Raw genomic sequence first — 60,948 nt, forward strand, 5'->3', positions numbered from 1 at the left:
GCTTCCATATGGTAACCAAGTATCAGATAACGATTCACACTGTCTTGAAGTTTCCCTGTTTGGCATTGCATTCAATTGTGCTCTTTGTTATTTTGGTAATGAAATGGCTAATCTGATGACCAACAATCTGATTTTTACCTGGTAAAAGAATACTAATAAACCCACCACTTATATTTATACGTTTGCTATTTCCTAATAACCAGTTTATTTGGCAGTTTGTGGACTTCCTTGTAAAGATTCATAGACCTTCAGTATGAAGAAATTTTTTCCTCTATAGTCCTTGATATGAGTGAGAGAAATGGTCTGTATATAAGATGATAAGTTGTTGTATTTTGCATAATAAATCACTGTGTATTCATAGTGACATTTACACTGCAAGGGTCTGTAACAACCCAGGACCTCACCCAAAATGGCTAGCCGGAAGGTATTGTTTGGGTTCCTTGATCCTGTATAAGTACCCAAGATCTACCCAGCGAATAACTGATGTGGGACTAAACACACGCCCGCACAGATCCTCACATACTCCCCCCGTTCAAGCCCTGACGTCCTCGTCAGGCTAAGGGTTCAAATCCATTCAAATCTAATCACAAACACCACGATCGGTTCGTGGTCAACCCCAATGGATCCGTGCTGCGGTGTCCCCTAGTCCACATAAGTTATGGGCCGGGTCCGCTCTGATACCATTTGTAACAACCCAGGACCTCACCCAAAATGGCTAGCCGGAAGGTATTGTTTGGGTTCCTTGATCCTGTATAAGTACCCAAGATCTACCCAGCGAATAACTGATGTGGGACTAAACACACGCCCGCACAGATCCTCGCATATTTTAGGGGTGCAACACGAGGACTTCCCAGGGGGTCACCCATCCTAGTACTACTCTCGCCCAAGCACGCTTAACTGCGGAGTTCTGATGGGATCCGGTGCATTAGTGCTGGTATGAATGCTGAATTGCAAGTGAAGTATTGAAATGCTGAATGGAATGCTGAATGCTTCTCAAGTTGCAACAGATACTCAAATGAGAAGGAACAAGGTCCTAAAAAATGTGAATTTGCTGAAAATTCAGAGGCATCTTGGTCATGGCCATTTACCATTTATTAAATTTAGCTACCTTATGGTAGTAATGAATCTCCCGATGAAGTGATTAATGGCAAGCCTGGAACACAAACTGATTATTTCTTTTAAAGATGCATGAGAAAGGGACATAGGCTTAAGCAAAAGCTACAACAGTATGTTCATGGTCTCAGCTTTGCATCCAAATTGAACACATGTAATGAAGGAGAGTAAGTGAACAAGACAAGTAGACTTATGAGCAACGTTGGCAGAACCGGTACCGGACACTGTACCGGTTGCCTGGCGGGACGAATCGGTACGGGCCCGCGCCGTACCTTGCCAGACTGTACTGAAACATCATCTACAGTGGGGGAGAGGGAGAACGAGAGAGGAAAAGAGAGGGTTGACCTCTCTTCCTTGCTCTCCCTCTTCCTCCCTTCCCCTCTCTCTCTCTCTTTTCCTCTTCTCTTTCTTTTTCTCCGGCGAGGCATCTCGGTCTCAATGGAAGAACCATCCCGGTCCGCTGCCGGTATGGCCTGAAACGCTCCGAACCGGGCAGTTCGAGACGGTTCCGCAGACCTTGCTTATGACTGTGATGATGCCAATATGCAATAGAAGAATGAAGAGCTAATAGGGAAAATAGCCAACATTAATAATGTAGGTGCGTTTATAAGAATAAACTAGGTAAGGTTGGATTTAGCCCACAACTATCAAGGCATAAAAGTAAGCATGAAAAGCAAATGGCAGAATTAACAATGAGATGCTATTTTCTCTTAGCAAAACTAATCTACCCAGGACTGGAAGATGACAACTACAATGGGAAGTCATGGTGTCAAGATACTGTAGAGGGAGGTATGGCCACATTCAACAAAGAATGTTAAGCTGTAATATATGAGATAAACATCAAACCAACAAAATGAAGTCAGCTGCTTTGAAGTCATTAATGAGACACATCTGTAAAGATAACCACCTACCTACAGCAAGGAGTTTGGTCCATGAAAACTGAATAAGCAATAATAAACAGGAAACAAGACCATCCCAAAAAAATGGAAAGGAGGTCCAAGTATTTTGCTAACGTATAGACGTATAGCTCGTATGGTTTGATAAAATAAAAAAGAGACGCATCATTTAATTCAATGCTGAGCAATATGCATAATACCATGATGACAACGCGCAGCAGGTTGAAGTGGACAAACTAATGGAATGGAAAATAGAGAAAAAAAGTTATAAGAGAAGTTCAAGATACAGCCACATCGCTCCCATGACAATCCCATTTCTTCTCTTGTATGACAGTCATACATGGAACAAGTAGAGAATGAGAATGATTAAAATGATCAAAAATCACCTGAACAACCATGAAAGTGATATTTGCATGGATAAATGGATTTGTGAACTGTGAATTGCATTTGCACTTTCAGTCACATAAGATTGCAATATATCAATGAAGGAAAGCCAGATGTCTGTTCAAAGGGCTGCATAGACTTCACCTCATGTTCAATCATCTCTAGACAAGAATCTCATCTTTTGGTCGGTGCACTTTGGTCGTTGTACAGGATTGTGTTCTACAACCTCATGTTTTGACAACAAACGGAGAAGATGGTACCTCAAATGGCATTAGACAATGTCATAGGAGGAATTCAAAAGTTTTTGTTCAAACTATTTAATGCTACACCATATTTTAAGAACAACAATTTCTAGTCTGTTGCCATATAGATATTGCTCAATAGAACTGTAGGCAACCAAGAAATGTACTCACAGAGTCATAGGCAACCACGAAATGCATCCAGTAAAACTCTATCAAACAATATAAGAACACAGTACATTCAAAAATAAAGAAAAAAAGAAAAGAAAACTGTGCACTCTCAATGACCATAGAAACCATGCCCAATTTGGCAAGTTTGTTAATAGTTTCAAACTTTCTTGTTGCATAGATCAGAGCAACAGATACCAAGCATGCTAACCTGAAGCTTCAAAGGGTCCGAATTCAGCCCATCAAAAATGTCAATCCTTCCATTGATTCAGAACTGTTCCTAAGAGTCTGAGAAGTACCAACATACCTATAAGCATCCAAACATTGTCATGGCCTAAGGAAGGACCTCAATTCTTAAATGCACGACCACTTGAAATTCAATTGATTAAACAGGCATAAACCTATACATAACACATTCTAATTTCCAACCTAATAATAAAATAAAGAAATATAGCAATCTACGATTTTAAAAGAACTGGAACTATGACTCTTTCCATTCACCAACTTAAGCTTCTTTGAGAACGCTACCCCGCATTATCAGAAGGGACTGAGCATATAAACTGTACATATCGTTTTATTACGACACACTCTTCTCCTTTATCACGTTGACCAGATGGCACAGTAATATCAAATTATTGCAGAATTAGTTTGACAAGTTTGTGCCTTTTTTCATCCTCTTGACCTATCTCAGTTTTTGCATTAAGGTTGGCAATGGAAACACACTGACTTTAAACACGCCACCTGTTTAGGACCTGATGCACTTTATCACTAGTACAAAGATACGAAAAGCGATGATCTTTGAGGCGAAAAAACTTTTTTTTTAAAAGAAAAAAACCCACTTCGTGTGTTTGGTAGAATCTAGGACAAATTATTCCAACAGAAAGCAACAAAAAAGAAGAACATATACCTCAGAAAAGCAATTACCTTACCTCTCCGAAAGGGCAACGGCTGACGTCCTCAATCTGTCAAAGTTCGCATGAACAAGATTAAATACCCCAAAATCGAGCTCCTCTCGCTCAATCAAATCTCGGTCCCGAAAAGGAAACATTATTTCTACCTTGCTGGAATCCTCTTACCGAACAAAGATTGGAAAGTGTAAATACCCAAATCATCAAAATAAAGAAGAACAGAGACACCTGAACACCACGGTCCGATTCGAAGCTTTGCCATTGGAGCCGATCGTTTTCTGGAAGAGAACGAAGAAATCCGCACCGTAATCGAGAGAGAAGGAGGAGGAGGAAGGGGGGGGGGACGAGTTGGAAGAAGGCGGAGCGTTTCAGGAGGAAGGGCTACCAAGACGACGACGCCGTCCCGCAGGCCATTTCTTGATCGATTCTTTCTTGTAAATAGCCGTTAGCGGGATCGAAGGAACGAAAGTCGGCATCCAGTCGCCATGTTTTGATGCCTATCGCTTCGCCGCCACCTTATCGGACGTCTCGGCCCTTCCACTTCCGAACAGCACCGAAATAAGTTCCAGGCGCGGAGCCTAAACTCGAGCGGGATCAGGTCTCTCACGTGAATACGTGATCGAGCTCGCGCGACTCGATTAAAGAGCAAAGTACCGGTAAACCAAAACGCCCCACCTCCAAACTTTTTTTTTTTTTTTTTTTTTTTTTTTGGTGCATTGGCAGCTCATAGAGCACAACCTGCTACATTAGAAGTAAAAAGTTTACACTAAGCAAAGTCTACACGAAGTAAAAGAAAATAAGGACTACTGAGTCTAAAGAAACTCTTCCGAGTGGCGAGCAGCAAATGAAACAACCCAGTCAACAAAGAGGGAGTTTGCTCAGTCATATTTAAAATCTACAAACAACATAGGATCTGAATAGGCATTATTTACACGAAGCATATGTTGAGAATTGATCTTATAGTTATTGAGGATGATTCAGCTACTATGATCGGATGAATTCAAAATCGGATAGGGATGGTTAATGCACATCCTCCCCTGCACAATATTCAAAGGATTTCGAAGAAGTATGTATTTCCGGATACTAGGCATGTCTATCAAAAGATGAACAAAACTGCGGATTATGTTGCTTTTTATATAGTAGAGCATTTTGGAGAAGTACTATGGATCAAATAGTCGATTGTCATGATATCGCTCTCTGCGATGTTTTATTTTTTGATTTGGTTTGATATATTCATACAAGTCATGTATAACATGCCTGTCTTATCAAAAAAAAAAAAGGAGCAAATAATTATTTTTAAGAGATTTAGCCCAGGTCCTTGAGGATCTGCAGGTGCTGTTTTACAATTTAAATCTTATGTAGGAGGTTTTAAAGTTACTTCAACTTGGATACAAGATAGCTAGCTTATAATATCCATGGGATGGTATTAAATCATATCAAGTTATGGTACTTGGTGCCCTTGTTTGCTATGCGCGGATCAGCACCTCCCAAGTACATTAGCTATATGAAGGGAAGGTCATCTCTTTAGAAAATCAACGTACTGGTTTATTTTCCAAGTTATACCAGGTATCTTCCCCACTACTGAAAGTAGACATATACATTCCGGTTCAAATAAGACTTCCCCCTTATAATAGGTGTATGGGCATTCGTGTCATGACGTGCCAAGTTGCAGCTGCTTGCCTACAACACGGTAGGACTGGTTTAGGTATTACGTGGCCACAAGCACATTGTTATTGTGCGTCATGTACTGCTTCCTTGGAGATCATGTCTTGTAGGTTATCTGGATTGTTTTTTTTAGCACGCATCTAAACCTTTCGGTCTCTCTGCGGCAATTAAGGTTTCAGCTTTTTGCGTCGTCATCGACGCAAGCATGTAAACGGTAGAGAAAAGTATAAATAAATTAATGCTGGGTCACTGAGTCAATCCTCACCAACCTGATCTAGTCTTGCTTCTATTGTATTGACTATCCTTTTCTTCTGCTAGCTCCTTCCCACTTTTGCTGCGGTAAACGACACGTATGGGATAAAAAATGGCATATATTTAAGACCCAACTACACTCTGGTCTCTTCGCTCTTCTAAAGTAATCACTTATTTAGTTATTTGTATTCTCATAGGCAGTCTTCTTGTGCTTTGATCATTAAATGCTTTTAGGTAGTTCAGCTGATAATTTGGTTGTCTTTCTTCCGTGCACGCTAATGCATGGCTCTTTCTTTCCTCCGCACAAGATGTGTGACCCTTCTCCTGCTCATTTGGTTGTGTAAAAGATCCACACCCTGGAAAAATGGAAAAAGACAATAGAACTTGAGGATTGAGAATGGAGAGATATGGAAGAATAACTTTTATTTCGCCGTTTCTTACAAATATTTTTTGTTTTGATTTGGTGGGAAAAGTGATCAGTGTTCTTTAGAAATTCAAAAGTACCCCTCCATCGCCGTCCTTCAACCGGGAATTAATGAAGTTGGGATTTTTGGCAAGACAGAATGAAATGAGGTAGGATAATGTAATAATTATTTTCTGGACAACTCCACTTTATCCCGAAACCGGACGAGACTGTGACTGCATCTTATTAGTGTCTTCTAATTACTATCTCCCTATCCCCCTACAACTGGATAAGCAATCTTGTTAGGGTTCGGTGTGATTGTATCCTGAGGATAAAGGTCAGATGATCTATGAGAGACTAGCTTAGAGAAAATCTAAAATTAAACAAATTTAAATAGTTCTAAATCTTTAGTGGCTTTGAGGCCTTCTGTCCTTCCTAGGCCATGGAAACTATAGTATGTAAATGCTAAGAACAATCCTGACTTTTACTATAATGAACATATATGGATACATACTACTTAAATGTTGAGGAAATTAATTCCCCATCCTCCTGATGACTGTGGTATAACAGATAATCCCTATTAACTGGAACTGCCATTTCCAGTCCACAAATACCGCTCATCCTAATTCCAGGTCCTTATTAGCGATTTCCATATTTTAAAATTTCGAATATGCCCCCATGACCCCACCAAAATGGTTGCAATGCTGATTGCTAAGGGTCAATATTGCCCGCATCGAACATTCTCCTGGCGGGGTGGGGGCTGCTACGCGGGGGTGGGCTTGTCCCTTCCTCCCCCCTTCCCCTTTTTTTTAAGCAAAAAAAAAATATTTGTTTTTTATGGAAACTTATTTCGAAAATTGATATTGCTTCTTATGTATTATTCTCCAAATATGTTCGCATTCTGTTTCATTTAAGGTAATTATTCTCGATACTCATATCTGTTTCATGAAATTATTTTGTTTTTTGAAATCACTTCCCTATTCTTCACTAACACACTATTAAGTAAGCCTGGTATATAGTTCAATAAGGTTTGAACATGGTTAAAATAGCCTAGCACATAATTAAGTCATCTTGGCACACAGTTAATAAGGTATGAACACGGCTAATATAGCCTGGTGCACAGTTAAGTCACCTTAGCACACAGTAAAGTAAGCTTGGTACACAGTAGTTAATAGAGCCTGACACAATTTAACACAGTAACGTACCTTATTTTTACTGTTTCAAATCTTATTGAATTGTGTACCATGCTTACTTAACTGTGTACCAATGAAGAATAGGAAAGTGATTTCAAAAAACGAAATAACTTCCATGAAAAACAGATATGGGGTATCCGGAATAATTACCTTAAATGAAATGGAATACGAACAAATTTGAAGAATAATACATAAGAAGCGATATCAATTTTCGAAATAAGTTTCCATAAAAAATAGCTATTGATCAGAATAAACGGTGGGGTCATGGAGCATATTCGAAATTTTAAAATATAGAAATCACTAATAGGGACCGAGAATTAGGATTAGTGGCATTTGTGGACCGACGATGGCAATTCCGGTCAATAGGGATTATCTATTATACCAAAGTCATCAGGAGGATGGAGAATTAATTTCCCCTTAAATGTTTTTCCCATCGACAGGCAATTGTTTAAGTTCTCTTTTTCTAAAGAATACTTCCCAACATTTTATCCAATATAAAAAGACTACACACAGTTGTTGAAGCATATCGACCATTTGATGTTACAGTTTTTATTGAATTTATAATAGCCATTTGAATTAATTTATATACATGCATGGGATAATTCGTTGCAGGCTTTGTGGATGCACTACTAACATGAAAATAACCTAAAAGTGGTCATAATAAGGAGAGATCTGAGGCTATGGTTCCGATAAGATACTTTTTGTGACTCAAATTTGTCTTCAAGCTGAAACCCCAAAATTCATAGGAACATATATATCTTCTTTCTGTAGAAAGAAAATATCCTTAAATTTCACCCGTCAGCTTCTAATATACAAAATTAGTGTGGAATTGTTTGCATGAGCAGTCCGTCTGCAACAATTGTTAATAGCCACGTAAAATTTGAGATTTCAGAAGCATGTACTTTAAGTACTCTACGTTGGGCTTTCCAATGGATACCATGAGATTAATCTGGCGTACAAGTTATAACTACCCATCAAAAGCTAACTTGCAGCCTTTTTTTTACTGGAAAAGAATTTAAAAGCAGAAATCAATAGAAATCTCAATTGATGAAATCAGACTCAAAGACCAAGGCTAGATCCAAGTCCTAGCTCAGAAAGGAAAGTATCTTTTTCTTCTTTCCGTTTTTTGTCTGCACTTAAAGGAACTTTTTGACAATATCCATCAGGTCGCGTGAGCAGGTGGTGTATAAATCAAAGAAGTACGGCTTCTCTCACCCACCAAATGATCCTTTTGAGGTTTCAGGGCAGGCGTCTATCTTACGGAAAATGAAATTAAGCACCAACTCTTTATAGGTCAAGTCAGGTTGCTGGATGATCATCGAACATTTCAAACTCGTGATGCATCACAACTTGAGTAATAAAACATCAGCAATTTAGCTCCACAAATATAGAAGGCTGACAGGAAAAAATGTTGGTGTCCCTGTCACGGTTACATGGACCGCTATAAATGGTCATAAGCCAATAAGATGAAATTTTGATAGATTTCAGGCTATTAGCTACTTTCTTGCACGAAGGAACGATCGTTAGTGGAAAACATTTCTTACTGCCTCTTTAATTGAGAATCTTGACACAATTGCAAACGTGTAAGTGCATCAAAAAGTCAAGGTAGTTTAAGCATCTTGTCAATTTACAGCATCCGTGTAGACTAAATTTTATTGACGAACTAAACTCAGTTGTTCTATCGAATTACTGCGAAGTAGGCTTTGAGTCCACAGAATTACATATCGTGATGGACCAATTTATTGGCTGGCAATTTTAGTTTACAAAGGGAAGGAATGGAAGATGAGTATTTGACGACTTCAGGTAGTGATTGTCGCTCTCTTTCGCAGTAATCCTTCTCTGCTCTCTATCATCAGTCATCATAGCGGGAAGGTCTGAGGAAAAGCATTCATCTGAACCTGATCTCCCTCTGGGTTCAAGAGCTCAGAGTACTCTTGGTACAGCCTTTCAAGTAGTCTATCCTTTGAGGGGAAATCACAAGCTGGAACATGGTTCGAAACATCTTCTCCAAAGAAAAAGCCACCTTGGTCGATATCAGACCAATTAATAATTCCCAAATCCTCCATGCTGGTATCTCCATTCTGTTCCTCCGATGTAGCAGTATTTTCGATCTGAGGAATATCTGACCCACTGCTATTCTCCATCAGATTATAGTTCCTCGAGGTTGGTCCCAACCTTGTGGGTTTTGGAACGTAGATCTTAGTCCTAGTAATCTCTCCAGTGCCTTCCACTTCATTCTTTTTCCTTCTCTTGCCTTGTCGATTCTTGCCGTTATGGCTGCTGCTCTTGTTATTAGTGTTCTCGGTCTTTTTTTGTGCTGCCCGGGCTCGCTTTGATGTACCTTTGGAGGTCCCTTCTCTAACCTCAATTCCTTGCTCTCGGAGCCTCTTACTGAGATGGCTGTTCCAGTAGTTCTTGATCTCGTTATCCGTTCGACCAGGGAGCCTTCCAGCTATCAAAGACCATCTGTTGCCGAGCAACGAATGAAGTCGGATAATGAGATCTTCTTCATCTGGCCCGATGTTGCCACGCTTGATGTCTGGCTTCAGGTAGTTCATCCATCGTAGTCTGCAGCTCTTTCCGCATCTAAGAAGACCTGCAAGCGAGTAGGTTTTAGCAAGCGAGAGAGAGAGAGAGAGAGAGAGAGAGAGAGAAATATTATCTTTTGTTCAAGAAAGAAAACATGAAATACTTTAAAGTATTTCCTTCGTATTTGCACCGAAGTCTCTTTCTTTAAGAAGAATAGCAACACACCTTCTAGCGTTTTAAATTTTTAAGTAACACGTCTTCCGTTGTCATATAAGAGGAAGTCCACATTTGACATGCTACCGTTTATTAGAAAGATTGAACGTGGAGGTCAAAATGCCTTCAGATTTAAGGATATTGATTTCTCAAAATCCTTCTTAAAACTAGCCAACAATTGGAGATTGTGGAAGGCTTATGATTACTGCTATTCCTATTGGAAATAATATGGAGAAGAGGTCTGCTAAGATAGAAAATAACCATCGATCGTACTCCCTACAGCTTGAAACTGGAAATAAAGGAACTTAAAACACATATCAAAAGTTACCAGGAAAACGAAAAAATGAAGTAACTGAAACAATAAGGGAACGGCACTAAATACATAGAAGAAATCAACAAAAACAAGGATAAATATCTCTCATCAAAAAAAAAAAAAACAAGGATGAATATCATAACTCCTGCTACTTATCTTTGTGGAAAGAAGAAAACATTAAGTTCTTACAAAACAAGAGAAAAGGAAAGGAAAAGGGAGAAGATAATATTGGTCCATGAAGAAGTGGGTGTTGGTTTACCTAACAATGAAGTGGGAGTTGGTGAATAGGAGTATGCATACATTCAAAAGATACGTGCCTGCTTTTTTAGGGAGATGCCTCCAGTTTCCTTCTCCATGACAATGGATATAGCTGGCGAGCAATGCATCTTCTCTTGCAGTCCATGGCCCTTTGTGCAGCCCCACCTTGGAGCAGCAAGGGGCTCTCCCCATCTTCCCCTGCGTTCCTCCTAGGTTTTCAGTGTGATGCCAAGAGATCCTTCGTTTTTTTTGGATGGAAGTGTCGTACCAAGAGATCGCGTGACAGAGAACGCTCCCTAGTACTCTTTTATAGACGCCATGTGCGCAAAAGAAGGACTTCAAAGATTTATTTAAAAAAGCTTCAACGAATGGCGGTTCGTGTGTGCCGAGGATTGCGGTCAAAGATGGCAGTCATATCATTGATATATATTATTGTTTGAGGTAACGAGGAGGAAGCATGGCGCTTCCCCAAGTTTATTATATCAGAATGTTATCGATATGTTGAGGCAATCTGCTGCCAGATTCTGAACAGCAAACAGAATTCTGACCCTATGAAGCTATGGCATGGAAATTTTTTTTCCTCTGACGCCGAGGGAGAACCGTGACCTATTTTAATTCTCAAGAAAAAGTTTCAAACAAGCTGACTCTCAAATTAATGTAACATCATCTAAATCAGGATCATATGGAAACGCCAAAAATATGTTAAAAAATAAAGAATTAGCTCTCTAACTATGTAAATTTATTTTTGAGAATATAAATATTGCTATAATAGAAATCACTTACAAAAATAAATTCCGAACTAGATTTTTGAGTTTCTAAGCCGGATGATGTAATAAATATTTGACAATTGGGTCTTATGGGGGGACAATTTAAGATTCAACTATCATTTCGGCTTTTGACTTTTCTCATGCTGACGTGCAATGATGAGGTTTACAATAGCTAGTGTAATTTCTAAGGTATTGACTGAATGATAAACTTGCTTTGGTTAGCGCCTAAATGGTTAATTAAAAGGCAGGAAGAAAAAGAAAAAAAAGAGCACCATAGGTTGGATGGTCCTAAATTGCATGCTGAGGAAAGCACGGTCCAGTACCAAGAGCACCACACCAGATCCACCGCAGTGAAAACTCTAAGGACCGAGTGCACTTTACGTACTTTTCCTGGTGAGAAGGGAAGTTGTCCCATCCCACCGCCCTTCTCTCGACGCTGCCGTCCCTTTCCTTTGTACCTTTAGATGGACGCGGGTGAAAAGGCAACAGTGGAAAGAAGACAAGAAGGTCATGGCGATAAAAAGAAAAACAGGACAGGTTTCGTATAGATTGTGGCTCGCTCGTTTTAGGAGAGTGTGTTCTCCAAGGCACTTGGGGCGATGACGGCATTTGGGGTGGTAGGGAGTTTCATATATATTGACCATTGACTTAAAGGTTTAATTTTTAGGTGATAAAAGCTGGGGAATACATAGTGGGATGGATTAATTTAGATAACAAGGAGCAATACTGTGATTACAAGCAGCTTAGAGAACTCTCTACATCTGCGTGAAGATAAAGGGAGGGAGGAAAAAAGAGAACTTTCAGTATTTACTAAATCTACTTAGTAGGAATCGTGTTAATTATACGAGTTGGGTGCTCGATTGTGTCCTAGCTGCTAGAAAGAGTGTCTCATTCTACGGATTGGATTCCTGACTTCAATGAGATTGTCATTAATTGAGATTGGAAATGTTACTAGAATTAGGTATCCTCTATATATATGGAATGATCAGGATCGTTCAGGGTTTGGGCCTGGTCAGTTGAAATGGATGGGTGGCTAAAATTTAAGATGGAATTGGGATGGCTCAGATCAAATGACAATGAAATATGTGCAGGTCAAACTTAAGCTAAAGTTACAAGAATAAGTGGTCATAATTAAATATAATCCCTAGATTAGCTTTATTGATAAAATAAAATATTCTCTAAACTAATGAATTACTTAGTTGTCTGTTATTGACTAGATGATTATTTAGATTCTTTGCGAGAAACAACACATAACTTTGTGATGATGTAAATCGTGACCGCTCAATATTTCTTATAATCAGTTGTCAATAAATTGCAATATTTGTGGATAACTGCCCTACCTGCATTAATTTTTAACTAAATATAACAAAGAAGATGCTCGATAGTTTATTTCTTAAATTTATGTATGCAATTTCTTTCTAAATTTTTTTAAAAAGTTTCTTCCTATTTTCACAAGTTTCAAATTTTTATCCCTAAATGTTCTTGAACACTAAATTATTGACAACCGTCGCAATCGATTAGTGCTACAGATTTTCTTGTAAGTGTTTGATTTATCAAACCTGATCTAATGGATTGCGATTATTTGATGCCAAGTCACTCTTTTATTTAACACGCATGCTTCACGCGCCTATTAATTTCAATTTGCTCCTCATTTATATATTGATTTTTTATTCTAAACCTTTATGCAATTGAACTATTTGCACCTAAAAGAGATGAAATATAGTCCGTATTTCACTTTTCAGAAGAAAAAAAAGGAGACAGGATCTTTATTTTCATATTTGGCGATCTCCTTTCATTTAGCTTTTCATTTTTTCAATGGTTGGACCATGCTCCGAACTATTCTTTGGACATGTAGCGACAAGGCATTATTCAATTATAATTGGCTGGGCCCAAAATCATCAAGAGAAGCTAAGTACTCTTGGTGGCAGCGATGTTTCTCTGCTATCTTATCGGTGTTCTCTCCTATATTTATTTCTACATATGGATACGCGCGCGCGCGCCAAAAAACAAAAAAAAAAACATCAAAAACTAGCTGTCATTGTTTTTTTATTCTATTCTAATTTTTTTTTTTTGCTGAAAAAAAGGAGAAGGGGGAGGAAGGGATAAGCCCACCCCCGCGTAGCAGCCCCGACCACTGGGCCCCCACCCCGCCAGGAGAATGTTCGATGCGGGTAGACCGAGTCGTGTGTTGGGCACCCCGATCTATTTTACTCATACCCTCCCCATCCGTGGGCGGGCTCAGTTATCCGACCCGACCCTCCGTGTGAGTACGTCACACCTGGCACCACTCAGGCTACCAGCCGACCAGTAGCGCTTCCAGACCCCGTGTCCAGGCGTGGAGCATCCGGTCCCCGAATTTAATCGACGCCCGTGCGTTTAGTATTTTGAACTTTTCATACTTTTAGTTAATTTCCCACACTTTTGTGAATTCTGAATCTTTACCTCCTTTTGACAATAGTTTATACAGGGACAAATTGTTGAGAACTAGCCCAAGTGGTAACCAAGTCCAATTTTCGGGTCTAGGCTTAATTTCAGATTAAGGTTGCTTCTGATGGATTAGAATGAGTTCAAACTTTGTAGGACGATAAAAGCATGAACTTTTTATCTCGAACACGATTCATAGATCAATAATAGTTCTGCACTACTCATTTTCATGTTGCTTTTCTTTTGTAGGCGTCTACAACCCATTTCGCATTGCTTTTGTTTCTTGTTTTTCTTTATAAAAACCCTTTAACAAGAACAAACTAGACTGAACAACGTCCAATGAAACCCATTTGTTTTTTAAATTGCTTATTTTCCCTTTGGCCACTGCTTGTGGGAGACAAACTTACCTCATCTAAGTTGAATTCACATCTAAAATTAGAAAGAATAGGCAGTGAAAGAGCTTGTAAGTTAAGAGTATTTTTTTGATGGAATATGGAGGAAGTGAGAAACTTCCCTCATATTATATTAATTTTAAAACTTTTTGAATACAAAATATTTACAAAGAAAGAGAGTTTAGAAAAGAAGGAAAGAGGCCAAGGATGGAGGGTTATGAATACAATGAGAACAACTTGGATAAGACGCCCTAATGATTTAGCCGAGCAAAGGTTATTCCACAAGGCAAGGAATGCAGGAGTAGTTCATGCAGAACATAGATAGGTGGAAACTTTTTTCTTGAAGAAAATTCTTGCATTCCTTTCGTTCCAAACGTGCCACATGAGAGCCATGCAAAGTTAACCCCATCCCTTCCCTTCCTTAAGCAAGCTTGCACTCTTCTTTTCCGCCACAAAGTCTAGAGGGCATTTATATTTGGAGGCCGACCATGGAGATTAACAGATTGGAATCGATGAGGCTTGAGCAGCAATCAGAATAGGATGCACATAAAGAGCATTCAACACTTACTCTCCAACCTTTCCTTGCCGGTATCTCCCATATATTAAGTTTATTTTTAAGAGTCGGCCATAAGAACATCTTAGGGCTCGTTTGGTTTGAAAAAAAAAAAGGAAGAAAGTATGGTCAACGGAAAAGTAATAAGATGCCTCTTGTTTGGTTGGAGTTTTCAAAGAAGAGAGACGAAAATGCTGTATTCTCATGGGAATATGATTCCTATATTTCATGAAAAAGTTTTTCCCATAAGAAACATGCAAAAATTACTTTTTCATGAGCCAGGAATCACTTCATTTTTATTTTTTTTCCAAAAAAGTCCTTCAGCATTAAAGAGGCATCAAAAACCTAATTTTTATTAAAGGTATAATAAGAATTACATATAACTTTTTTAGAAAAGTGAATGGTCAATCAAACACAAGTATTTGAAAAATCTGTCGCTTTTTCATTGTCAACCAAATATGCCAAAAGTAGATTTTTAGGTATTCTCTTTCTAAAAATCTACTTTTTAGAAATCATATTTTTAAGAGAAAAAATGCTTCCTGGAACCAAATGAGCCCTTAATCTTTTCTAGCACACCAACTTTTCATATTGTCTTGTAATACCGGCAAAGAATCTCTCCATTATTGATGAACCTGTAATAAGAATCTCTCCACTATGATTTTTCCGCACGGGCACATTTAAGAGTCAAAACGGAAGCATTCAAATGGTCAAGAAGCCCACGTAAGCTACTGAACATCTTGTTCTAATGTTACCATTCAGAAGCAGACCATAAGGAGGGCTTCGCAGAAGGAACTCAGCCTCAAAGTAAGGTACGGGTCTTTAAACCAGTAAGGCTCTAGTTAATTTGTCTTGTCTTGAACTATTCTAACTCATAGAATACGGAAAATGTTGCTCTTCACTAGAATTTCTAAAACCATGGGCGTCCCAATTAAGTGCTTGGCCATCGCACCTGCCACGAGGCGTTTCTCGCCAGGCATGCTAAAGTTGGTCAAGCTTTTCGATTTGGAAGTGCCGACTGAGTTCACACAGTTCATCCGAACCAAAGCAAAAGAAACTACGCATTCGTCATCACTAGAAGAAACAAATTAGTTGACAGGAGCTAAGAAGTTATATTCCCTGGTTTCGACGGGGAAAATAGAAATATGGGAAATCGATAACGATACCCGACACACTTCTTAACTACCCTGCTAAATCTAATGAAAAGCTTCTATATGATGAGGTCTTTCATGGAGTAATCTCATCTTAGAAGCGTTCTTTCCGAGAAAAACTGTCGATGGAGGTGTCGATATTTGAATTTCTTTCTCCTTTCTTTCTTTTGGGAAAAGGAACAGAAGCTCCACCTACTTCATTGAGATTAGAATATGATGACGATGTTTGAAGCTATCGAATGTTTACTGTTCTGGGATCAGAGGATATTGGTAGGGCATTCCGCCGAACTTTCATCAAGGCGGTCCACAATTTGGTCCTTGAACAATTCTACATTCTAAATGAGTTGAACCTTAACATTTGGAACTGCGCTTGTATCTGACCATGAAAAAACTGCGCAGATCTCTGACACGGCTGATATATTTGAATGCTCATTCTTTAAGATACGGAATTCGTTCTTAAGGCATTCGACTTTTCGAAATCCATGGAGAAAGGAAAGGATGGATGTGCACAAAGGTGATCCTTATAACGTTCTATATACCAACTGCATCAAACATGGGACCGTATGCGTGTCGTAGACCAAGAAAGCTGTGTCAGTTTGGCTGGTCTGACTTTTTTTATTTTTGAATTTTTTACGTATATATCCTTTTATATATTAAAATTTATATGAATATTCTTCCAAAATTGATATTTACATGTATATCTTTATAAAATACTTATTTTCTATGTATATCTTTCATTTTTTTTTTTTAACATATATGCCCATCCCATCTGACACCATTAAGAAATTAGTGGTTTAAAATTAAAAATGACTGAAATACCCTTAATAGGTAAACATGAGGGTATATATGCAAATAATACTTTGTGAGGGTATTCATGCAATTTCACATATTTATGAGGGTTTACATACAAAAAAATCTAATTCTATTTTTCTACTTCAACCTGTTTTAGTTTTCAGTGAGATATGTTAACTTGTTACCCAATTTAAAAATAAAAAGATATTTTGATAATTTTAATTAATTTTTAATTTAAATAAATATATTTAAATAAATCAAATTTTATGAGGGTAGACAAGTAAATATTAATTTAGAGAACATTCGTGCAAATTTTAATATTTAGAAGGGTATTTATACAAAAATATTTTTTTTACGTATATACCCTCTTAAATATATGAAATTACATAAATACCCTCTAAAATTGCTACTTTCATGTATACCCTTATAAACCTTTTTTTTTATATGTTTACTCATTAATGATATTTTCATCATTTTAATTTTAAGCCGCTAACTTCTTGACAGCGTTAGATAGCATAGGTATACATACAAAACAAGTATATGATGAGGGTATACATACAAATATTAATTTTAAAAGAATATTCACCTAAATTCTAATATTTAGGAAGGTATGTACTCTTTTTTTTTTTTTTTTTTTCTGTTCACAGGAGTCAATGCCTGTGTTCTCTGCTTCCGTAAACAAAATGATCCATGAACGTGGGCTGTTCATCGAATAGAGTTTACTCATTTAATGGTATTCCATACTTATATCATTCTTAACGTACACAGGAGATACAGTACATATTATATCTTCGGGTAACTCGATCTTAGGAAACTCCTATGACTTCGGAAGCACCACAGATCCAAAATATTAATGCAATATGAGCGACTTCGCATTTCTTGCCGCCATCTTTGGCATGCTTTACTTTTTTTTGTTGAACTGCTGCAACTTCCACCTTTAGATTAACTTATTCCTCTGATAACTTTTTACGAGCCCTGTTTTCCCTTGTCACCTCTATTCTGGCCCCTTATCCTGGAAATACTTTCCCCCTTTATCTTGTCAGTCTTTTCCCACGATGTGCTACCAACTTTTCCTCTCTTTCTTTCTTCTTTGTTTTCTTTTTTTAAAGCAAAATTGCTACCAGTGCATGCTGTGCTGGTCTCTAAATTGGAATTCCCTTGTTCCTACTATATTAAATGAGAGAGAAATTTCCTTGCCCTGTTTCTGATGGGCTTCTTGCGCTTTATTAGTTTCACACTCTATACCAACAACAGGCCATTTCAGCCCGTACAAATGATTGCCATATCATTTCAATTCAAATAAAAATGGTTGCCACATTATACGCCATGCAAATCACTGTAGTTCCCTAGTCTTCTCATGATTCTTCTTGCTTTTTCACACGAAACTGGCGGCGAGCCACCATGTCACTGGACAAAAGAAAAGTGAAATACTCTTTAAATCATCGTGCATTCCTTCCAAATGGTTCTTACAAAAGTTTTAAAATAACATGTACTAACATAAATTAAATAATCTAACAAATCTAACTAATATGCCAATAACTAAAAGAAAATCTTCGAAATCTAGCGCACTCTTCAATCCCGTGCGATCATATGTCTCTAGATCTAAAAAATAGAAAAAATATGATAATGAGCTATACTAGTACAATAAGCAACATAATATCCCAGAGTGGGGTCAAAGCATATTAGATATTTAATTAAAACATAAAGTAATGACTAAAAAATAAACCATCAATAAAAATATTTTCTTTTAAAATTTATTATTATTTTTACAAAAACTCTGATATCAGAATTTCAACATTCATATGCCATGGCTACTTAACCCAATGGCATGGGTTGTACAAAGTGTCAAATCCAATATTATTAACTATCGTTGGCAATGGTGTCCAAATACCACTATTTTAATCACCGGCGGTGTGGTGTCAAAACCAGTTTCTCACATATTATAAGTCGACATGGCCAACAAATAATCTCCATTGGCGGTGCCAGAATAGATCATAGCCATGCTGAGAATACATACATACAAAATAAATTTTTCATAATTTATCCAGCCACATTTTTTAGATTTCGTAATATATAACATAAATTCAAAATGATTATTAACATGTCTGACCCGATTAACTAAGTACAAAATATCAAAAGTTAATCAACTAATAATTATTTTATCAAATAATTTTGAAAACACGCTTTGAAGTATTATGTTACTTATCTCTTCTTGCTTAAATCTCACTTCAGGCAAACATATCAGATACACCTATTTAATATCATTAAAATATTATTAATTTTAATACAATTTTAGAAGTTAAAATTAAATACTACGATCTCATGCTTCCGGATTAGTTTGGTCCGAGCAAGAAAGATTCAACAGGTTAGAGGTGAAGATCGAAAGTAGCAGAATTTAGTTGGGGCTAAAGTAATGGCCGGTCTACTGCTCGGGTAATGAGGCGGTTCAAGGTCTCTAAACTGGATCAACTTAGATCCGAGCAACAAGAAGAGCAGGGCTTACACTAGGATCCCCGAGCATGTCTAGAGAGAAAAAAAAGAAGAGGAGAGAGAATCTTAGCTCGGATCTGGATTTGGTCTGATCCTAGTCTTGGGCTCGGTCCGAGTGGTTCGGATCGACCATTAGAGAAAAGGTCAGATCTAGCCAGAATGTGGGCTTGCCTAGAGAGAGAAAGAGATACATAATCTAAGGTTAGTTGAGCTTTTAGGCTTGATCCACTTAGTTAAGTCCAATCAGAGGCTTAGACAGGGCCCAACAAGACTGAACTGGGCCCAAATGTGGCCCACAATGGGTACGGCCCAACGCCCATAATGGACACGACTCAACAGGGCTAAGAAGAAATACGGCCCAACAAAACTTAAGATGGCTAAGATGGGCCCAAGTTTGGCCCACAATGGGCATAGCCCAACAAAGCCCAGAGTGACTAAACTGGGCCAGCACAGCCCAACATGAATGAGCTGGGCTCAACACAGCCCAATAAGAGCTCTTCATGCCGACGACTGAGAAACAAGGAGGAAGGGGAAAGAGATGGAAGAGGAAGGTGCTCCGATGGTAGCCGGACCTGGGTGGACGGAGGTCGACGGCCACCCGACCACAGTGGCGGCCGCTGCGGTGGCCGACGGGGAGGAAGACCGAGAGAGCTCTCGGTTTGGGTCCTAAACAGGGGAAGAAGAACAGCATGATTCGGCTAGGAGTCGAAAAGAAGAGGGAAGGAGACTTACCAGTGAGCGACGGCGGGGAAGGATCTCGTCCGAGGGTGGCTCGGTCCAGCAGCTAGTAGCGGCAGAGCTTCCGCCGACGAAGTGGACCTCGGAACAGGGGGAAATCAAAGAATACAGGACAGTCGGGTGGTGGTGCTTGGTCGGGGTGGCATGCCGGCCACCGGATAAGGATGAGAAAGATGGAGGAGAGGGAGAAGAAGACTCGGCGGTGGATCAATAGCAGAGGGATGAGGGGTTTTTATAATGGGTTTTCCGAAGGACTGAAGGAGGTCGGCTCATTCATCGCCGTGAATCTCGCGGCCGTTCCTAGCGGCCGCGGGGCTGCCACAGAACCGCCGCGGCGCCTCCGCCCCACCTTGCCCGAGGAAGGCAGAGCAGGGGATCGCGATTGCGATCCCGATCCCCTGTTCCGCTTCTCTTCTGGGCCAAGGGCTGGAGTCGGCCGCGCTGCCGACTTTAGCCTTCCATTCAGGCCTCTCACAAGTTTATATAAGTACGAACGAGCACCACGAGTAAGAGATTGCTCAGCTAGAGAAACTCTTTCAAACTGCCAATGACGCTATTCACATTTTCTCAAGTCATTACCTTAAGAACAAGTTGTGCTAATTCATGTTGATGATAAAGCTAGTCTCGAAAAGACCAGACTAATTGCTTGCTTCAGGTTGGAGAATCAACATAATTCTATTACCAACAAAGGGTTGGAAACTGCCCAAGTTTGGTCCTAGCCAATTCAATGTAGGAGCAAGCCCATGGTCTGTCCAAACCATCAATAATATTACTAAGCTTGTTGCTGATGAGGTGGAAAGGGCTTCTTTATTATGTTATTTGTGCTGTTTAGCAGGCGTATTGCCTCTTTCAAAAAAAAAAAAAAAAAAAGAAGAAAAAAGAAGAAAAAAAAAAAACATGCTTATCGCCGATCATTTTTTGATGAGAGCACATCGCTCACCCCTATAAAAAAAAAATATTAGAAGCCCGCATTCTTGATAATGAGATGATCAGCCATCCCTTTGACCATTATTTACACTGAGCTAGTGTATGGCTTCATTTTAGGAAGTTTGCCTTTGTGTAATTGCTAGTGTATGGCTCACCACCTTTTTCTTTATCAAAGAGAAAAGGATTAATTGTTACATATCCCCTACGTTGACATCATGAAATGATTGTATACTGAATCGGAAAGAAAAATCTGAGGTGTATGATTATTCTCAAAAGAACTCAGAAATATAGATAAAATAGATGACTGCAACCCTGCGAAGGGAAAAAAAGAGAGTAGACGAAGATTAAAGATGAAGGCCCCGTGAGAAAAATCAATCCGCTTGATGTTAAGTAGCCTCTTTCCATGAGGAGGCAACCCTGACTCCTATGCATATTAAGCTAGTGTAGTTGTGTGTTTTTTACTTTAAAAAAAGGGGAACTAGTGTTATTGGTGCAGATCACACGCATCCCATATTGATATAAATAGTTAAGTCAGCAATATCTTCTCAAAACAATAGATGGCTATCTATTAAATAATACGAAGCCAACTATTACATTTTAGCTTCCAAATCCATCATAAACAAAATATAATAAAAAAATTCAATTTCATCATCCATTAAATAATAAAGCAAACACCAGTTCAAAACATCTAACTCCAAATAAAAATATCAAAACCTATAATCCTCAAAATTCAAAAAATTACTAACTACAAATTTATAGTCAATTAAAATACTAAAATTCTTTTATACAATCGTCAAGCTTGTTAGCGCGAACTCCAAACCTGAATCATTCTTCGTTCCTAGTGATCCTATTCATCTGAAAAGAGAATAAAAAGAGATATGAGCTACACGACCCGTAAGTAAACCTTAAACTAGCTTACCAGATCAAGTATAAGTTTTCATATGACTAGCACACCGTTTTAAAAAAATAATAATTAATATGAAAATAAGGCATTTCATAGTGTAGTATAATAAAGCAAGTCAAAAAGCAAATAATGTATGAATATATCATCCACATTTCATAAAAATGGCTCTATGTTTATATTACAAATAAATTCATAAATTATTCTTCTGCCAATTAATACATCATAGTTTAAAATATTGCTCATAGATATTCGTACTAATATCACTTTATACCCATAACAAAGCTTGTTTTTGTAATCGACAAAGTATCATATTTTGTATGCCAACTTTATACATGTTGATTGGACCTGTGTTTGTATGAATTATAGCTATCTGAGAACTTTTAAAATATTTATATTTTTTCTTAAAACTTACACATAAGTAAATGAAAAAAATACTAAATAGTATGATAAAATCCGTGCTTCATAAACATGTTGTTTTCATCAAAAATATTCATAGAAACCACTATTTATAACGAAGCATAATTTTCATAACATATATGTTGATCCATAATTTTTAAAAAAATATGATATCTTCACTAGCAAACTATGCATGAAAAACATGATAATTTAAGAAATAATGAGTATAAGATCTACTTACCTCTTCCACCGCAAACTTCAATAAACGAATCTGCTAAGCCTATTTAAAATATTAAGAGCAAAATAATTTCTATTAGATGATTTTTAATATAATTAAAGTAGTAAGAAAAATAAGACAGTTGATCAGGTGGTAGCGTTCGAAGACTCCGGCGAACAGGTCCAAGCAACCCGATCAATGAATAATGGGGCACAGACTTAACAACAGCTAAGGTCATTTTTTTTTTTTTGGTGAAAACGGCAATTCATATAGCTCTAAGTTGAGTACATCCAGCCATATCAAAATAAAGTAAAGAGTGCAAGGTGGGAGGAATATCTCCTAACGATGTCCAAATGACCTCTCCGGAGTGCCGAGCGGCAAATGAGGCGACCCAGTCTGCTGCACTGTTCGCCTCCCGAAAAACATGTGAAGCCTGGAAAACGCTCGACTCCTGAGCCAATCTCCAAATCTCATGAATGAGAGGATGATCATCTCCATATCTGTCCACTCCCCGAATCCACTCTATCACCATAGAGGAGTCTCCCTCAAGGCATATGTGCTCAGCACGAAGTATCCGCCTCGCATAGGATATCCCCTCCCAGGCTGCCCGCAGCTCCGCACCGATTACAGTAAATTCCGGCGCGTGGCAGCCGCCGGCTGCTATCAAACTGCCGAGATGGTCCCTGATAACAAAGCCAACTCCTCCTGACACCTCGTCCGCCGACCTACTACCATCAAAATTCACTTTGAGATGACCAAGGGGTAGGGGTACCCAAGAGACTAGGGCAAACCTGGGCGCTGTGACAGCAGAAAGAGTACCCCAGGTGTCCCTGGCCATCTCAGAAGAGAAAGTAATAGCAGTGGTAGAAACCTCCCTGGCAAGACGCATGGCTCTGTCCACCACCATCCGCGGGGGTAACCGCCTGCCCTCAAAAATACCTGCGTTCCTGTCCAGCCAGATAGAATGAGCCAAATATGCCCATCGGATCCCGGCCTCAACCGTGCTGGGCCGCCGCATGGCCACTCTCAACCAATGAATCAAATCCTGTGTCGACTCGACTGAATGGGGCAGCAATGTGGGCGATCGGCTCCAAATGCCCCTAGCTCTGGGGCACTGCAAAAGAACATGATCCATCGTCTCCTCAGTCTCCGTACACTCATCACAACACTGAGTGATCCTCACCCCTCGCCGTGCTAGTAAGCTCCTGGTCGGTAGGCAACCCCACGCTACCTTCCAGATGAAGAGCGCCACACGCGGGTAAATCCGCATCCTCCATATCCATCCTCCCTCTATCTGTCGAGCTGGCTCTCGGCTCAATAATGTGTGGATATCCCTGGCTCGTACCTGCGATCGCCCTGTCGGCATCCAGCTAAGGTCATTCAATAGGGTTTATTATTAGTAGATTCTAAGGACACTCAACACGGTTGAAAATGATTGGATTGACAAGTGCCCAAGCACGAGGGTGGTTCAAGGTATTTTTGCAAGGTCATCTCGGATCCATAGAATTGGTTGGTAGGACCCTTCACCGGGATCTATAAGCTTGCTAGAGAGAAAAAGAGGGAGAAGAGAGAGGAAGAGAGAGAAGAAAGAGATAGAAGGAGAGGATGTGTTTCTCTTTCTTGGTAGAACAGGGAATAAGGGAGAGTGGATAGTGGTGTTTCGGCGAGGTAACCGCAAGCAGCGGTGGCGGGTAGCAGAGAGCGGCTAGCAACGACGGCCTACCAGCTGAAGTTAGCCTAAAAATAGGGCCGAGTAAGGGGGTTTCTTAGCTCGATCACCCTCGGATACCAGCTTACTAGCCGGCTGGGGCTCCGTCTTCGGCCAAAGGCTGAGGCCCTCGACAACGAACGTCGGCGGTGAAGATAATCGAAAAAGAGATAAACAAATCGAATAAACAGGAAAAGTAGAGTTCGGCTGATTTCTGGCTAATTTCTTCGTTAGTGGCGATGGTTTAAGGCTGTGGGGAGAAGAGAAACAAAGGGGAGAATGTTCGGGGTTTTACCTCAGCTTTAGTGGTATTCTTTGGCCTTGATTCTTGGTGGCCACAGTGAGAGTAAGCGGGCGATCAAAAGTAAAAAAAAGGGAGGAAAAGAATGAAGGTGGTCAATGATCATCAGCGGTGGAGGGTCTTAGTAGGAGAGGGAGCCTATTTATAGAGGAGGCAAGCCTCCGGCGGCTCGCGGAAGTTTGACTCGCGTCGGGAGTCGGCATAGAATTAGGGAGCCTTCCTCCTTTTTCTTTTTCCAACGGCAGCTTGGATTGGGGCAAGTTCAGATCGGCTCAAAAGGACCAAGCCCTGGCTCAGACCATCACAAATCATCTTGGATATTTCTAACAAATCCCTGATAAAAACCAACACAAATGCAAAAGACGCATGCCATACTCAGCCAAAATACAAAAAAGAAAAAAAGACACATCCCATTAATTTTGGTTGAAGTACGGAATATTTAATGAACATTCCCAGCAGCAAGCACTCACAATTAACTTTGACAATTTTCAATTGTTAGTTTGAGGTCATCCTATTGTATCACAACCCCTTTAGCTTATAAAAATCCTTTTAAGAAATAGATTGCCTTGTTTCATGTCCTAGTTTCTCATAATAACTCATTTAGAATGCCACACTGTTGGACGTTCCCTGTCTCGGCTGGATAGAGCCGTGGAGGTTGAGATTGGCGCCAATCCCTTCACTTTCGCAGTCCTTCCAGCGTACCAACCATCATCCTATCTCACCTCCCGAGTCACCAAGACCCCACCCAGAATCCACCAGACGTTGTAGATCTCAGGTATATACCTCCATCACAACATCCAACGGTGACAAAAGCTACATTACAGGGACCCAAAAGCATCAGAAAAGCACCTAGAGTCCAAAACTCAGGCCGCCTAAAGAAAACCACCACCTACAGCTTCAGCTCATCCCCACATCAAGCACTTGAATAAGCTATCCCACCACACAAACACAAACTTCACACAGAAGAGTCCTTTTTTTCTTTTTTTCCTTAGCAGGCCACCATGGACATCCACGCATGAATAAACGAAAGAATCTGTACAATTAAATGGAATTTGTCTACCCGGCAATACAATTTATCCGGTCCCACAAGCCCCCCTCTCTTTGCCACTTGCTGCTTAAGGCGATAGGCAAGCTTTACAAGCCACTTCTGTCTTTAAATTTGTTTGCGGTATATATCTCCGAAACCCCGGATGGGTCCCAAAGCTGAAAGAAAAGGAAACGCCAAATGCACAAATCTCCAAAGAACTCAAGCCTCCGGGGCCTGCCATCATCTGTCGATGCTGACGAGCTATTGAAGGACCACTCAAATGCATAAACTCTGGCCCACGCACTATTCGGCAGGAACACCGAGCATGTGAGGCTTCGTACGGTGCAACTCCAAACTGGACCAGCGGCATCCACTTAGCCAAAACCCAGCCTCCGTGCACTGGGGTTGCCACAAAAAGCTTCTGTTACGAGCATGCGGCCAAGCCAAATGATAGGATTGAGACCGATGGTGCGAAGGCTACATCGTATTACAACCGTACTGGCAGACCGTAATTCTGGAACGACCTGATCCTCCCATCCAATCCAGCAGTTACTATAACTTGACCCCATGCATGGGAGGTGCCCTGGCAAGAGGATTTTAGGAACTTGTACTGGGATTTACACAAGGCAGATGCTGTTGTGGAGCTCGAGGGAAGCTTTTCCTCAGGCCATGTAGCCGAGCCCTTGGGAAGAAACTCTGAGATGAACTCATGGCTTAGAGTGAAGCTACCAGAAGGCGACAGAGAGAGTGTGTTGTTGCCAAAAGAATCTTCACCATGATGGGAACTGTCATCTGTAGTTCCAGCTTGGTCCAGGAAGACGTCTTCTTGCGAGGGGAGAACCTCGGAAGTGACAGAGACTGGATTTCTACATCCCAGGCCATGCCAAGGTATTGCAATAGATACATTGTCGGAGAAGAAGCGCTCGCAAGACCATGTACTCTTCAAGTGGTTGGAGAACGGCACTTCCTGGTTAGCGTGGTCCCATACATAGACATTAGAGTCCTCGCAGGCAGAAATGATATGCCGCCCATCTGCAGTGAATGATGCGGATATCTGACTTCCAGCATTCCGCGGACCTGAATATTAGGGTAGCAAGTATATGTAAGGAATGGAGCCCGGCAAAATGCTGAAATGAAAAAAAGGAGATGGCTTTATGGAGATAGAAAGATTTTGTACCTTTGTATTTGGAGAGGACATCAATCCCATCAAGAATTCGAATTTGTGAGTCAGCAGAAGCAACCAGTAGTTTTTGATGATCACTTGGGCAAAACTGGAGAATGCAAATTAAAGATGAACAGTCAATGCACATGTAAAGTTAACAAGAAGACATACATAAGCCATGAAGTCGGAGTTTCAAAGGAAGCTACCTGAAAGCCTGTTATCCTCTTGAAAGGAGGCTTCCTTTTACCGAGTAGGGGGATCTGAACCTCTAGTTGTAGATTATTATCTGATCCATAGTAAAAGAAAGCGATAAGCAACCATAAACTAACTTGTATGGCCAACACTACAAAGTGCATTGCTGCTTTCAAACACAAATACTAACCAGTACAGACATTAACGTAGCGCAATGTAAAATACAAATAATATTTAATATGCAGTTCTAATTCTGGAGAATTTTATTCACAAGCATAACCATCATATATTCCTGATGCTACGACAAACTGCAACATGACAGAAAAACTTGTTTCAACTTTCAAGTTAGGAAGAGCAGGCAACCACAATGCTTCAAAAATCACAAGCCAAATATTTACCGATAACATTTATCATAAGACAATAATCTCAACAAACATGAGTCAGAGGGATGGGGAAAGCACACTGTGTAGCAAAACTAGCAGTGTGGGCGCCAGTAAAAATGGCAGCCACATGATATTATCAAAGGTGTGGCTCACGTTTAATTAAAAAGACAAAAATGAGCGAATAGTCAGCCTGAACAATTTTTACGGATTTGGTGGTACTCTTTATGATCAAGAGTGAAAAATGGATGATGAAACATTGCAGAAAATAAGACAATTAAAAGGCCTGTACTTCATACAACAAGGTGATCTCAACTATGAAAGCACCAACTTCCTCAAACAAATTCGCAAGTTGCCTATAAGTTGCGCATTGATGTATTCACATAAAAGACAGCATTTCCACCTAGTCTATTATTTTCTAGACACTAGAACAAGTATGCTTGTGAATCACTTTGCTATATATGTAAAATGTGTACTCGTAAATCACATATTCTTTAGGCATCAGTATTTGACATTTTAGACTGAACCATGTGGATATGTGCATCTAATAAATAGATTGAATTCTGTTATGGAAACAACTTCCAGCAACCACAACACTCAATTTGTTCAACTACTCTCAGCAAAACCTAAAAAACTACATAGCATGTCCATGGACCACCTACTGAGATCAGCAGATTGCAAAGCTGATAAAAGATGACTGCTGCTTCAACTTTTAGGAGGAAACCTTTATTAGTGCTTTGGCATGTGAATGTTTTGCAATCAAGCAATTATACTAAAAGCAATAAAGATCCACCTAATTTATCCTGCAACATCTAACAAGATGGGGTTCATAGCTCGGCATTACTCGAGCCATGTCAAAAACATATTCAGACAAAGGACATTTATAAAGGAAATAACATTTAGACCATTAAGTATACCTGATGCATCATAGAAGCGACAATCTCCTGTCAAGGTGCCAACTACTACTCCCTACAAGAAAAAAGTACAAGCATTTATTTACATAATGTTCCATAACTATCAATTCGTCTAAACACTGTTACAGAGAACAGTAATTAACATACCTTCCCACCTGGTCGGTAACAGACAGCAGTGACTATTTCTCTAGTATCAGTCCAATCCACTACATGACATCCTGGAATTTCCCAGATACGAACTTTTCCATCTATAGAGCCACTGATGAAATAATCCTCGTTGACAGGATTAAATTGAACACATGTCACTGGATATAATGTATTAGAAAACAAAAGAGCTTATGAGAACAACAAACTAAAAAGAGATAGCAAATTGCATACGAAAAGATAGATCAACAATAATACACCCATAAATATAACAAGTCTATTACCATAATTGCTGTGGCAAAAAACTTTGAGGCAGCTATTGCATCCAACTTGCCACAGGTGGACAGTTTTGTCTATGGATGATGACAGCAGATACTGTGAAAAAAGCATGCATTGGCATTCAAAGAAGAGTTTTTGCATGGCCTTGATAGACATTAAATGAAGAGATTTTAGCTTACAAGCACAGGGATAAGTACACTTTTCTGAGAAGATATCTTACCTTATTATTTTTGGACCAAGAAAGATCCAACACATCACCATCATGTCCATGAAACTCATGCAGTGGCTTATCAGATATCCGAAAAACCTCTGGAGGAATGAGAACACAAGCTGAGTCTGAAGTCCTCCTCATGCTCCTCAACTTAGCCTTTCTCTCCTTATCAGCATACAGGGGAGCTAATTCGGAATTATGGTTCACTGTAAAATATAAGCATGAGGGATCATCCTCAGGAAAGTCACTTTCCTCATTTCGTTCGCATTCCATCACACGCCACACACGCACGACTCCGTCTTCACCTCCACTGGCTAAGAACTGGCCATCAGGGCTAAATTTCATGGTCAAGATTGCACCATCATGTGCTTTGATGTCTTCACCCTTGTAGACTGCCGATAGTTCCTTTGATCGCTTCCTATATGGACGGACTTTAACTCTCTGAATCCTAGCACAACCAGTCTGCTCCGAACCAGAGCTACATAAATTGTTCTCCTCCATTTGCCTATCTACAATGCAAGCCACAGAGCCCAATCTCTGCAACCACCCAATCCTTCTCCTCCTCATCGTCTTGTTGGAACTGCTCAATGCATTGTCCTCTCGCCGCATAAGCTGCTGGATGAAAGACGGTGGACCAAAGCTTCTCTCGAACTCGTGGAGCGTTACGATCCTATTTGAACCAACTTCACGAAGGCTTCTCAAGCTACCATCTTTACCCAACTCATCCACGACAAACATCATGCCATCATCCAAATTCTTAATTCTGTACTTGGACTTCTCCTCCGAGGTCCCATCATGGGATGCACTTGGGCCCTCACTGGACCAGCTAGGCACCGAAGAAGACTCATATTCCGAACCAGAGCACCTCAGCACCGCTCCCCCACCCAACGTAATTCTATCGACTTCCGGCATAACTTCACTGCCCACCTTGAGTTCCTGGCCATGATCGGCGGAGTCTCGACGGGGACTGTGAACCAGATCCAGACCCATCCATCTCATGAACCTATCTCGCCGCTCCTGTATGCTATCAGGATTCTTGATCCAGACCTGGTACCAAGGGTCGGTCGGGGGCCCATCGAGATTTCCTTCCGGACACGGATCATAGACTGCCGGGCTGCTGGGGCACGAATCGCTCGCAGACGATATGTCTTCTCTCGGGTCGAAGAACACCTCCTCCTCCTCTCCGTCTTGGAAGGCGCAAGGACGAGTCATGGCTGTCTCACTTGAAAAACAATGGAAACAGAGAACCTCATCTCAGAAATCAATCCAGTGTCCTTAAAAAACAGCAAGCAAGGTCCTGAAATCCCTACGTGACTAGAGGGAAATAAGTGGATAAACTAAGCGGCCAAATCTTTTACTATAAAAAGAAGAAAAAGGGCCAAATCGATATGTCAACGAGCAAATCTCCCAAATTTTATAACCCTAGATTGCAACACATGTGCCAACCAGAGGGCCATGAATCTAGTCTCTAGTCATCCCATTGCAACTAAAAAAATCCATTAAAGAAAAGAAAAAAGCTGCCGACTTACTTCAAATCCATGACCAAAACCTCAATCTCCGACATTAATTAAGGAGAACGCAGCTCAAACCTCAAAGCGGAAAAACAAATCATCGAGAAAACGAAATCGAGGTGCGATTTTGACCCAAAATTGCGAGCAAAAGAAGCTTAGAAAGAATTCCAGAGAACAGAGCAGGTACAGAGTTAGGACACGGGGGATGCTCACCAGGAAAAGCATCGAAAACGCCGTCAAATCCAAGCAACAAAATTCTCTACAGCGATCGCCAGCTCCCCAGTTCCCAGCCCTTTAACCTTCCCCCCTCCCGCCCGATGGCCCAAAGAATTCGAGAAATCGCTAATAAAAAGGGACTTCTGCGCCGAAATTGACCTAAAAAATTAGAAGGGCATCGATCTCCGCGATCAAATGGCCCGAGGTAGGGATTTGGAAGCTAATGAAAGGAAGGTTCACTCTCTTGCCTTGGCATTAATCCTGGCCTTCTTTTATCGCCCAAAAAGATCCTGGCCTTCTTTTATTTCTCGTTTCTCTCCCTCGCGCTGCTGCTCCTGCCGCCCTTAGCCTGGCCATCTGCCGTGTTGCCAAAATCTCTCTCATCCGACCAAATGACGGAAATCGCCCCCCTATTTGGCCCTTCTTTCGGTCCTGCCCCTGTACCCAGGCCTTGCTGCTCCGCTTCACCTGGTTGGTTTTTGGGTCAAATTAGCCACTGCCCACCACTACCACCTATGGGTTGCAGGATTAGCACCACACTATGAGTTTCTTTGTGATGCATACTTGCATTTACTAATTTGCCCATGATGGGGATTACTTGATTAAATTAATTGATGAGCATTGTAATTACTTTCTTCTTCTTCTTTTTTGAGTAATGGATCATCGTAATTTTTTAAAATTAATTGCAAGGGTTAATTTTGATGGTGCTCCCGTGTAATGTATGTTGTGAGCAAGGCTTTTCTTCGGCTTTTATTTTATGGGTAACACTAGGTCGATGCACTCGTAAGGTCTAATGAGTCACAAAATAGTATCATTAAAATGTAGTGTATCATGAAGTTATGAATTTTTTGCTAGGAAAAAAGCAATCATATACATAAAAATATCCGATTAACAACATCTTGTGGAAAAAATGGTATAAGATATGGTATTTACATGAAGCTCAAATTGGTTTTAGATTGACTCTTTTTTTTTCAATTTGTCTCCATACTAGTAGGAGGCATATTTTGAGATGGGATCTTCTACTAGAAGAGAGCTACTTACCCATAGTAATATCCTTTAGTGTCTTTATAAAGTTTAAGGAATTGATGAAAATAGATGAATAATATAGAATGTACAATTATATAAATGTACCTTTGGGTAGCTTGTAAGAATAGATGCATGCTATATTAAGTGCATGAGTGAAACATGAAAAAAGATGCAAAACAAGAAACAAGTGGACTTTATAATTCTAGTTCTAGAAATCTTGATAATCAATGATGGAGCCATTCTATGCCAAACATATAGTTAAGATGTTTGGTGAGCATCTATTATAATACAAGAAGGGCAACAAAGATAACTATGAGTCAGAATCTCATTGGCATAAAGCAACAGTATCCAAGCACGCCTGACAATTAACAAATGCATCAACTTTTAGATTCAATCTAGCAATCTCTCTTTGGCTAAAACCCAGCCAAACAATTATAAATTAGAAAGGAATTTGGTGTTTGTTGGCGTGGAGCTTCATGCTTCATGCACTTGAGTATAATGGCATTGGCCTTGCAAAAGGTGCGAGGTTTTGTTAGCTTTTCATTCATGAAAAACTTGGGCATCATCTTTTAAAGAGGCATCTTATGTTTACTCGAGGTATATAAAACACAAGTATTCAACAAGAAACTAGTATTGTGCATATATTGCAATCAAAATTGTGCACAAGTGTCACTAGGCAAAAGCTTGCTCGCTAGAAACGGTTGTCCCATTGGTATCATTTTCTACAATTTATCCCTCGAGAAAACCAATTATGGTTACTTTAATGAGATTTAGGCTCTTATAGGTTGAATATTTCATCTTTATACCAACACAAAATCTCTAGAGCATGTACAATCTAAATTATGCACAAGTTCTACTAGGCAAAAGCTTGCTTGCTAGAAATGGTTGTCCTATTACTATCATTTTCTACAATTTATCCCTCGAGGAAACCATTTATGATTACTTTAATGAGATTTAGGCTCTTATAGGTTGAATATTTCATCTATATACCTACACAAAATCTCTAGAGTACTTATACAGGATCTAGAAAGCTAAATAATATCTTCCAATTAGTTTTTTTTGGATGAGATCCGAAGTTGTTACAAAATAAGTTCCAACTTTCTTTGAGCATGAGAAGCATTTGCTAAGATTGCGGAACTTTGTAAGGCCTGCAAGTTACTCCATGGCATAAGTTACCACATGAGCGAGATAAACAAATTTTGAGGTTTCAGAAATTAATTGAACATTTAAGCAACACTCACATTTTTGATGATTAACATGACACTTGATTCAGGGTTATGCGAAAACTTAGAACATAAAAGACAATCTCATGGATGGATCAATCAATGACCGATCATGCCCTTCAACTCCTTATCCTGGTCTTCACAAGATCCAATGGTATATATATCAGAATCCATGCATAATTTATTAACCTCAAATTGTAGACATACTCTTGTTACCTCCAATAGTTGTATGAGATAAAATGAACTCGAGAGGTTTAACAGAGCCAAGCTTGGCAGTTTACGAATGAGTGGAGGGCAATTGTTAAGCATAACAGACGCGGCAAGGGAGAGACACAGTCTTCATTCCCTGGTAGCGGGTCACGTCATGGAATGATGGTTTCTTTTCAGATAAAATTTTCAGTAGAAAAAACCGGCGGTCGCCTCAGCGACTCTTCCTCCGTCGACCGCTGCGGGGTCAACGCCGGGATTTTGACCGGAACCACTCGGTTTTCGTCTCGTCGTCTTTTGGACGCTCGCAGGGTTTTACACGGACGACTTTTTCCTTCCGTTCGCGAACTTTTTTTCCTTCCCTCGTTTTCCCGAAATATCGCGACAGCGGCAACGAAACAAAACGGACGAAGCCCCGGAGCGAAGCCGCGGGCCCCACCCATCACCGACCGTCCAAGCGATGGGCCCCGCCGTCGGATGGCCGATCTGGCCCAGACGATCTCGATGATGAAAAGCGACGTCATTGATCGATGGATCCCTTCCAAATACTAACCTGGCGATGGTCGTCTGATTCTAATCAGATGGTGGGAAGGATATTGGCGTTTAGTAACGTTTAGTACATGGCAGCCGGGGTGAAAGCCGGATGAGCGTCGGACGAGACACTCTCTCTTTTTTTTTTTTTTTTTTTTTTTTTTTTGCTAAAAAAAAAAAAGGAGGTAGGGGGGAGGGACAAGCCCACCCCGCGTAGCAACCCCAACCGGGCCCCGCCCCCGCCAGGACTATGTTCGATTCGGGCAGAATGGCCGTTTGGTATAGGCCCAGCGCACCAGACCCCAGCCATATATTACTCATACCCTCCCCACCCGTGACCCCGGCTCGGTTACCCCTCTGGGCTCCGGCTCGAGAACCACATGTGAGTACGTCACACCTGGCACCACCAAGGCTACCAGCCGACCAGCAGCACTTCTAGACCCCGTGTCCAGGCTAGGGGCATCCGGTCCCCACATTTAATCGACGCCTGCGCGTTTCGAACCTGGAACCACTTGGTTAGAAGCCGAGCTCCGTTCCAACTGAGCTACCGCCTTGGCGGCGACGAGACACTCTCTTCTCCATTCACTCCTAGCTCTACGACGCTGGCACACAAATAACCTTTTTGCCTCTCATATTAACGGCCAGCTAGCCGGTGACATGGTTCTATGACAACGGTATGCATAGTTTGGAAAGGCTGTATATGAATACAATGTTTGTAGATGCATAATAAAATGTCAGCAATATTGTAACTTTGATAAACATTCCCATGCTCGGGCTTATCGATGCATCGATCACGCATCAATCTATTAACGTAGAGCAATGGAGGAGTACTTTGGCCATGTTCTACGAGAGGATAAAGAAAAATGGTCGGTGCATTTTGTCTTATGTGGTGGAAATTATCCCAAGTCATATTAGTTTAACATACATATATGTATACATACATATATATATATATATATGCTCTCATTTATCAAAAATAATGGAGTGACGCATTGTTTTGAGTTGGCGATGGAGGGTTTAGGGTACTATTTCGGGTTCCTAACTCTCCATTGAATTTAACACGGTAGGACTGAACTTTTTTTTATAGCACAGAAAGATGGCACAAAGGTTATGTCTTCGTATCCATTGTTGAAATTTGCAGCACCAAATTAAGCACCAGTCTTGTGCACCAAATGCAGCTCACCACCGCCAACAACCACACCTTCCATGTGCCTCCATGTTCTTAGCGTCGCCAGGGAGGCAACGGACAAGCGAGCCGCCAATCAGAAGAGAGGCCATGATCTGGTAATCTAATTAATATATCCTGGCTAAGATTGGCTGGTAATCTAATCATGAGAGCTAAAAATGTTTGCCCCCTGCCGGCCGGCGCCTGCCCCGACAACCGCGTTGATCTTAGCTTAATATTTTATAATTACTTCAATTATTCCCAGTCCTTCTCTTGACTTGGAGATCTTACAATTAGCCTGATGGGAGCCCTGAATGGTACCCCAGCCCACAAAGTCCATGTGATGTAACATTACACCTTACAGCCTCCCACTTCATGAAAAGCTGGCCACACTCCCACTAATCTTTTTTTGTGGAAGGATTAAGCACATTTGCTATAATATAGGTTGCGCCCTCCACAAGACTAAAACTATTAATTATATAGGGTTTAGGAGGTAATCCATGATGAAGCATCGAGGAAAGGGTCCGACATTTGTCCACCTTTTGCACGACAAATCCCTGGATGGGTCTCCCTCCTCTCACCTTAATACCCGGGATTCCTGCATGTGGTGCGCCACTCTGAGGACATGTTGGCGAGAGACTTCATCCACTTTACGGTGCTCGCGGTGCACACTATGTATTTCGCTCTAAAAAACTTATGAGATTGTTCAGTTTATTGAATAGTTTAATAAGTCTACTTACAAATAACCCTTTATAACTAATTTATGATTTTGCCTCTCTTTTCATAAATTTAAAAAAAAAAAATCTAAGAGATCAAAAAGTAATGAACGGTTAGCGATGAGATATCTATAGTTAGTTTAATTGTATTAGCATGTAAGGTTTCTCGACACATCGTACAAGTTTTCCTTCAGTACAGATGCCATATGCTCCCACTCTCCATGCGAAGATGTTTTTTTAAAAATATAATTAGCGAGTCCATGACGTTCACACCTGTCAACTTACTATTAGCTACCGACTCATGGACCCCACACATGTGGGGAGGCCTAGGTGGCCGCTGGAATTAGGATAGCTTGGAGGTCATATATTCTTTGTATGGGTTTTGCCGTACTTGCATTTCTGTCCATAATAGTTGCAAGTATAGATAGCATTATTGACTTTATCAACGCTAGTGCATGGTGGAGAATGCCATTGTCCCTATAAAAATATTGATGCAGCAAATTACCAAAAAAAAATATTGATGTAAGCAAGGACATGTAATCATCCCACATGCATGTCTAATTGCTCATGACCAACTTGCTTTGCTATGGACAGCTTATAGGAGCAATAGTTTTAATATCTTATAGTGATAAGGATTGATGATCAAGAAGGAACACCGGACTCAATGTGGACTATTTTGATCACTACGAGTATTCGGAAGAATCATCAAACTCGATGTAGATCACTTTGACCCCTATGAGTGTCGAAGGAGATCATTAAACTCAATGTGGAATACTTTTGACTGATACAGATATCCGAAAGGATCACTAAACTTGATGTACAACACTTTGGCTACTACGAGCAAGGTTGGACATGGTTCAAAAGCGAGATTCGCCATATCGAAAAACCGAGTTACATACCAAATTTTCGGAGGCCATAACTTGGTCATATGATGCCGGATTGAGATGATTTTTTTAAAAAAAATGGGTATCTTTTCGAGATCTACAACTTTGGGCTAACATCTAAAAAGTTGAATTGGGCCGAAATTTTATCGTTTAGGACACGAAATGGATAGGTCAAACCGAAAGTTTTCTTTTCGACTAAGATTTTGACCGAGCGTAGCTCTCTATCAGAGAAGAATCAGGTAAAGCGATAAAAGGCAGAGTTGATATATAAGTCGAGATCTATCTTCTTAAGAATTTCAGATTTTTCTAAAATATTTCTAAATTTTAGCATTTTATAGAATATTTTTATTAATCATATTTATTTTAGGATATCTAGTTCTATTCGAACTAGAAAATGAATACAACCCAAATTGTGAAAGGAGGACCTCATTAGTATTATAAATAGGGTATATATATCTAAGTTTAAGAGATGGAAAAATCAACGAAAGAAAAGGGGACTTAAAGTTTTACTTTCGAGATTTTTCAATTTTTTCCATTTTTTTTTGAAAGATTCGAGTTGAGTGGGTTGAACAATAAATTTCTTCTTTCCGATCGGATCAATCAGGCTTAGAGTTTTTGTTGTGCATATTTTGCACCATAGGGGTTTATGCATGATTAGACAAACGACGCATCGCCTATCCCAATCATGTTGCCATGCTTAATGGATGGAATATATATCAAATATGGTGGGCAACATGATGGGTGACAGTCATCCATATCAAGATATATAATGCCTGTCTAATCATGCATGATTTTTTGTGGTGGAAAACATGCAGCGTAGAGTATTCCGCCTCCATAAGAGTCAGAGTAACATGTATTAGAAAAGATGCAGTGCACGTATAAAACAATTAGACTCAGATGCCCTAAGGTGATTCAATAAATGGCTCAATCGAATTTTTCCCGTATATCCAACTCCTCTTCTCCGTTTCCACGAAAAAAAGAAAAGAAAAGAAAGAAGCGATCAGTCCTCCTCATGAATCACATGCAGCATGAGATATCGCATTTTATAGATATACATGAGAAAATATGGATACAAATAAAGACTTCATAATCAATGCGAAAACAGACGTTCTATGCAAACGTACGTGCATCGCTAAGTTAGGATGGAGCATTTATATGCTGAAAACAAGAATCCATGCAGTCACACGTCTCTAAAATCCATTAAGTAGACTAGCGATTTGTTTGACAATTTTTTCCAAGTACCAAGCAACGCACATGTCACTCCTCATCAATATCCGAACAGTTACTAGAAAATCTCTGAACAGAGCATATAAATAACTGATGGCCAGTAAAGAGGGAAGAGATGCATACATCGAACTCACCTAAAAAATTAATTGGCCAGCTTTGACTTGCTGCTCGTAATGATTAGAAAACCGTACTGTACATAGAGGGATCCACCGAACGATGATCTTTTACGTGATTTATCACATCCAGACTACGTGGGCATGCCGCAGTCCACATGCATGATTCCCTCGATCCCACCTTGGACTGGAGACTGGCCTAACTCCAAAGCCCCCTGATACGGTTGTGTTGAGGTGGCAAATTCTCATCCCTAGAACACCAATCAAATTTAGATACTTCGTGACCCCTCTTTCATGTCTAATTCTTGCCATCAGAGCCCAGACACATGTAGAGAGAGAGAGAGAGAGAGAGAGAGGCCCAGATGCTGTGAAGGATATCAGCTGGTGGAGGACTGGCCATGCATGGGTTGCAACTCTTCGTACGTGTTGCTGTGAGACAGTGTTCGTGCTGCGCATTTAAGCAGTTCTCTTATCATGATAAGGCCTCCATAATACAGTGGATATTGTGACTACAGTGATATATATATATATATATATATATATATATAAATCTATCTGGGGCAGAGATGAGGAGAGAGAGTAGTAACTGTTGACGTGAAAGCCATGCAGGTGAGCATGGGAACTGACCTTTCTTGCGAGCGTGGCAACAGCCCACACAACGGAGACATGACAGGGATTGGGAGATCTGAGTTTAGTTCAGTGCAATCAATAGCTTCTCCCTCTAGAATGTCTCTTTTCAGTGAATGGATGCAGTGTCTCGAATCTTAGGCTGCAGGGCAGTGGACCTGAGCCAGCCCTGAACTGGTCGAGGCATGGGCCAAGCTCAGCTCGGTCCGCATTTGGCCCCAGTTCCCCAAGCAGCCAACGGCATATTGAGTTGAGCTAGGTGGCCAAGTATAAGAGTTTGCTATGGTGGTGTTTCTCTGCATTATTTCTTGGATAATAACTACAAAAAATTGGCAGAATAGGTGGTGTTTCTCTGCATTATTTCTTTTAAAAGTAAAATTCCGGGACGTTAGAACCCATTTATCCAAGTCGGCCCTCACCCTATGATCTTCCCATGACTACTCCATGATCTTGTGAAGATTACAGGAAAGGGCAAATTAGCTTCAATTCTAATTTCATGCAACTTGCCAATTGTCAAAATGATGCTTGAATACTAAAGTTACGCATATTGGTTTACCTTGATGGCTTCGAACTTGATACAAATTTAATAACTTAATTAGGGATGTATAGGTAATTTAGCAATATCACTGTGGAACATCCATGGAAGAGTTTTTGATTAACATGTTCCATGTCGAATGTAGAATTGTAGATACTCCAAACAACTTGCATTTCTATTGTGAAAGTTATAATGCAGGTGGATATTAGTTCTAGCTGGTTTATTTAGCAACCACTATATAATCTATACACATTAAAAAAACCACAGTTTTGAAATTATGGAGGTTTTTTTTTTTCGAATTCTATATTGTTTTCTATGATGAAAATATGTTTTCTTTGGATTATCTATATAATCCTTGCTATATCAAATAAAAAAAAATAAAATTTTAGTTGTAAACAAATAAGGGAGCTTTCATCTATTACAACCATTGCAATAAATAAAGAAAGCTAAAAAAAATCTTGACTTGTAATTAGGGGTGGCAATCGGGTCGGGTCAGGCATAAACAGGTCGAGTCAAATACAGGTCGGGTCAGAAAACTATAAATCTGGATCCGACCTGTTTATTAAACGGGTCAGGAATTACAAACCTGAACCTGACCTGTTTATTAAACAGGTAACCCGACCCGACCCGTTTAACCTGTTTAATAAACAGGTAATCTGTCTACCCAACCCGACCCGATCTGTTTAACCTGTTTGCCCAACCTGACCCGTTTAACCTGTTTAGACCTGTTTAATCTGTCCAACCCGACCTGTTTAGACCCGTTTAACCTGTTTAGACCTGTCTAACCTGTTTAACCCATTTAACCTGTTTAACCCGTTTAACCTGTTTAGACATGTTTAACATGCCCAATAGTTAAACGGGTTAAACGGTTTAAACGGGTCAGACATCTAAAACCCGTATCCGACCCAATTAATAAATAGGTTAAACGGGTCGACCTGTTTACGACCCGAACCTATTTAGGCCAAACCCAAACCTGTTTATGGCGGGTCGAATACGGGTCGGGTTGGCGGGTCGGGTCATATTTTGCCACCCCTACTTGTAATATAATAAGAAAAAAATAGCAACAAACAAGTAAGAAAAAGATTGTACCCAAAAAATTATGATAGAAAATTAACTGAAACAATTGAAAATACTGTTTGCAAACAAATAGGAAAAAGTCTAATAGAATATTTTTCTCTTTTAATTCCAATTGAAGTTTTTTTTTTCTTTTTTTCATATCAAAAAGATGAATTTTCTTTTTATCGAGATCATGCCAATAAATTCTTTTATTTCTATGATTCTCTCACCACCATTTTGTAAAATTAAACAAATAAGGATAAAAATAGAGAATGAAAAAAAACATGCTCCAAAAGATTAAGAAAAACATTATAATTTTCCTTAATATATGTTATGTAGGGATTGTTGTATAATTTTTCTCAATATCGTCCCATAAAGGTAGATCTGACCACATGTTCCGCCGGGGCAAGTATGGGCCGGGCCCGGGTGTCAGGCAAGTGAACTTTTTCGGCCCAAGCTCAACCTCAGGCTTAAATCCAGGGCCGGAGCCAGCCCGATATAGTTTTCCCATGCCTAAAATCCATTTTTCTTTTTTCTTCTTTCTTTTTTCTTTTTTCTTGATGCTATTGCTCCCGACTCTGCTGCTTCGTCTCTTCTCCTCCTCGACATGGATTTGAATATCATTACTGATATTCAATGGCCCCGAGGAAGCCGGTCAAGAACTGCGAAAAGGGTACCGGAAGCGATCCAAGATTCCGATCCCACCGCCATGGAATCGAGCAAGATCAGGCCCCGGCCCTTCGAGATCCACATCGTGACGGCCGCCGACTCCCCGGCGTTCTCCCTCCTGCGCTGGGCCCTCCACCGCTCCCCCGTCGTCGGCCTCGACGCGGAGTGGAAGCCCTCCCGGAACAACTACCACCAATACGGCGAGAGCGAAGGCGGTGGCGGCGAAGCTACCTCTGCTCCCGGCCGTACGCCGTCTTTCCCTACTGTGTTACTCCTTCAGATCGCCTGCCGGGTCCGCCGCGAGCCGTCGGATCCGGCGGTCGGCGACTCGCCGGTGTTCTTGGTGGACCTTCTGTCCGTCCCTCTCCCCGCCCTATACGAGGTGCTTAGGGAAATGTTCGTGGCTCCGTCGGTGCTGAAGCTTGGGTTCAGGTTCAAGCAGGACCTCGTCTATCTCTCCTCCACCTTCTCCTCCCAAGGCTGCCGTCCCGGCTTTGATAGAGTACTCCCTCTCCTTCTCTCTCCATTTTAGCTATTTTCTTGAAGTTTGGAATGCGAATGTTGGTAAAATTTGTAACTTAAGGTTGCGCTATATGGGAATCACGAGTCTGTTAGAAATTTTGGGGTCAGTCTAGAAAAAAAAATAATGTATTGGTGTAGCCAAAATAGGTACGTTTCACATTCTTTGTTGGACTCCTATCGATAATATTGCGGTGTTTTGCATTCATTTATTCGTGTGCCTAATGCGTTAGCTGAGCTCTTGCATTTCCATGTTGTTCACTATTTCTTTGTGTCGGATCTTTTTTTAAAAAAAAATTATTGTTATTTGGCTACATCCACTTTGTTAATATATTCTTATTAGGTGTCAGTTGATTTTCGGTTCCCGTTGAATTTTTTTGGGGCATGGTTGATAGAATTGATTAATTTCTTCCATACTGTTGAAATGCGGTCCATTTCTATTCTCTTGGATTTTTTACCATTGCTATTCTGGGAGATACGCTAAACATTTAGTCACACAAAGTATTTTTACATTGCTCAATTCTTCTATTGGATTCTTATCTGCTAGTTTTTGTCTTCTTGATGTATCTCACGAGCTCTTATTCTTGGTCTCTGTCTCGTTTTACAACTTAACTGCAGGCCTTTATACTTTATAATTGTCATGAAATGCCAAGTCATCACATGTCATTCACCCCGTCAAGAAAGAAAAATCTGTCATCAACTTTTTGCCTAATGTTACATGGAATTTGTGTCATTTGTTTGAGGAAAATGCTTTAATTAGTCGCAGTAGACCTACAAGTAAATGTGCATTATCTTTTTTCTCCACCCCTTTATACAAGCAAAGTTCTGTGAAATTTCCACTGTATGCTGATTTTTTAGGTGCATACAAGGATTTCACTTAACAATGCCTGTGGAATCAGGAGTTACTTTTATTAAAACAGGTGACATGGGTGTTTTCAATTGTGACATGATTCTTGGTCTTTTGTTTAGCCTCAGGGGAAAAATATAGCTGGTGGAGAGGTGCCAAGTTTTCATTGTATGGAGATCAGTAATAAAGTTGGAATATGCCTTATTAAGAAATCCATACTTGTTGAGGGCAAATGAAGTGATAAGGGGGTTGAGTGAGAAGAATTGACCAACAGTAGATCAAGATGATGTGATCAGGGACGGTTTTCTGCTTAGGAAGAGGTGCAACAATGACTTCCGTTAAAGATTAGGATCATCTCCATCAGTGAAATAGTAGTATCTTTTAGAATAGACAGGTGTTTGATGTACATATTTTTTTAAAAAATATCTAGAAAGGTTCGCCGAACTAGTACTGAAGGGCGTACCATCTGGCGATCGGTACAGTGCGGTACGGGTCCATACCATGCCGTTCTGGGACATACAGAAATAGGAAGAGCAGAAGAGGGAGAGGGAGGAGAGAGAGGAAAAAGAGAGAGAGGGTCGAATAGGGGAATCTGCATAATATATTTTTGAAAAGATTTTAGGGCCTTTTGATGAATTGGATTATAGGTGACATGGTCTCATTTAAGTTAAAATGCCACATCGGCCTCTTAGTGTTGGTGCCCACATGGGACCAACCATTAGAGAAGGGAGAGGAAAGGAGAAGGGAAAGATGTGCCCGCCAATATTGCAATCCTTGGCAGCAAGTTGGGAGAATTCTTGTGGATCATAATTTTAGGATTGCTTACATGGTGTTGTAGGACTCGAATATGGAAATATGGTAAAATATTTTATTTATTTGTTAGATGTGGCAATTTTTAGAATAGAGAGGTGTTCGATGTATATATTTTTTAAAGATGTCTAGCAAGGTTCACTAAACTGGTATCGGAGGTTATACTAGCTAGCGACTGGTTCGGCATGATACGGATCCGTACCATGCCGTTTTGGGTGTACAGAAATAGAGAGAGCCGGAGAGGGAGGGGGGGAGAGAGGGCGGGAGAGGGAGAGGGAGGAAGGGAGGGAGAGGAACGGGGTGAAAGAGAGGGTGAAAGAGAGAGAGCTTGAAAGCCCTCCTTATCATCGTCATTAGGGGCAAGGTGCTCCGAATTTATCATGGGCATCGGTTTTGTGGGGGTTTTGGGGGGGGGGGGGGTGGGTTAACCGAATCGGGGAGAGGGTTTAGTCAAATGGTGGAGCTAGTTTGACCTATTTACTGAACCGACAGGGCGAACCGTCCTGGTTCCTTGTTGGTTCGGTTTGATATGGCCAATCATGGTGTCTAGGATCCATAAGTAACTACCATTTTATTGTATAAGTAGGCCTTAATTCTAACTGGCAATGCCATAGAGAGCTCTCTCTTGAGAGAGTGAACGAGGCAGAGAAGGGAAAAAGGAAGAAAATTGGAGGAAACCTCATTGATCGTTTGGTCTTCTATATTAGAACATTGAGTGATAGAAGCTATCTATTTGTATTTGATTTCACTTCTTAGTTTGATACAATAATGTCAAGGGCATGCCTAAGGTGTGCCTGAGGTGTAAGGCACTCACCTTACGTTCGCCTCGCTAAGGCATTGAGATGTAAAAAGAGGAGCATCTTCTTGATTGTTTTTGTTGTTGTGTATATTGCTGTGGTTGTTTGGCTGTGTGTTATTTATTGTGATGATTGTGTTTGTATCTTTTTTTTTCTTTTTTAAGTGATTTTGTTGTATGCGTGTGTGCATGTTGTCAAATATATTTAACATTGTGAGTTCATTATATATGTATATGTATGGACATATCTGTAAATGCTTATATGTATATGCAAATACATATATACATATGCACACACATGTATGCATTAATGCCTGTGTATATACATTATTTGTACAAGCACATATCACATTACTTTAAGTCGCGCACCTTGCTTTGCACCTTGTGCTTAGGCTTTAAAGAGACCTTGGTGCCTTGGTGCGCCTTGACTCTTTAACAACTTTATTTTGATATGTTTTTTACTATTGGTTGCCGACCTCACCTGAACCCCCTTTTTTCTTATCGGAGCTACTGGCGTTAACAGTTTTATAAGTGACCTGTCATATAACATGTCTGTACTTTCTAAAATAAAAGAATACGATCATGTCAGTTTTAGATTATAGATGTGTTCTTTGGTGGAGCTAATTGTTGAGTTATGGATCTTGATATGAGAAATTACTAAGTTGGGATTGGTAATGTTGCTTTTTTACTTCATTCTCTTCCTTTTTGAGAACCAGGATGGTTTTATGGCTAAGGATTTGCTTATCAAATTTTGGATTTGAGCCTAAACTCAAGCTCTTTTCTCCAATATGATTCTCTCTATTATCTCATAATTCTATATTAAAGGTCTATGCTGGAGGTAGTGGAACAAATTTTCTGTCAATTCACGATGCTTTCATACAAGGTAGTATGTCTTTTTCAAATGGAGACTACTTTTGTGGTCTTTTAGGAAAGAGTGATGATTTAGGAGAGTATATTGTGTGTATTGTTGGAAGATGGCTTAACCCTTGCCATTGAGCTCTGAGGGAGACCCAGGTCTGAGATTGAAATTTTGGAACATTGATTTAAAGATTACTTGGAGCCTGATCTGCAGACACAATTGAATAGACAAATTGTTTTGGATGCGGCTTTTTTTTTTCATCATTTGAAGGATATTTGCCTTCCAGGAAAGAATGTTGATTCCCTAATCTTATGGAGAGAAAGTTGTTGCTTGGTCAAATCTTTCCATGACAGCATAAAATACTGATAGAAAATAAACAAAACAGGAGGGGCTTCAACTTGGCTTGTCCTTGCCATCTTTGCCATGCGGAGCAACATGGCACCCTTATCATTGTGTTATTTCTCGTGCTCGAGCATGGTTGCATATTTCTGTTGAATTTATTTGGGGAGCTTAACACTTGGTCTTTTGTTTGTCTGTCATTTTATAAGCAGTTGACATTTTTCAATTAGTCAAAGTACACAGTTAGTCTTGTGTTTTGCACACAGTTAGGGTTGTTTCTTTTCATAGTTATCCTTGTTCTATATGCACTTGCAAACCCGGGGATTAAGCATAAAATGGCCTCCAAAATCAAGGAACAGGTCTAAAATTTTCAGTCTGCAGAGGTTAATAGTAATCCTGTTTCTGTTTTTGGCTTATGACTTTTGTTGTATCCTGCCTATAGAATTTTACTCCTTTCTTCCCTCCTCCTTGATGTGAAAAAGGAATTCTTGTAATATTACTACTTATGATTAAATACTAAAATATTTTTATTGGTGAAAGGTAGAATTTTGTATAGTCCAAGCTTGTCTCTTCTTTTCACTCTTTGTTTTATATTTGTCGGATGAAAGATCTATCTTTTCTAATGATAAGACATTGATGCTCTCAGTATTCTTTTCCTACAATTCTGTACATCTTTACTGTGAGATTTATATGAGCGTGTGCTTCTGGACATTTTTAGGAACAACACTGTTGGTGAAGTTGTAACCAACTTGTAAATCCATAAGCTTTGCCTCTTTTATTTGCTGATAAAATGACTTTTAGAATTTATGACTATATTTCTGCGTGACAGGTGGAGCCATTTCTTGATATTACCAGCATACACCATTATCTCAAGAATCAAAATGTTGGGAAAAAGGTTCCAAAGGAGACTAAAAGCTTGGCAACTATTTGTCAAGAAGTGCTTAATATCTCATTATCAAAGGTTCAGCATCATGCTGTTGACTTGTCTCTCCTTTTGTTGGACTCCTTATAAAGTTAGATTGAATTTTTCCTCCTAGTATTCATAGCCCTGATATTTTACGGTTACTGAAATTTTCTCAAGTATTTCCCATGGGTAATCTTATGATCTGAGAAAAAACTTGAGTTCTTCATGTGTGCAAAATCAAAAACATCTTTATTATTGGAATAATATGGAAGCTGATGCGTAAATCAAGGTCTGATATGAGCCATGTACATTCTTTTTTCTTAAAGAAAGAAAACTGCATGCTATTTAATAATAATAGTGTTTCTTATACTTTGAAAATTCGAAAAAAGAAATCATTTTTGAGAAGCTTGTAGGCAGTTTCATCATCTACTAAAATGAACCACTGCAAAGATTGGTATTTTCAAGGGAGCAAAAGCAAGGTTTTATATGACATTCCATATTAGTACTCGGTGTGCCCCTTAATATGGTACTGTATCAACACTGGGTAATTGCTGTTACCTTTCTTGTGCCAGCACCGACTGTGTACCATGTAGGGGTGGCAATCAACGGGATGGGTTGGGTTGGGTTTGAGTTGTGTTGACCTCTCAAAAGCTGTAAAGCTGACCTAAACCTGCCCTGACCAGCCGGTGGTGGTCACGAGTGCCGGACCCGAACCTGCCCTGACCTGGCAGGTCAGGAACGCTGGATCCAAACCTAACCTGCAACCAACCCACAACCAACCTGTCAACTCATTTAAGGCCCAAGCACTCTTATGTTATATATATTACTTCCTACATGGCCATTTAATTGTTTATGGATATTTTTTCTTCCTCCCAAGAAAATGACCCTTGCTTCTTTCATTCTGTTTGGCTTTGGTTAGTAAACACTGGTTGTAATGACACCATCTTTCACACCATCAATAATGAAAAGGACAAAAGTTGACTGCCCATTTCAAAGAGGAGCTTCAGCAAAACATGTATTAGTAATTGTTAATGCTGAGAATCACTAGAATAAATACCATATATTAACCCCATTCTTTTATTCTCTCCAATCTTAATGTTAGGTTTCTTTATTTTTTTTCACCTGTACTTCATTTGTCACATTTCACACTGTGCAGCTGTGCTTTTTGAAAGATTATAGCTTAAAATGTTTAATAACATTATAATTGCCTTTTATGTTTTTGGATGGATCTAATTTGTCTTTGGTTTTTTTTATTATAAGTTTCTGTCCTGATTATGCTGTTTAAAAAACTTCTTTATGGATTTGTCTCATATTTCATACCTTCATTCAGGAACTTCAATGCAGTGACTGGTCATGTCGCCCTTTAAGTGAAGATCAGATATTATATGCTGCTTCAGATGCATATTACTTGCTCGAAATATTTGCTGTCTTCCAACAAAAGTTCATCACTGAAGGTTCATCTTCTGGAAGCTTAAAACCTTATTAGATGCTCAAGTCTCTAATAATATTGTCCTAATCATGGTCTGCCGTACCGGTCCGTACCGGCCGGTACGTATCGGTCCGGCCTAGGACCGGTACCGGATCAGCGTAGAATCCGGTACCGGTGGTTTATTATTGAAGAACCGGTACGGAACCGGTACGCGATCGGTACGCGACCGGTTCGGACCGGTACGCGACCGGTACAGGATCGGTACGGGACCGGTTCCTACCGGTCCGAGCCGCCACCAGTACGCCGACCGGTACTGGTACGACGGACCTTGGTCCTAAGACCTAACACATTTTATTTTTTGCTTAGTTTGTATATTTGTGTATCTAGTTATTCTTGTAGTTATTATGGTAAGGGACTATATATTTCCACACATCACCACCAAATTAACCTAGTGACTGATTAGCAAAATGTAAACTGAGGATTTCTTACTCGAATTCTACATAATAACACTAACATAAATCAAGAATAACCTCAAACTTGAATTCCATGTATCCACACAATTGTAAATTAATAATAACTTTACTCAAAGGGCGCAACCAAGTGCTAAGACTCAATAGTTTCCAAAAGCTGCTTCTCTGAAGTTATAGTGGTATACGAGTAATAAAAGAAAACAGAAATAGGTGAACTTTTTTTTTTAAAAAAAACAATATTTCAAAGAAGTCAACATATTTCATGTAAGAAAGAAATGAGAGAATAATAGATAAGAAAAAGATAGCCATGCAAGTGTTAGTCTATGATATGATCACAATTCAAAAATGTTATTAAAAAAAAGGAGCATCCTAATACACAAGCCTCTTGCCACTTCGGGGATGGTCAAATATACTCAGCCTTACCCCTGCTTGCGGAGAGTTTGTTTCTGTGTTTCGAACTCATGACACCTAGGTCACAACGAAACAACCTTACCATCGTGCCCGAGTTCGCCCTCTAGTTTAAAAACATTATTGTGATTGAAAAAATATTGTGACCAAACAGGAGAAGTGGCTGCAAGGAGGAAGGACTTAGAGAATTACGATGAGTTGTATGGTGCAGTGGATATAAGAGAAGATATTAGAGGGGCTGAGATGGGATGGAACAGCCGGCGTGCATGGCTCAATGGATGGTGACAGGCTAACTAAAGGCGGAACCCCCATGGAGGAGATAAGGAGGGAATAGAAGGAAAAGCATGTCCTGAGCACGAGCTAGGATTCTAGGGCTCCTGTTTTTAGGGGGAGGTTGGATTATCTTATAATCTAGGCTATCTATCAAAACAAAGGATGCTCAAAATATGCTATTATGATATATAATAATAATGATTTGATATAAATGTTTATAATATATTTATTGCAGATCAGGCTTTAAGTTATGAAAGGTTGCCCAAACCCACCCAGTCTAAAGGAAGAAAAGATTAACGCCTGGCCAGACCCATTGTGCTTGAGGCCGAGGCCCATTTCCAGCCCTATGGACGGATTTTGGGCTATAAGTGGCTAGAGCTCCATTATTAGTAATCAACAAATGAGGATCTGCACATGTGGTTCTATGGTTTTCCCTGTTAGTGTTGCTTGATCTGACGTCCCTAGCATCTAAAAGTGTCAATACGTGTCTTTGATTTGCAACATGTCAGTATGTCGAACTCTTACTAATTGCAAATACAATGATTTTAAGTTTAAAACAAAAAAAAAATGAATAATGGGGAAAGCAAACTTTTAATGCATATTAAGATATTTGGCATTAATTAGCATCAATTTTTGTTCATATTGATTTGCTGTCTCATTAACGAACCCCTTACTAGTACCATCCTATTACAGTGTTGGTATGCGATATGGTATAAAATGGTAAGGCATACCGAGTATCGGTATGGTATGAGACTATGTACCGGTTCGGTACCGGTATGGTATGGTATGTCCAATGTGATATGGTACCAATCGGTACGGCGAATCTTGGTTCATAATGGTAAAATGACTTTATAATTACTAATAGATATAGTTATGAGATCCTTGAATTCTAATTTTTGTTGTTGCTCAGCCAAACTCAACATGTATATTTCTGCTTCCATGCAACATTGCTTCCCATCTCGTTCCCTTATTATTTTATCCTTTTCTTCTACTTCTATTGTTTTCTCCATTTTCTTACCCCGTTTCCATCTTGGGATATAAAATCCCACTAGATTGTGCAAGAAATATACATTCCAACCATCTCCATCCTGCCCATAGTATGTTATCATAACATTAACTTGTTGATATATGTTGGATGCTTTTGCACGTGCTATATGATAATCAGTATATCTCATGTGCACATTGTATAATCTTCATTTCATCTGATCAAACATTATTTTTATAAAGGGTCATGACTGCTTGAAAAATTTGCTACGTAACAATGAATTATTAAGTGCTTAGGCATTGTTATACTTTTCGTTCTTAATGACGTAAGTTCTATGGTAGTCAAGGTCGCACATTCCATGCATATTTAAGGATTTAAAATGTGCAATAGAAGAGTTTCAGGGCTCAGTCAGGGTTGATTAATGTTTTCCAGAGGGGAAGGAATTTGACAAATGAGTTAATATGACTTTCTATCTTGTGGAAACTTTTTGGTGCATGACCATGTAGGTAGTCCTACCCGGAGGTGACATTTCTTTTTGGTTCGTAATTTCTTTTTAGCTGTTAAAATGACGGTTTCCATTTCTGGTTTGTATAATTGTTGATGAACATGACTCTTGCAGGCAAACCATTATCCAGTCTTACAGAGCTGAGTGTCTCCAGTGCAATTGTTGGACTGAAGGAAATACTTACAGAGTCAAATATTTGTGATAATGTTTTGAGGATTAAATTTTGTAAAGCATCTGAAATGGTCAAATCAAGTGGTTTGAGTGGACATATTCCGCTGAATGACTTCATCTCAGCCATTGTCAGAAAGTTTGGTGAAAAGATTCTGTTGAAGGAGTCAGACAAAGTCCCTAGGTCTTCTAGACGAAAAGTAAAACGACGGTCATCATTAAATGCAAACCACAAAGGGCAGTTTGATTCTAATGGTGATTGGCAGGGCCCCCCACCATGGGATTTATCATTAGGTGGTGATGGATGCCCAAAGTTTCTATGTGATGTAATGGTATGAAAGGTTTTTTCACATGTTCCTATTCATATTAATACATGCAAGTTTTTTATTTTCTCCTTGTTAATGTTGTTATTCGTGAAGTTATAACAACATCTACTCCTAAGTGGCTGCAATGCTTCCTGTGTGACTAGAAGCTGTAGACATGCATGTTTTGAGTCCATGAACTGATTAGCTTGTATCACCATTAGTTAATGTATATAGGTAGCATATCCTGAATCAAAACTTGAGTTTGGATATGAAGTTTGGGTCAATAGCCTCATGCTTCATTGTCATACCACTTATCAATAATCTAAAGTTACCATTTGAGGGCAAATGCGAACATGGTTGTACTGTGAAGATTCTCGCAATTGATTCTTGCCAATACCAGTTTCTCATTTTGGAAATTTCATGTTTGATGTAAATATTGAACAACTGGAACTCTTTGGTTTTCTAACATGAATTACGACAATATTGATTTAATCCCTAGTTGCAAGGTCCATTTGCCTGATGGTCATTTCTCAGTTCTTGTTCAAGGAAATGTCTCTTTATATTGTTTGATAATGTAGAATCTGTTTTAAACGAATTTTTGACACTGTTCAAATTTTGCTAATTTAAAATTTAGAGCATATAACTTAAGATTGAACACTTCCACAGGTAGAAGGGTTGGCAAAACATCTGCGTTGTGTTGGGATTGATGCTGCTATTCCATCTTCAAAAAAACCTGAACCACGGTACACTCTTCACAAATTTGGGCTTTTTGTGAATCTCATAATTTTTTCTAAAGATATGGTTCTCATATATTTTTCTTGTGTATTTGCTATGTTGTCTTTAGGCAGTTACTAGATCAAGCATATAAAGAAAAAAGGGTGCTTTTAACACGAGATGTGAAACTCTTGAAACACCAGTACTTGATAAGGAATCAAGTATACAGGGTGAAGAATCTTCTCAAGAATGACCAACTATGTGAGGTACATACATGGATAGCTTTCTAGATACATAATTGAGCACTTTTTCTTGCTTTAGGGTTTTGTGTCGTCTTTCCTTGAGTTCTCATTATGCTTCCGATGATGTTGGATACTCTAAATTAGAATTATCCTTTTAATTGTTCGGAGGGCCACAATCCCACTACAAGGCGAAATATAAATCTTGAGACCAGACCCTGGATATTTTAAGAAATCTAGAATCGTAATATTACGCACTTTTCTTCAAATCTCTTGCAGTGTTCTATTTTTTTTCTAAGTAACCTCCGTCATTAATGTGCATTTGTGCAGTACATAGGGTCCTCAACTTTTATATTCTCATAATTTGTTTGGGTTTATTTGTGGCCTTGCTTTATGAACCAGAAGGGCTAATTTCTTTGAAATGCATTATTCTGTCCATATTATTGCCACTTTCCACTGTTATCCTAATGAAGAAGCAGAACTAATGATGTTCTACGTTAGCTACTAGGCTGATCTGGAGAGAATATATCATCAGTAATAGTTCGTCACTAGAAAAACTGACATTCAATTACCAGTCATCAATTACCAGTCAAGATGCACATAGCGATCCAATTATCATTTTGGAGGATATTTAAGCTGGTGATATAATGAAGGTGCTTTAGAAGTGCAGCAAGACTTCTAAGAGGAAGAAGAGCAACAACTCATGCAAAGTCTAGCATTTTCCTCGCCTCTGAGTAACAAGTGATGGGAGTAGGAATTTTGTGCCAAACTTTCTGGACAACCCTGAGGTATTTCGTTATATTTGAATTGAACATGTCTTTAACCTTTGATGATCGAGCTGAAAATGATTTATCACCATTTACATGTAGAAATATAGGGATGGCAAAATGTGACTCGATCCGTCAACTTGGCTCATGTTCGACCTACCATAAGCTGGTTTGGGCTTGGGCTAAACGGGTCGGGTCGGGTTCGGATTTCAGACATTTGACCTGTTTAACACGTTTAACCTGTTTAACATTCGGGTCGGGTTCGGATTTCAGACATTTGACCTGTTTAACCCGTTTAACCTATTTAATATTCGGGTTGGGTCAGTAACTCGTTTAACCCATTTAACTTGTGTGCGATTTATTTAACCTGTTTAAAACCTGCTTTAACCTATTTTTGTCCTGTTTAACCCGACTCGCTTAACCGGTTTAACCTGTTTAAATCTATTTAACATGTTCGAAACCCACTTAACTTGTTTAACTCGTTTACCTTGACTTGACTTGTTTAATAAGTGGGTCATGCGGGTCGGATCGGATTGCCTGTTTAATAAATAAGTCAGGTTTAGATCTGAATTTTTGATCTGTTTAATAAAACATCGGGTTCAGGTTGAATTTTGGCCCGACTTGACCCGATTGCCACCCTTAAGTAAATTGTGTGTACATGATAAATTTTATGCTATATTGTTATAGAAATATGGTTTGTTTGTGGAAACATATCAAACTCTCTATGCCCATATGATTAATTTAGGTTATTGATGCTTATGGGGGTTGTTTGGATGTTGATATAAACTATCTACGATCTTCGTATATATGGCTATCACAGAGAATAAGTTAAATAGTGAGAAAGAAGAAGCGATGGATTCAAAAACTCGTAGAAGGGGACAATACCGATTGTACCAATTGCTACTGACAATTTTTTACTTTTTTGTGAGGTTTTCAATTTTGGTACATATAGTCGGTGCCAATACCATACTGATATTGTACCGTCTCAATAGGAAAATGGTATGGGGTTCAGTGCCGATATTTAAAACTAAGAAGTGCCGAACTGGCCGATTCGGACTGTACCGAATTGAACCGATTGGTTACCGAAACTGTTCACTCTTTAGAAATAGTATAAATGGAGCTCTCGTTTGAAAGTTGGAACCCCTTCAAGATGTCTTTCTCTCATTTGAAACCCTCATTCTTGCCGAGCTGTCGTCCCTACAAAGCCCTCATCCATGCGAAGCTCTCATCCTCGTCGCTGGTGAGTCTCTCCCCCCCCTCTCCCCCCCCCCCTCTCTCTCTCTCGGGTTCCCCATCGCTGGTGAGCATTAGGAAGTGACCATCTTACTACCACTCCCTAAAAAGAATTTCGAGCCAACTTTGAAAATTTTCACTACTTAGCTGTCTAGTGCGCTCCGTGACTTATTATATTTGATTTTTTTTGGATGTATTCATGCTAGAATTGTATGAGTCGTCCGGTGTAGCAAAAAAAATTCACTACTTGTAGCATACTTTTCTAGCAAGAAGTCTGGTTTCTTAGAGATATGAAACACGAATTTGGATGTCTTCTTCTGTAGTTTCTGTTTTTGATTAGATCCTTTCAAGTTTTTTCTTCAAGCTGAATGAAATTCCACAACACTGTGAGTAAAGCATCATTAAAGGTCTTTAGATCAATGACTCCAACACCACCTTGAGTCAGCAAGCTGCCTCCTAGATTGATTCCCTGCATTTCCATGGAAAGGCTTTACAAAGTTTATCAATCTCTTTAAGAAGCCATATATCGCCTTAAAGTGTTATCTGGTAAGTAGGTATTATTGTGAACTGTTCATCAACAAATGTTAAACTTCCCCCCAAATGGTAGGAGTTTTCCTTTCCACCATGCTAGTTTCTTCTCTATCTACTCTATCAAGAAGTACCAGTCATTTTTTTCTCTCAACACTGAATGATGTAAAAGGTAGCCCAGGAAAGTGATTTGTAGCCTAGTTTCAGCAGCATCCATAGAAGCAATAATAAATATGTCAATAAATGGAAAATCATTTGCTTATCACTGACAATTGGACACTTGTGAGACAAAATTTGACAAGATACTCAGAAAAGACTTGACATATCTTTAATAGTCTCTGATTCGTTACCGTACTTAATGTGCACGTATTGTTACTTAGATCAATTTCAGGTACATGTGTGCACCTAGAAGCGGTCAAGCATGCCATCCAACCCTAGGATCTTGACATTGAATGGTAGCATAGCTGAGGACATGGCTATCAGCATGCATTCACCATGTCCAGCTTTTTTTGAGTAATAGTGTCAGCACTAGACAAGTGCCTATTCTCTTACGTACATAATGCTGTTTTAGCAAAGCTGATGGCTTGTTCATACAACCTGTTTTAGTCTTTCAGGATTGTACTCCAATGAGGTTTATTCGGTAAAATTGGCTCCTTCGTTATATTAGCTTTTTTTCTTAAGGTTGATGTCTTTATATTCCTTATATATAAGCATTGTCATTGGAGGCTGGGCCTTGGCGCAACGGCAAAGTTACTCCATTGTGACCTAGGGATTATTGGTTCAAAATATAAAAACTGTCTCTCTGCACATAGGGGTAAGGCTACGTACATCTGACCCCTTCTCAAACCCCACAATGGTAGGAGCCTCGTGCATTGGGCTGCCCTTTTTTATGACCATTGTCATTCTTTTTCCGTTGACATGAACATGACATGGGAACCACATTATCAATTCAACAAGCATGTGTCAAGCACTAGGCAGATCCATGTTGTCCGATTGCTTTTTTACATCTATGTCAATAACTTAATATGCTCCATTTTGTATATCAACCTTCCAATTGCTTTTTTACATCTATGTCAATAACTTAATATGCTCCATTTTGTATATCAACCTTTTAACATCTACCCATTAAAAATGAACCCAAACTCATTCAGAAACTTCTAATGTATTATCTCCAAGGTTTGCCGAACCAATACTAGGCTCATACTAGCCGGTTGCCGGTTCGGTGCTATACCAGTACATACGTTACTGGTTTGTCAAACCAGTAGTGGGCTCGTACCAGTTGGCTATCAGTTCGGTGCTGTACCGGTACATACAATACTAACCTGAGACGTATCAGAACCTGGGGAGAGGGGGAGAGGGGGAGAGGGAGGGAGAGGGGGGGAAGGAGAGAGGGGGGGGGAGAGGGGGGAAGGAGAGAGGAGGGAGGGACAGGCGTACCTCCAACTATAGTTATCATCTACGATGGCCATGGTCGCCATTCTCATTGTCACTCTCATGGTCATAGTTACCATCATCATGGTCGTTATGGTGAGAGAGAAGAGAAAGGTGGCAGCATGGTCAAAGAGGAGAAAAAGAGAGATGGCGATCCATGGTTGTCATCATCATCGTCATTGGCGGTGGCGGCGGCAATGAAACCCTAACCCTAGAAAGGGAATCGTGAGAGAGGAGAGGATTGCAAAAGGTGAGGACGATTAGAAGAGCGAGGAGAGGAGCGTAAACTTGTTTCGATTCTAGAACAGCCAAAAATCATTTGAATTTGGGTAGACCCAAACGATTCAGGCCGGTTTTGATTTGGGGCTGCATCTGGTAGCCAAACTATCCCTATTCCTAGCGGTCTAGTTCAGTACTCCTCGAACCGCACAGTTTAGGATGGTTTTGCAATCCCTGCCCCTCCACCCCCTCTGAGAGAAAGTAGAGGTTGCATGACAAAATAATGCAATTAATGGGCTAAAATTATCTCCATCTTGATTTATGATTGATTAGTAGGCGAAGTCCTGGTGATATTCTACAAGCCACAAGGGCTGCAAACAACCACAACTAGTTACTAGTTAACACAAGAAATTATATATTTTACATCATATTGAAGCTTGGGACCAGCCATAGTCAGCAAGAAACTTAGATGCAAGGCCTTTCATGGGTCCATAATTGGGTTCCAGTTTCTTGGCTTTGCTTACTAAATTTAAGATATCTTATGGTTTGATTTAATTTTGAATCTAGTGAATCTGTGCAGCCCTTCCATTAGTTCATTACCTTTTAATCTATTCCTAAAATTTAGGGATTTAGATTCTGTAATCTGCTTGGATTAAAATTAATTCGAGTCCTTTAAGAATTCTGATTGTGCATTGCATTTTATATCTTATTGTATTTAGTAGAAAAATTTTCACAATTTTCACTTAATGTTAGAAATAGATAGTCACTGCATTTGACATTACAAACACTTGTGCCCCATGTGCTCATGCTTCCTTCTATTTAAATCGTCTGCTTCTCATTCCCAAACCAAAATCTGATGGAAAAATATTTCCATTTTAAGCTATACGGATGGACACAACATTTCCTTCTCATTCACATAAACTCACTTAAGCATATGCTTCTATTCGAGCAAGCTAGTTAATATAAATGATGCCCTATGCATCAAGTGAAGATGACAATCTGTTCATGTTTGACCAAAAAAGCTGACATTAGCAAATCATTACCTGTAAAGATGGTTGTCTTCTCCATGAATACCTGAGAGTCATCCTGGTCTGTTTGCACACTAACTGTTACCTTAAATCTTAAAAAACTCTGTTCAACAGGTGGTTGGCTGGTTTTGATCATATTTGAGAATTGGTAGCTTGAAAAAACTTAAGTAAAGATTATTCTACTGATCTGATTTGTTTATCCAAGTATTTCCCATTAATATACTGTTCAACAAGCAGAATGAGAGTATACTTTCCACTTGAGCAAGAGCCAAGAAATGCTAAGGAAGCAATTCCAAATGTCTGCGGATACAGTTTCCCCGTGGTTGGGGGCCCATCAGCACAATCAGCATAACTTCTCATTCTTACCTATTGATCAGATAATATGCGCTGAGCAAAATGAATAGGTGTGCCAGTCACCTCCTTAGTTATTCTCTAGTCATTTGTTGGCTCTTGCAACACTAGCCAAACTCTCTTCTATACCTAGTACCATGGGATTGTTGTAAGGTAAGCTTACTTATCATGGCAGCTTAATTTATGTTATTGCTGTAACTTTGGGATATAGAATAAATTCAATGAAGGGTAACTGTGAAGTTTCCAAAAAATGCAAAAAATATTTACAAATCAAAAATATGAAAAAAATTATAAAGTGACATGTAAGTGCATTACTGCACGCAAAAAAAAAAAAAGACCACAAAAGAAGCAAGAATAACAAAAACATATGAAGGAATAAGTAATGATGTATATGGTTATATATGTTTCATGAAGCTGTTTTAATTTGTTAATAGTTCATGAAAACCATTTATTAAATGTTTGTTACCAGTGAGTACTTGGGAGTAATTTGTTGAATGTTTTGCCAATATTAAACCATGGCTAGTGAGAAAACTTTTTAATAATTCAAAGAATATTGGGACTATGATAACATTTGCTCCATATATCATCACTGGCATATGCAGTAGGGGGTGCATAGTTCGGGTTAGTTTGGAAATAATTCCAAAATCTAACCGATTTAATCCGAAAACCGAAACTAAATCGACCCGAGAAGCCACTTGAAACTAACCCGAGAAGTTTGGTCGGTTCCGATTTGTTGGATTGATGTTCGATGGGTTGGGCTAAATGGGCTGATCCAAGTCTAACCATAAAAATTCCATACTATATAGGGTTGATGTTCGATGGAGTGGGCTAAATGAGGTGGACTAAGTCTAAACATAAAAATTGCATTTTATATATAAGAGAAATATGAGAAAATAAAATAAAATATGTATACACACACATATGGGTCAGGTCGGGTTGGGTTGGGTCAGGTCTGTTTGAATTGGTTTTCTGAAAACTCAAATTGAAACCGAACTGAATTTTTTCAGTTCAAGCCTTTCTCAAACTAACACCAAACCAAAATTATAAAAAAAAATTGATATAAACCGAACCAAAGAGACTGCTTTGTGTCGGGTTCGCGGCTTGGCCGGTTTTTTGCATACCCTAATATGCAGTATGCATGATAGAGTGCTGCTTAGAGCGAGACATAATTTATCGGTGGCATCAGCTTGTTTGCCTATTTAAGAGAGTGAATTTTGCAGCCTCACTGATAAGACTTAACTATTCTCAGTTTTTGTTACATTAAATGTTGCTGATAGAAGGACAACTACTGCCGGTTAAAAGTGATTATCATGAGGTTTTGTCTTATTCTGCCTCCCTTACCTTAATCCAGAGTGGCATTAGATTTATCAACAGATTTTTACATATTCCAATTTTTTGAGGGCATCTCTTGATTTTTTCCAGTTTAGTGCTTCATGAAGCTCATTACACTATCATTCAATTGCCAAGATGAAGATGCATTTTGGACCAATGTCTGATCAATTTTGACCTGACACTTCATCAAGTATTAACAATGCATTGTGCTCATTTGTGAGATGTTTGGAGCTTCTATAATAATCTTTCAGCATTTAAGGGAAATATTACGTACCTTGGAGATTTGGTGGCAAGCATGGATTTGACCAGACTGATTCTTAATGAAACTATCCTGTGGTAGAAGATAATATGCAGTTAGAGTTCAAACAGATGCAGTTTACAGTTTCATGTTAGTTTTGTGGATTGGTCACTGCCTGTTCTTCGGTGTAGCTTTCACATGCTGAAACCAGCTTTCATCTTCTCCAAACTGTTGCTCATTTTACTTTTGTATAGAGATCTTAAAACTGAGAGATTGCAAGTCAAATTAAAGATTGCATCAGACTTTAATGTTGCTAGTACCATTTTATCTTATATAGATATGCCCTGGGCAAATTTATTTTCCTCTGGATAATGGAATACATTATTACATATGAGAAAAAGATGCAACTCTAACTTAGTAGTTTCTTGTTAGTACCAAAATGAAGATTGTAGCATCGTTACGGCATGATTATGTTAGATTGATAGTGATGCAATGACCAATAGCTGAAATATATAATGGCCTTGAATTTTGGTGATAATTCAATTATAACAAAGAAAATAAGTGATAACTGATATTGGTGTTGCAGTATGTATTCTAGGAAAAGGGCCAAAAAGTTTAATCTGAAACTGACACCGCAAACAGGAAGTTGAATATTGCTATTGAAACATGGGAACTATTATCCTTCTAAGGAGCAGACCAAGTCTAAGCCGGTGAGGGTTTTAAATTAAAGGAAGACCTGATTCTGCTTTGATTGGTGGAAATTCGAAACATCAAGTTGATCTTAGGGAATGCTAGGTTTGATGTGTTTTAGAATGCATGGGCTAATTCTACATGTAAAGTCTTGTTGCTGCTTTGTTGGGTTTGAACTTTTCTCCTTCGACCTCTATTGCTCCAAGACTTCGCTCAAAAGTTTCCTTCTAACAAGAAGCCATTTCGTTGATTTTGAAACTTATGATCCAAATACAGTATTTTAAAGGAAGCAGATGTGAATAACATGATCATGATTATTACCACCGAAAAGGGTCATATCCATGAGCTTTTCATTGGATTATTTGTTGAAATCTTTGGCTTTGATTTATTACTCTTTCAGCAAAACCAGTTGTCATTCCTGACATCAAGCATGCAGCTTTGAGCATTGGGTCTAGCAGTCTAGGTGTTAGCAAGGGCATCTTCGCCTAATAAAAGTAACCTGTTAGTCATAAACTATTCTTTTGAATATCAGAGGGCTTTGATGGCTACTGCTTGTTTAGACCATTGGTTTGGGCAGATGTCACTGCTTTGATGACATTGCAACACCAAATTGTCTTTGAACCTCTATTGGTTTCTTAATCCCACAATGAACAGGTTTTAGTACCATAGTCCCAATTGTTGAAATAAGGCTTGTTGATAATAGTTATAATCGAAAATCAAATCATAGTCCATTAATTACTGAGCGTATTGTAAAAATTTTTAAAATTTGCCAGCTAATATTATGCAAGGATTTCCTGGAAGCTATTAATGTTTATTCACTGTATGGAGTATACCTTGTTTCAAGCTTATGCACACTTATATCCTTGAGCGAAAAATAAGATAAAAAGACTTCAGAGCTTTATAAAAGTTAATTTGTTTTTTATAGTTGCATGCAATCGAGAATAAGAAGCTTGGAAGTTCTGCTTGTGCTTCAGCTTCAACGTGCCTTATTTATTACAGGTGATCAAGACCTTCCAATTGAAGATTACTGAGGAACAACTCATGTCAAGATGTACAAAATGCAATGGGAGCTTCATTCAGAGACCGCTGACCACTGAAGAAGCTATTGCAGCTTCAAGAGGGTTCCAAGTCATTCCTGACTGCCTCTTTAACCGGAACTTAGAGTTTTGGCAGTGTATGGATTGCCACCAACTTTATTGGGAGGTAATCTTACCTTACTCGCCACTTCTTTATCATTCTTTAGTTTTCATTTATTTTTATAATGTTCGTCTTTTCTTCTCATTCAAGGTTGGCCTTCTTGAATGTTTGATAATTGAATATAACAAGGGAACTAGCTTTTTTGTCCCTGCAGATCTTATGATCAATTTGTCATCCATTAACTTAAATTATTAGTGTTCCTGTCATTCTTTATGGTCCCAACAGCCATGTGCTGCTGCCACATGATAAGCTGCTAGTTATATTTCTTCTCTCTTTCTGCCTATTTCCACCCTTCGATGACAGAAGCCTGCTATTTTTTTATAGGGAACCCAATACCAAAATGCAGTTCAGAAATTCATCACAGTTTGCAATTTGAATGACTGAGCCAATTTCAAGGCAACTGGCCCACTTTGAAGGATACATTATCATCTCTTAAGTGAGAGAGTTCCGCGGCAACCAGGCCATAATGATGACTTTCAATGTAGCATAATAATTTACTCTTCCTTGAACCTAATCCAACGTGGGTTGTTGGATGACAGAGATGGGACCCAGGTGCATCAGCAACTAGTATATCATTTGTTTTTTCACTTTGTTAATGACCTTCCAATTACAAAGAAGATGGCGAAGAGAGCTGGGTTTGACCGCTGTCCATTCCTTCTTCAGATTATCAGAAATCCTTTCTTGGGATGTATTAGTGATATACAGATATAAATACTCTTTATAAGTGAACTGGAAGGACCAAAGAAGTACCTTGGTTTGAGCTTCTAGTGTACGTGTGCAGTGTTTGTTATTTTATAGTGGCTGATTAGATTACGGAGAAGAAAGTTTTGGGTCCACCATGTTTGTTGTTGTGTATTGAATTCGATTTGATTAAGGTGACATCTTCATGAAAGGGTGAAGCAAGGAGTGATTTGGAGAGGGATATTGCGAGACCTCTCCACCCATAGGGCTCGGCGGTCCAAGCAGTAGGGCGGAGAAGGGTGGGGGTGGTGGCGGGAGAAGAAAGTTATGGAAACTGGACAGCCTCGGCCCACCTCCGTTGAAAGAGACTTGCTTTC

General features: G+C 39.5%; 3 protein-coding genes and 1 pseudogene across 5 annotated transcripts; 1 reads left to right on the forward strand and 3 right to left on the reverse strand.

Annotated features, from left to right (window-relative positions):
* Positions 1 to 829: 829 nt before the first annotated feature.
* On the reverse strand, positions 830 to 948 carry LOC148703224 (5S ribosomal RNA; annotated as a pseudogene).
* A 7,805-nt stretch (positions 949 to 8,753) lies between these two features.
* On the reverse strand, positions 8,754 to 10,891 carry LOC103707702 (uncharacterized). Its single transcript, XM_008792292.6, has 2 exons — positions 10,594 to 10,891; positions 8,754 to 9,817 (listed from the first exon to the last, which is right to left on the reverse strand). Exons 1-2 carry the CDS (start codon positions 10,724 to 10,726, stop codon positions 9,081 to 9,083), a joined length of 870 nt encoding a protein of 289 aa, XP_008790514.2. The 5' UTR covers positions 10,727 to 10,891; the 3' UTR covers positions 8,754 to 9,080.
* Positions 10,892 to 25,245: 14,354 nt separating this feature from the next.
* LOC103707703 (uncharacterized) lies at positions 25,246 to 30,813 on the reverse strand. The gene is made up of 8 exons (XM_008792293.5): positions 30,325 to 30,813; positions 28,610 to 29,822; positions 28,395 to 28,485; positions 28,114 to 28,271; positions 27,970 to 28,021; positions 26,687 to 26,766; positions 26,496 to 26,589; positions 25,246 to 26,395 (listed from the first exon to the last, which is right to left on the reverse strand). Exons 2-8 carry the CDS (start codon positions 29,810 to 29,812, stop codon positions 25,806 to 25,808), a joined length of 2,268 nt encoding a protein of 755 aa, XP_008790515.3. The 5' UTR covers positions 29,813 to 29,822; positions 30,325 to 30,813; the 3' UTR covers positions 25,246 to 25,805.
* Positions 30,814 to 40,135: 9,322 nt separating this feature from the next.
* LOC103707705 (3'-5' exonuclease domain-containing protein) lies at positions 40,136 to 60,726 on the forward strand. 3 transcript variants are annotated; one of them, XM_008792294.5, is made up of 8 exons: positions 40,136 to 40,808; positions 45,306 to 45,437; positions 46,711 to 46,834; positions 49,565 to 49,950; positions 50,590 to 50,666; positions 50,768 to 50,903; positions 59,693 to 59,896; positions 60,215 to 60,726. In XM_008792294.5, the coding sequence occupies exons 1-8, from the start codon at positions 40,245 to 40,247 to the stop codon at positions 60,272 to 60,274; spliced, it is 1,683 nt and encodes a 560-aa protein (XP_008790516.3). In that variant the 5' UTR covers positions 40,136 to 40,244; the 3' UTR covers positions 60,275 to 60,726. The 3 variants fall into 3 exon arrangements, with proteins under 3 accessions (XP_008790516.3, XP_088579835.1, XP_088579834.1); XM_088723709.1 differs by lacking the exons at positions 59,693 to 59,896; positions 60,215 to 60,726 and adding an exon at positions 57,856 to 58,311 and having other exon boundaries at positions 40,157 to 40,808; XM_088723708.2 differs by lacking the exons at positions 59,693 to 59,896; positions 60,215 to 60,726 and adding an exon at positions 56,320 to 56,462 and having other exon boundaries at positions 40,157 to 40,808.
* Positions 60,727 to 60,948: the final 222 nt, after the last annotated feature.

This window comes from Phoenix dactylifera, chromosome 6 (genome assembly GCF_051530095.1).
Source record: "Phoenix dactylifera cultivar Ajwa chromosome 6, Ajwa_hap1_PhDact_Kaust_v1.1, whole genome shotgun sequence".
In the NCBI taxonomy this organism is placed as follows: domain Eukaryota; kingdom Viridiplantae; phylum Streptophyta; class Magnoliopsida; order Arecales; family Arecaceae; genus Phoenix; species Phoenix dactylifera.

Bases quoted from the DNA above. Each gene is read 5' to 3' on its own strand.
- LOC103707702 (XM_008792292.6), bottom strand. From the start codon at position 10,726: ATGGGGAGAGCCCCTTGCTGCTCCAAGGTGGGGCTGCACAAAGGGCCA. The intron at 9,818-10,593 runs GCACGTATCTTT...ACTCGCTTGCAG, and splicing joins GCATCTCCCTAAAAAAGCAG to GTCTTCTTAGATGCGGAAAG.
- LOC103707703 (XM_008792293.5), bottom strand. From the start codon at position 29,812: ATGACTCGTCCTTGCGCCTTCCAAGACGGAGAGGAGGAGGAGGTGTTC. The intron at 26,767-27,969 runs GTATACTTAATG...ACTATGGATCAG, and splicing joins TCGCTTCTATGATGCATCAG to ATAATAATCTACAACTAGAG. The intron at 26,590-26,686 runs GTAGCTTCCTTT...TGCATTCTCCAG, and splicing joins AGAGGATAACAGGCTTTCAG to TTTTGCCCAAGTGATCATCA.
- LOC103707705 (XM_008792294.5), top strand. From the start codon at position 40,245: ATGGATTTGAATATCATTACTGATATTCAATGGCCCCGAGGAAGCCGG. The intron at 50,667-50,767 runs GTACACTCTTCA...TGTTGTCTTTAG, and splicing joins TCAAAAAAACCTGAACCACG to GCAGTTACTAGATCAAGCAT. The intron at 59,897-60,214 runs GTAATCTTACCT...ATTTTTTTATAG, and splicing joins GCCACCAACTTTATTGGGAG to GGAACCCAATACCAAAATGC.